We start from the raw sequence: 70026 nt of genomic DNA, 5'->3' as shown, positions 1-70026 counted from the left end.
GGGAACTAGAAGGGCTTTATAAATAAGAATAACTTGAAAATTGTCTTGAAACTTAAATAAATGGGAAGGGTGCAGGTGAAATACTGCTGGTTCTAACTCCATATATGTCTCTGAAAAGTTACACATGGGGACAGACCAAACAATAAGCTACACATTCAGAACTCCATTTTCTTTTAGGAGAGTGTGGGCTTGCAAACTCTGCCATTTTGGCGAACACATCTATAGATGTCATAACAGGGATGCGGCTGGGAAGTGCCAAGAAGTCAGCAGCTAGAGCAGGAGACTGAATGTCAGGACTCCAGCTCTGATATCTCCGATTGATACCACAAGTTACGGCACAACTCATAGTTCAATTCCTTTCCCTCCTGTATCCAGCACCAGCTTGGCTATAATGATCTTAGAGGTATAGCGTCTCTCCCTTGCCCCCAAGTTTGATGATGTAAGAGTGTGATGCATTATTCATGAAAATAGTGGCCTATATCCTTATTGCTGTGATTTCTGTTGGGACTGTCCACTAAGTCCAGCTGAACGTACACCTAAATTTTGCAGGCTTTTTGTTCACCTTCACTACAGGTTTGTAGGAACAGGAGATAGCAGTATGTATCTTAGACCTGGGTACAGTAATAAAAACTATCGGCCAGAAGACTTAATTCACCTTGCTGCTATTTGGCTATATTTTGGTTGTTTGTGTGTTTGTTTTTAGAGGAACTGCATGTTTTTATTCTTAGCTCACAAAGGCATCATTGGCAGCAATGGTTTATTAGCGCTCAGAAAAGTCAATTTAGCTCTTATATACATATATAAAATACATGTCTTTTTATGTGTGTGTGTGTATATATATATATATGTATATGTACATATAAAGGATGTCCTCCAGGAAGGAATCATGAAGACAAGAGTGGAAAAACCATTTAGGTTATATAAGTTGTTTTGGCTTTTTCATGACATGATTACAGTGTTTAATGTAGGTGTTAATACAAAACGTACCTGACTAGTTACAAGCTCACATTCGAAAGACAATCATATGCACAAGAAGGAAATCGGAAAGGATATGCTAGCATCTGATATGAATAAGAGATGGGTGGAGCTCGAGGCCCCAGGACCTTTTCTTTGAACAAAACTCTACTAAAATCTAAAGCTAATAAACATCTGAGTGTGCTGCGGCCAAGCCGTGCACTGCAGTGCACACCCTTGTACTCTGGGACTTGGGTGGCTTTGGCAATAACACCTGTGTCCATGGAGCCAGAGCAGGGCCTGCGGCATCCGTATCCTCTCGGGGTTTTCATTTACCATGTGAACAGCTCAACGCCATACATATATTGTCACAAACTGTAAAATGGTTGTTCAATGCATTTCCAGTGCCATCGTATATTGAAACAATAAAAAAAAAAATGCTGGGTGATCACGCTCTAGCAGTATGAGAACTTGAAGAGGATTTGGAACTCATGTTCTCCCTACAGTCATCAGGCAGTCAGTGGAGTGGTGCAAATGGGAGCTTGTGGGCTGTTGTAAATGAGTTCTGTCAGTCACTCTGTTGGCTTATCACCTCCAGGTAAAGGGATGTTACTGGACTTGGAGTCCTGTTTTATTTGAGTGCCAGGGACACACAGAGGGTCCGCGTTAGCATTTTTCAATTAACGAGATCCTTCATTTCCTGGGGGAGAGTCTGAAAATGTTGTGATTTCATACACCTACCTGACAATGTCGGGGGAGCAAGTAATAAGCCAGTCAAGAGAGCCAGGCTAATCTAACTGCAAGGAAAAAAAAAAAAAAAAAAAAGTGGTTCCATTCCCCAATCTATAGCTAGCTGTACATACAAGGCACTATTTTTTTTTTTCTCTCTATTGTTCTTCAGACTTCTGGCTGGCTTTGGGTGACAGTTGTGGAAAAACTGCAACAATACGTGCTGTCTCCACCAATTCACTCTTTGTTTATTATTAGCAGGAAAAGGCTAATGTTCATTTCCATCATAATGGTCAATGGGTCTTTCTGCCAATGTGACTGTTTTGGAAATAACGACAACCAGGGAATGTAAGAACAATTTTGTGATTATTATTCTGGGATGAAGCTGTGTGTTCTCTGTTATAAAGGGGTTTTTTTCCAGATGATTCCACATAGCCAGCAGTCAGATTGGCATTGCCTTTGTTATTGTTTTTTTTGCAGCGATGATTATGGAGATTTCAATATGTACAAAGCGCCCAGTACAAATTTTACACTACAGTACAATTCTACTTTCAAGGGAAGCGATTTTGTGTGCTGAGGGTCTATGAACTCGCAGCAGTCAGCCAATGCTAGCACACGTTTGTTTGTTCATAAGCTGGACACCTCTGGCACGAAGCCGGTGTGGTTTTTCATATTGCAGGTTCTCAGGGTCATTCGAGCCTTCCAAAATTGATTTTACACTGTGATAAGTGTGGTATCCTGCCCAGTGTTCAAACAACTGACTTGTGATTAAAATGACAGGACTTAGCTGAGTGCAGACAAAAGACTGAAAGTGTTCATAGTTTTTAGCTGGTGTTAATCATAATCCTGAACTGGAGACCAACTAAGTCAATAGTCCTTGAGCTTTTGTTTAAAAATAAAAACCAAACAAAAAAAACCCCAAACCCACAAAAACTACATGGTCATAGCTTTCAGATGAAAAATAAAACTCTGAATTCAGTATTGCTGGCTTCAGCCCCCTGTGTCAATATGAGCAGAGTGTCGCAATGAACTGTGCGAAAAATCAAACCACTTTCATAAATCTGACTGAAATATGCAATGTACTGAGTGTGAAGAAATGCACATCCATTTCTCACAAGTCCTAAACACAGTGTGTAACGTTCCTGGAAAGAAAAGAAAGCAGCTTATGTCCTGTTATTTTCAGATACTTTGTGCAAGTCAACTTCATAAATGGCAATTTTCATATGCAAAGTGTTCAGGAACAATCTCATTTTCAAAAAGCCTGTATTAGGAGGTTGAAGAGTAAGCAGTTTTTTTCCACAGAGGGCATAGTGAATCAGTCAGAGATTTAACAGCCTGTACAAGAAACCAAAGCCTTGCCTTCTGTCACATTATAGGTGTGTTTGTGGGCAATTACGCAATGACCTAGAGGGTAAGAAACGTGCCCACAAAGTGCGGATCCAGGCCTTTTCCCAAAGCCAGCCTTTCCCACATCATCCCACCCCTCAGCTTTTATAAATGCAGACTTTCACCTCTCTGTAGGCCACCAGGCCACCTTTCTTCTTTCCTTGCTGCTTGAGCCTGTGTCCAAGGAAAAAAGACGATACTCACGAGGCCTGTAAAACAAGTGCAGTAATGCCGTAGTAATCCCGATGAAGGCACTGTGCAGGGGCTGGGTAGTTACTTTCTGGTCCCTGTCCCTGCAGTCCTTTTCTGTTTAATGTAAAATGTATGAGCCATCTTAGGAGAGGAGGGGAATACCTGAGCTCTGTCTAGACTGATCAAAAAGTGTCTCAGATTGCAAACAAACTTTGTTTTCTCATCTGCGGCTCATACTGTGTAAATTTAAGGTTTGATGTACATACATTGTTAAACTGGAGATGTCAGTATTTTCTTATAATTAATTGTTGTTCTGTCATGGACATGCCAAGAAAAAGTCAACATTTATTTATTAAATACTTGCCCTAGGACAGGTTTTTTGCTTACTTTCATTATTGGGCATGATTCATTTTCCTGCTGTGGTATCTGTGGGTAAATGTTGACATGTATTTTCAGTTGTAAACCACAGCACTACAGCTGCAGACAATCTCCATTGTCTCTTGCATTCCCAGGTATGTCACATTTTAACTACGAGACTTCCTTATCTTTGGACCACGTTTCTTCCTGGCACCACGGCACACTGCAGCAGTAGGAAACATTACTCTCTGACTGAGTGCCCTAGCCTATCAAAAAAAGCCAAAGTGAACCCAACACTCTAAAAAGCCACCGGTGCCGTTTTTCATTAAGCTTTCTTCATTTCTGGCCTCAACGGGCTAAAAACTGTCCAATAAATTGTTCAGAAAGAACCTGCAAAATGAAGAGCTGCTGCAACGTGGGAGATGGTGCAGAAGCCAAGCGGTCAATCTGACTGGGTAGCTCTTCACTGGCAAAGCTGCCAGTCCCCGGTTTTTGTGTTCCTTCTTGCTAATGGCAGAGCCTGTTCTGTGTCAGATGATGTCATGTTTTCTAATTAAATGCTGCAGGGTGCTAGTATTTTCTCCCGCTGTTGCTACAATAATACCAGGCAATCTGTGCAGAATGTTACAACAGTCTAGAAGACAACAAAAAGGTCTAATATGAACAAAATCGTTCATATTAGACGGTTGTGTCAGGTTTTGAGAGCTCTGCAAGGCTGACAGGGTAAAGCCATAGCACTTGCTTTGCATATGATCCTGCCTACGGCTCTGGGACTGGGACCCGGCTTTGAGTGCCGTCCTGAGGTAGTGGCAGTGAAGCTGGCAGCAGTGATCTGTGCATGAGTTCAAACGCCCCTTGTTTGTGTCCTCTAGCGTGAGACCAAAGACTTACTTCTCCACCTTCAGTAAGTAATAGGAATACTTTTTCTACATATATAACAAGACGGTGCCCTGGAAAAAACAAAACCAGAAGAGTGGTACCTGCATGTCCCACTGTAATACCACCCGGGTAAAACACTATCCAAAAACCAATTTCAATTCATGTTGTAAAATTATAACAAAACAGGATGGAGGAACACACTTTAGAAAAGGAAATCCTACCTTTTCTCAGTTGAAACGTAAAGGGAGGCAGTAAGACGGGTTGCTGAACAGTTTTGCAAAAGGTGTGAGGCTGTTGTGCCCCAAGGGAGGACTCTGGACCTGCGCTGGCTCTGCCGGATCCGCGCTCGGCCGGGCAGTGGACGCCATCTGCTGAAGCACCACAACATTGCCAGAAACGTTTTGATCAGACGTTTGCTCAGCTAGTCTGGGCTTCTCTTTTGTTGTTTGTTAATTTTTAGCAATGAGAGTAATTTTTCTCGGGCAGCAACTCAAAACTGGTTAAAGGGAAAGTTTCACGTGCTATAAAACATTGGGGAAAAAGTACCAGAAGGGTCTTGCTTTGCCCTGACGCCAGCAGAAAGGACATTAACAGTCTCAATCAGGTCATCCAAGGGAGGAACAGGAGCCGCCTGAAGAAGAAATGTGTCTGTTTCATTTGTTTTTTTTTTAACTTGGAGTCTGTAGAAGAAGGTACTGTGAACTGGATAGTTTTACCCTGTCATGTTTTAATGTTTATTATCTGTTTATGCATGATTAGAAGATAAAGCTTTCCCTGGAAAAGAGGAGCTAATTGACTGGGGCTGTGTGTTTGGTGCCGAGTTACTTTATGTTTGTTAGGCCGTGACATGAACACAAACACATTGCATAGTGGTCCCGTCGGGTGCGGGTTGTCTGTCTGTGTCCTTCTGGCTGGTTGCCGTTGTCTCAGGCTGTCGCCTCTACCGGGAGCGGGGACTGCAGGCCTGTTAGCCGCGTCACAGGCCCTAAGAGCCCACAGCTAATACCCAGGCAAAACTCTCACTGAAGGCAGCCAGTAAATTCTGGATTAAACAAACACACAGACCGTAGGGATAATTCACTTCCGCAGATGGATTGTGGCTGGGGATAATTCCTAAGACTGCAGATGTTTCTCGTAGGCTCCCAGAAGTCTGATCTGCAATGGCAGGGCAGGGGCAAAGAGCTGGCTGCGGCTGCAGGGCTGCGCGTCTCCCGGGTCTCGTCAACTTCCCCTGCTGCCATCCTGGCAAGAGGGTACAGAGAGGCGGCTGCCCGTCAGCCTGGAGGCAGGGGGCTTGCCTTGGCTGCTGGAGGCTTGCTTTTCGTTGGAGGTAGTGGGATCTTGCAGGTATTTGTTAGGGAGGAAGCACAGGGTCACCTTGCTAGTTGTTGTTGGCTTTCTCCTGACCAGTTTCTCCAGAGCAGTTAGCTCTCTGCGGTGCCTGCAGTGCTCCTGTTCAAAAGATGGGGAATTAATCGCTGACCAGCGTGCGCACCCATTTGTGTGCTGTACACTCTGGCACGGAGTGGCAAGAGGGGCGTACGGACTGCAAAGTCTGAAGTCAGCAGCTCTTGGAAGAACTTGCTTTCCTGGGATACTTGATTCTCCGCCTAAGGAAGACCATGGAAATAACTGCTGCTTTGCGGAGTTTGAAAGAGCTTGTCAGCACTTCAGGAGTGGCTTGTGTTGCGGAGTGCTTACTTCTCTGCTAGGAGTTTCCAGTTTCTGCTGACTGATAGTATCACTCCTAATGCAGGCTGGTCCATTTTACACATCTGTTTCTGTGCCTTATGTTCATTTTGACCACAGCCCTCTGGTGAATATAGAGAAAATGTTCTATTAAGTGTTACTGAAGGAGTCTCTGCATTGGACAAGATTGAAAATACTTGCAAAAAGAAAAATTAATATCCTATTATTTCCAGACTGTTGCTAATACCTGGAGTATGACAAAAGCCCCTAAGCCTGATGTTTCTGTTCTGTTCTACAGTTCCACCATCTTCAAACTACTGCATAATCTTTAATTATGAGCATGTGGATAAACTGGATGGACTGATGTTAAAGAGTCTTTGCTGCTGTCCCTCATCTGTTTCTGTAACAATTCCCTTTCCCTTCTATTAATCTCAGTAATGCAGATATGAACTTTGGGTTGTCTTTATCAGAATTCACTTGCTCACTGTAATTGAAAACATTCATAAATCGTTAGCGTTACTAACTGCAGTAGCTGGGTCAGGTCCTGCTCCTAAACCACAAACACATGCTGGGAAACTCCCTGACTGTGGCAAAACAAAAAGCAGCTTTCTTCTGGCTGATGTGCAGGTGGGTGAATTCTATCAGCACATGGCATGGTGCAAAAAAACTTACTAGCAATCAGGGAATAGGGACCTGAGGAGGAAATTAGGTGATGAGAGGAACAGCTCACCCATCAGCACACAGCTCAGTCAGAGAACAGCTTTAAGCACTGCTGTGGCTTTTTCATTGATGCCTGTTTCCACTTTACAGGGGCAGGTGGAACAGATAATTGGGAGGCTGCAGGACGAAGGAGGCTTGATGCTTTCTGAGTATTGGGTCTCATTTGGGCTCCTCTCGTTGCCCAGGCACTTGCATGGGCAGTAGCACGTGGGATGCGTCTGCCTCGCCCTGTAGCCGAGGGAGCGTGGCTCTGTGGGTGCAGGGGGCCTGGGTGAGGGAAGCTGGCGTGCAAGGTGTGGGAGGCTCTGGTCCTCGCTGAGGGCTTTCTCCCCATCGGCACTCAAAGAAATCATACAAAGCAACGTGCTGCTCTTTTGCTTTCAATGTGAAAAAGAGGAACGGAAGTTGGGCACTAACTGATTCTGTAAGTATGGCCAAAGGGATTGTTTTGTTTTATGAATCTGAAAGCTGCCTGGTATGTGTTGCCTGTTCTGCTGTCCTTCATGCTCCTTAGGGCAAATGTTCATCTGTTGATGCATGTGAACTATGCATTTATTTTAATTAACAAGTCCTGTACATGCTTTATTTCATTAATCTGTTGTTAGTAATACATAGCTAAGTGCATGCAGTCGGAATACATTCTACAAATCTCTTTTTCTTGTAGCTTTCTCAGCAGGACAGCCATTCTGTTCTGATGGCTGATTGCTGAACAATCTCAAAAACTAACCCTCAGCCTCTTTCAGCTGATTATTTGAAGGTAGAGAGCCTTTGGGTAACTTAGTGTTTATAAATCCAGACAGGGAGACTGAAAATAGAAGTAGTCAAAATTTGTGCTTGATGTAACCCTCCAGAATTTGGCTAGCTTTAACCACTGTTGCGTAGGATTTTGTTGTTCATGAAATCCATATTGATAAGTGACTGGTGCGGGTTTCCTTACAGGGCACCCCAGTGCTGGTCTTGAAATTGTGTAAATGACTGATCAGTTTGTTGAGGTGTTTCTACTCTTTGCTCTGTTGAGGGAACGATGTCAGAATTATGCAGTTGAATTCTCAAATACATTTGTTGACTTTATACTGTGAGAGCATGATGAAAGCTCCTGTAAGGGCTAATTAACTGAGCCTAACTCCATTGCTGAGTGCAAGTTCAGTAGCAGGCTCTGTGTTTAGAAGGTATATTTCCTGTCTGGTGTTCTGAAAGACACAGAGGTTAAGAAAGAAGGCAAATGGGTTTTCCTTAGCACAGGAACTGTTTGGATCCTCAGCCCTTCTGATTTTCCTCAGAGATATGAACCATACCTCTCATTGGAAGTGTCGCAAGAAATACTCTGTTCTACTGTTGGAAACCACCCCTTTCTCTTCCCCAAAGAGATAATTTCCCCTATTGGATGTATCTTTGGGGTCGAATATAGTTATTAATTTGCTTATAGTGTTCTTGATTTCCAGACAGAATTTTCTGCCAAAAGGTTCTTATCAGCTTATTGTACTGAAAATTTCTCATGGGATATACAGAAACTGGCAATGCCAAATAGAGAGAATTCAGTCATGTATCAGAATAAAGAATGAATAGATTGTCTCCAAATTTAGACGTGAACCTTGTAATCCTGTATTTTCTAGTGTCCCCAGCAGAGCTTATGTGGGTAAATATTTGCTGGAGCAAACTCAAGGTGGCATCAAACCACGTGGGTGGCGGGAAGCTGGGCTGTTCCGCACGACTCAAAACCATTGCTGCCCCCCTTCTTCACACACCAGGTGCATAATGTGTCTCCTTTCGCAAGGAAGGCTCAGGGAGAGTCATGGCTGTCGCTACGGCAGTGCCGTCGCTCTTGTCTGCTCACCGTTGAGGCCATTTGTTTTATGTCAAGACGTCTAAGCTTCCTTTGCGAGCGGTAGGAATGAGGGAACAGGTGATAGCCATCGCTTACCTACCCCACTTTCCGTGGGCATCCCAAAACACTTTGAGTTTGGTGCTTTGAGTTGAGGGATGAGACAGATGCTTTAAAGTTTTCTAAGGCTGAAGGACTTTTGGAATGGGGTCCACATTTTGTGAAGTACTCTATACAGTGGAGTTGTTGTCTGAACTGGGATACTGGAAAATAAAGAGCAGCTCGCAACTTACTCTTTGGGAAAAATGAAGTCTCTAAAATATGGTGCTGTACTGCGCAATATGATTTTGTTTCTTCATTTCCCTCAGATTTTTTTAGAGTTATGTATGTCTCTCAGTAACGGTTTTTTGCCTTTTTTTTTTTTTTCTCCTACTTGTTACTGTTTGGTAGATTCTCATGTTTCAGCAGTGAAGAGGTTCTTACAACTAGTCTTGAAACAGACATTTTGTGATGTTTCTCCAGTTAAATAGTTGGGTGTTTTTCTCATATCTGGTTTGTTTCACACGCGGCATTGCTTGCCACTTTTATTCATACATTGCTCAGAAGTTTGAACTAAAACAACCCCAAAAAATTTGATTTTTTCAGACTGCAGGAAAAGATCAAGATGTGATGTAATACTTTCAGACCAGAGCACGCACAATCTATAAGTGAACTCTAAGTTTACATGGGCATGGTCTGGAGTCGTTTGGCATTTTAGGTTGGAAAATTTCCAGTGAACTCTGGATCAAGTCTGTAACAAATAATACTAGTCCTACAGATGGTGACTAGAAATGTTAAGGATTCGTTCAGGGTTACAAATGTGGAGGCCAGGTGACCAACAGGAAAATACTCCAGGTACCAGGGATGGTCCTATTAGCCAGGAGTCATAGCAGGCTTTATAAATATGTTTTCTTTGGCAGCTACTGCACACAAAGACCTGTTGGTTACCCCAGGAAAAGAGGTTATATTTATATTCTTAGCTAAAGTTATTATTGGGAGTATCAGTTATGGAAACTGCACTAAGAATTGAGTCATTGTCGTGGGAGGCATATGGGTTGAGTTGAACAACACCAGAAGCAAATTTTGGTTATTAATGAACAGGTTTTGCATGCTCTGTGGCACATGTGCAGCCCTGAGAAGCCCACATTTTTCACAGCTTGTGTATGGAAATCTTCCTTCTTGTAGCCGTTCCTATTCCTTATCTTCAGCTGATTCGCAGTTTAAAATGAAGCCTTTAATGATGGGTACATCAGCAATGGTCAAATATATAATCCTCAATCTTGCCTTGAATGCCTATTTGCCAAGTCTTAAATAGGTAGAAGTAGAAAAAGGAACCCAATGCTGTGCTTAGATTGAGACCCATGAGTGACACAACCTCTGTTAATCTAGATCTTCATCGCTTTAACTCAAAACGACCGGCTAAGTTGAGAGTGGCTTGGAAAGTTTCACAAAGTAAGCACAAATACTAGTAATTGTAATATGGACTACAAACATTCTTTTCATCAAGGACCCTGAAGTGTACTGGAAGCATTACTAAATTTTCTGAGGCTCAGGGTCATTTTTTTTTGAAAGCAAACCCCCACTATTAGTAAGGCAAAACTAGATCTGCACTTACCCAGGCTTCGTGTTGCTAATTGATGCCCTTTTCCTTAGGTAGAAGGGTTTGGTATTTCAGTCTGGAAAGAACAACTACGTGTGTACGTCTGTCTCACTTTTACAGTTTTGTAAAAGCACTCCTTATCCCAAAAGTTAAAAAAAAAATAAAATAAATCACCTTGATTGCCCCCCGTCCTGAGACAGGAGATGGGTAGGGAGCCCCTGTTTGGACATCGGTTGTGTGTGTAGTGGGAAGGGCCATTTGAGAGTTTTTCTCTTCTAAAGAGAAGTTTTGTTAGTGGTTCTTCTAAAGAGAAACTTTGCTAGACCTTCTTCTTGTGGTACCTTTCCTTCTAGTGAGGAGTCAGCAGCGGTGAGCTTCTGGTGGATAAAGGGACTTACAAGACCAGGATGGTCATAAGCAGCATCAACTGGATGGGATGCTAGCCCCGGATCTGCAGCAGTATCCCATTCATACAGAGCTTAGTATTTATAACCCAGTCGCGTTTCAACGTTGCAGTAAGTAATTACTACAGTGTGACCCTGGAGATATTTCCTATACCCCGAGTTTAGTAAGCACATCAACTGTCAGCCTGAGAATGTGTTTGACTCAGGATACAGTTACGGTGACTAGATGTCCTAATGCTTATAGCGTAATAAGGGGTATATACTTCTCAAACGCTGTTGCTTTGACAGGCAGTATGAGGGAACCATTATGGTTTATCTTGGTTTAAGATTTTTTAGAATTGCGTGATGATCCTTGGATTTTCAAAATACAGAGCAACCCCAGAGCAGTGCTGAACTGGAAAGGAGCTGTAAGAAACCGGGGGGGCACTACTCGGGTGAGGAACACGGCTTTCCCGAAGTTTTGCCAGCGCCGGATTCACGCGCAGTGCAAACACTTGTATTGGGGCTAGAGGGCAGGCATAGCTAACTACCCTCAAACTTGAGTGATTGTGTAGGGAAATTCCTTCTTTCCTGTATACTTTCAGCTTAAAGAATTGGTGAGGATTAAGGAGATTCTTATTTTACCTTAATAAACGCTTTCTTAAGCAACAGTAGATCAGCTGGCTTGTATAAGCTGCTTAAGAGATACTTTCATCAGCTTATTTTGATGCAGAATGGGAGTGGCTGTATATGTGTGTTTGTTTACCTCAGAAACTAATCTAAACACTGGGTGGTGAAGATGCTGTCACTTAGTTCAGGCTAAGTAATGTCAGGTTTGCCAGCAACTCCTTCGAAATATTTCACCAGCTCATACATCATTAATCAGAGGGGAATAATCTGACTTAAGTTATACTGGGTAATTCCGTACTAGATGCTGAGAAATCAATTCCACGCACGAGAAGGCTTGTGAACAGAAGGCTGAGGTAAGTGGGGCATCTACTGGTGAGATGCCGCAATGAATTACTCTGCTGCATAAAAACCAAATCCAAATCCTTCTCCTGTACAGGCCATCCTGTGTTCATTTTGCTGTGCTAAATAAGCAAGCGCCAGGCCGGTTTCCTGCGCTCTTTGGTCAAAATTGCAATTTCTCCTTGAATAAATCCTTACTTTCTGGCACTACTTTAGGGATGTCTACCACGTACATTGCAATAGTAGTCCCATGAAATATCTTAGTTAGAAGAAGAAAGGAAATGAGCTCAAGAAACTTGTCAAAAGATGTGGTGCAAGTCTTTAACAATCTCCAACCTTCCCTCACCTCAATCTATCATGACAGGTTCTCTGTCTGATATATTCTAAAGCTCTCTTCCTTGTACCAGGAGCTACTCTGATACTCTCATCTGCTGCCCAAGGGCGTGAAAATGAATAAGATGCATAAGCGAATGCAACGATATTCTACGGACATAAAATGCAGAGCGACCAAACACAGCTCATTATCCACACAACCCAATTGCCTTCCTCTGTTCTTCAGGAAATGTTGTATACAATAGCATGATGTTCTTTACAGTATTAAAGAAAGTTTAATGACTGCTGCAGAATGCATTGGAAAATATGTCCCACTTTTATTTGTTGTGCAATGCTTATTACTTCTGGCCAATTAGAGCGTGTCATCCTCATGATGATGTGTTTCTAGCTACAAAATTCTGTGTTGCATCTCTTTGTGCACATCAGACAAGTATTTGGAAGGAGCCCAAGGGGACTTTCCCAATCATGTCACTAATTTCATTGTTGGGATTAACATTTTAGAATCAAACAATTAGCATGGGAAAAGCTTGCTGGTAGCTGTACTTGGAGCATGGACGTGCACTTGTAAAAAGGAAAAGGGAATAAATAAGAAGCAAAGTAATGCTAAATTGGGAGATGATCTGATCAAATTGTTAAAATACCTTGTTTCTGCTGCCCTTATAGATGTATCATCTTTACCTATCCAGTAAAGCCAAATATTTTCTTAAAACTTTTAAAAATTCTGTTGCCTTAATAGAAAGGTAGTCGTACATCAAAATACAGAAGCACCCTTACTTCTGCTCTGCTGCACCGTGTACTTGCTATATTTAGCTGTGCTGGGGAATCAGTTGCTTTATATAATCTCATCACAAGCCATTGCTGAAAAAACCGATCTGTCACTTGACCTTGGGCAAAACACCAGTCTTTGTGCTTTCTTCAGAGCTCCTTCTGCCATGTATGTTAGAAGAATCTGTAACCAAGCAGTGATTTTAGCTGTCCTCGTCCAAAGTCAGTGGAGTAAGCAAAAGTCACTCTAGTCTTATTAAACTAAGCAAAAATGCAAGTACCTTCCCTTTCTGAGAAATGGCTCTTTTTTGCCGATTCTTTAGCGTGTTCTGTGCTTCGTTTCACTTGACCTTTCGGCAGAGCAGGAACAATACCACTTGTCTTTTGTTTAGTCCTTACAATACTAATTTTCTGTTATTTAACCCTTATTAGTAGAGTAAACAAACAAAAAAAAATCGTGATTGATAGCTACAAAGCACTTTGATCTCTGAAATATAAGGTGTGCTAGTTCACTGTTAATATTTCCCCTGCTTTCTTGTTATCCAGAATCCAGATAACACCAGATTGCTACTTTCAAAACCGTAATTTATTCTGGCTGAAGAATTCCACATCTATAAACTGTTTGAGGCTGGGAGAAATCTTTAGAGAAATACTGCAGTATGTTTGCTCTGTTCTTTCCATTCCCCCTCTGGGTTGGCCAGTACACGCCTCGGACAGCGGGGTTAGATAGACCTTTTCCCGTGGCTGCTGTTCCAAGCACATCTTGGTAACAGCGTGCGTGTGGGGAAAGCCCCAGCAGAAACGGCCAATAAAAAAGAATGGAGCAAAAAATCTTTAAGTTAAGCTGAAGGTGTCCCAAGCCTGCAGTTACTGAGGAGTGATATCAGGGCATCTCTTCCTAGGAAGCAGAAACATTTCCTGTATTATCCTGGGGCTTATGTGGAAGGGAAGCTGGTGCCCCTGATGGCCAAACGCTGGTGTTTTCATTACTTTGTGCCTAACCTTAAGCACTTGGCTGCTTACTAAGGACACTTACTGCTTTCTTTGTGGAAACTAATTTATTATTAGTCGCTGAATTTGAGCGGATGGTGTGGAAGAACCGTGTGAATTACAGAGCACGGCTATGGCTGATCGCTCGCCCGGGGTCCCAGGCGCAGCACTGACGTTACTCAGAGTGCAGAGACGTGCCCCGGGGCGGTCTGAGGGCTGCGGAGCCCAGGCACCGACTGGGGAGCAGTGGTTCACAAGGTTTAATGTTGAAGCCTTTGCGAGCCTTCTAATGTAAAAATGTTATGATTAGCAAAGTCTATACGGTGCTAGTCCAAAGTCCAGACAACTGTCTGTGAGTTTTCAAATAAACAGTTATCTATTAATATTATGTGTATTTAATTGTATAGAAAGAAGCCAATGTTTCTAATCAGGATAATCCTTTATCGTGTAGTCTTAAAATTAGTCTCGGTGCATCTTTTACAAGACTGTTTTGAGTCTACCTCTCCTAAAGGGTTTCCACCCAGGCTCTGTCTGGCACCTCCAAACGCATCAAAAGCTCTGATTGATAGACTCTGGCAGGAGACTTGGGCAAGCACGGGTTTGTTCAGGACTGTGTTCAGAAACCTATTCTAGAGAAAGAAATGTATTGAAGATACACTGTATAATTTCATTGTATAAAGTGAAACGATCCTATCAATTCTCAGATTTTAAAAGGATTGTTGTTTACTAAGATGTACTTAAAAATCGCAACGCTCCCCCCCGTGCACGCTTCTTGTTCTAGGAGCTTTAGTGTTTGTGTGTGCGGGGAGAGTGTCTGTTTGCACTACACTATGACACATCTTTGGAAGTTTATTTCATCACCAAAGTTGTCTTTAAAAACACAAGACTCCAAACCAGTACTGTCCATAGGCCCACACAGACGTAGGAAAGCACAGAAGCTTTTCTGAACACTTTTAAAGGAATAAATGTTCAGGAAGCCTGATTCAGCACCAAAGCCACAAAATTCTTACTCTCGCTGATTTTTAGTAAAACTTAGATGAAGCCTTTAGTCTTTTTTTTTTATCATCTTTCATGACATTAAACTCTGAACTTGGCCGATGTTTGCCCACTTGCCATCGACTCAGATGCCCTAAGGTTCGCTATAGTAGTTGGCAGATTCATGAGATTTATTTTTTTTGTATGTTTCAAACAGATAATATACTATAAAAGTTATTGTTATTAGGCACGCTCCTAATTCTGACAGGCAAAGCTATGATATCGCGCACTGGAATGCGTAACGGTGGTAACCTGCTAGCAAAGACTTCATCGTTAAAAAGGAATCTGCTTTTTCAGCAGAGCAATGCTCTACCTTTATGGTGGTTAGGAAACTTGCATGTGTTAATTTGGCATGCGTATTATTTCTCACTCAAAATACAGAAGCTAAAAACTGGGTCAGAAATGCTAAATGGCATTGTATGTCAGTATCACTTGCTATGCTATTTAAAAAAAAAGGTAATTCTTTAATGGAAAATTTTAGGTAAAGATTACATTTTTCTTTATGTGAGGGGAAAAAAGGGAACTTTGGAAATTCTCACTAAGTTATTAACACAATTAAATAGTTCTAGGCAATAAAAGAAGCAGGAAGAATCAGGAGTGCAGGGAAGGGAGCAATGCCAAATATTGCTGTCTCCTTTTTATCTTAAAAAGGAAGGGAAGTTGCAGAGACATTTAGTTTTGTGCTTCTGCAAGCCACTAACATTCTTGTATTCCCTTCTTTTTTTCCTTGTGCGTTGGTTGGTTCTGGGACGGATTGTTCCATTGAGGCATTTCAGGAGCTTTCAATAGAAGAAAGACGCACATCCAACAGAAGTTAGTAAAAATATACTCAAGCAGTTCTATGATTGTAATCATACTGGCACCACAAAACAATCCAAGCTGGCCACCTACATCAGCTGTAACAGAAGGAAATAAACATATGTCATCCTAAGCGTTTGGTTTAGTCTAGCAAGCAAACAAAACCTTGCCGGGTTCAAGTGTTAAATAAATTCAATATACATAATCCATCACTTTAAGAAAACAGAATTAATATTTTTAAGAATGTTTATTGGAGAAGACTAATGTGTTTCTTAAAATTCTAAATAGAGCAAGTATGACACAACACATCCTACTGTGAAACATATCCTTAAAATATTTCCTACTTCTATGTCTCTTTAACCGTTCTCTTGCTTCTCCTCCTCATGTTCTCCTTTACCCTTCCAAATCCTCTGAACTTCACTATTCTTACAGTCCTGTGTGTGCTACAGCAGTAAACTAATGCCAACCTTAATTCTTACTCTCAGTGCTGTCCATACGGCAGGTTCTTTAATGGAATGACAAGAGACAGTATGAAAAAATTTCTATGAGGCAGACATGACTATTACCATAATATAAAAGGCATTGCTTTTTGTTTAGAAGCCAACATAGGCTATGACTCGGGAGGGGAGAGAATAAAAAACCAGGCTGTTTTTATTTTTAGATTAATTATTAATCAGCAATAAATATTAAACATTCACTCACCAATCAACTCGGATATAGTCAAGGCCTTCTGCTGCTGTGTTATTTTGTAGCTCAGATCATGATATTTAATGTCAATACGCACGAGGTTCTGCCTAATGACAAATACATACAGTATTACTTGAGGCGGCCAGCAGTGCTGTTTTCCCACCATCTGTCGGCATGGACGAGAGTGATGGGGTCTCTTAAAGGACGATTAGATGAAAGTTACCAAAACGAGTCAGATGACTGAAGAAAAAAAAAAAAGTGCCCTAATAACAATGGTTATGATAGGAGCATATCAGAGGAGCAGATCTTCAGGCTATGTTGAGAAAGTAACTCTAGATCCATACTGTGAGATAGACTAATACTTTTTAAGGGTCACAGAGATAAGCTTGAGTGGAAGTGTCAAGCATCCTGACCTACAGCGGATACAGTGCTGGGAAGCGTAGTCTAACGCTCTCGTTTGTCTGCAAGTGCATATTTAATTGTGCTTATTTCAGTGAGCATGTTTGTGCAGAAGAGCCCTTGTCCTGTACTCGGAAGTTTAGTCCTGTCCTCTGCTAATAGCCTCGCTTACCTAATTATATTCTTGCCTGCTGCAAAAGTGGAAGAGTGGGTAAATCTCGGTTGGAGCGAGACCTGTGGAATGATTCAGTGTGAGTAAAGAGCTCATCTGTATGATATCGTGTCTACAGAAAGATTCTGCGTAACTCCTAAATAGAATATAAACAGAACGCTTGTGGAATAAAACAGACACGAAAACTGATTGCATGCATAATGTCGTGAACTTTAAAAGTGAAAGTAGTGATTATTCTTCAAAAGTGTAAATAGCTACAGATTTTTGGGTTGAGAGTGATAATGAGCTCATTAACAATGTTCACTGAAAATAAAGTATTTGCTATACAAAATGATCGCTTTTATCTCTTTGGGTGATAACTCTAAAATTCAGGTAGAACTGAGTAATAACAATAATCTTATTCTCATGGCTTCTATTAAAAAGACCTCCTAACATTGTCATGCAGTTGTTAGCAGAACTATCCAATAAATATTTAACTTTTCCCTTCTTACGTCTTCAGAAATCAATAGAACTCTCTGTTTTATAGTACTTGGAATATGTACTCGTTAATATGTGAGCAGGATTCCTATTGGTTAAACCTTGGTAACGGGAACGTTCTGTATTTTCACTTGCTTAATTGAATAATTACTGGGTTGTGCATGGTGTTTACAGACAATAAAATAATCAACAAAGATAAAATGTCCTCAAAGGATTAATATCTTTTGCGTATAACAACAGGTTTAATTTTCATAATCTTCATTGGGGACAGACTTTTTTAACAGGGCCTGTAGTGATAGGATGAGGGGTAATGGTTTTAAGCTAAAGGAGGGTACATTCAGACTAGCTATAAGGAAGCAATTTTTTACGATCGGGGTTGTGAAACACTGGACCAGGTTGCCCAGAGAGGTGGTAGATGCCCCATCCCTGGAAACATCCAAGGTCAGGTTGGACGGGGCTCTGAGCAACCCGATCTAGTTGAAGATGTCCCTGCTTATTGCAGGGGGGTTGGACCAGATGACCTTTAAAGGTCCCTTCCAAACCAAACTATTCTATGATTCATGTAGTTCCTTTTCATGTATAAACATATGCAAGCATTTGCAGACCGATCGCTTCAAGAGTGAGAAAACTGAAGTCACTGAAACAATGAAACGCTCGTAATGTTTCATTTGCCAAATTTTCTATGGTTTTTTATAAACATATTTTGATGTTGTGGGTACTATGAGTTCATGTAGCACCTGTCTTACTACTTATTTGTACTGCTGACATCTACACCTGTGAGCAAGAGGCAATTCAGTCTATAGAACTGAATCAAATCCTCTTTAGCAACTGCGCTGTGTCTTTCTAGCAAAAACATCTGGAAAACATTCTTTCTGGATATATAATGCTTGTGTTTGCAAGGAAATCTGGCGTCAGCTTATTATATTGTAACAGTAAGGTATGTATGCTCTAGTAAAGCACAAGCACATATGATATTTCTACTATGAATTTAAAAGTATGGAGATTATGTCAGCTCAGTGCTACTACTGAGCCCCACAGCTCTATGCATAACATAAGTCCTAACACCATTTCCTGGATAAAATGTCTAGTCAATACTGTTCAGACAGTATACTTAGATGTATCTAAGTATATTTTATATACATGAATATGTATAAAACTTGAACAATTTTGTATAAGAGATTATTTTAACTCTCAGACAATATTAGTAATGCCATACATAAGAGTATCTTTTTAAAAGGTCACATTTACATCGTACACTCTGTTAGCACACTTAGAAGTAATTGGTCATTTATTTATTAGACAAGGTGTTAAGCAAGATTACCTGATGTATTCCGGGCTTTTCTTCAGTTTTGCGGAAAAGTATTTCATGGCTTTCTCTCCTCCAAAACTTGAATAGGTGATGGTGGTAGGGTAATCCATTTCTTCACATGGGGCAGGGCAAGTGGAATTGTGGGTTCCTACTGTACATAATCCTTTTATCTCTATATCATCTAAAATTTCAGGAGAAAGAATTTGCATAACATTTCTAAAAAAGCACACAATTTTAAGACTTTTTTTTTAAACTTAGAAAATTGCTTTTAACTGACTTTGATAAAGCTATGGGTTAATTATGCTTAAAACACTGGATACTTACCAGTTTTGAAGGATCAAATAAGTATTTGTAACTGGCATTTGGGAAACTGGTGCACAGTAATAAGCGTTGAGACTTCTTGCTCACTTTTTCCCAAGAAATTCAGCACCTGTGAGTCTTTCTGCCTTCATTAGGACTTCATGTGCTTGTTTCTCATCCACAGTTAATGGGCAGGACAACAGAAGACTTTCCATGTTCAGTGCTAGCTTTCTGATTACATACTTAGGTACGTAATCCTTGGTCTTGAAGTCTGCCTAGCTCCTTTCAATACACAGAAACAGCTTCCAGAGCAATGTCAGTTGTGGGTTGCTATCACCTGGTAGCTACGTGAAAGCCTCGGTAAGCTAAGTTCACTTTACCTTAACCTCTGCCTGCCATTTGGTAATTGGGCGTAAGACAGCTGAGAGGGTTTAGGGACAGCTTTGTTTCTTCAAATACCAAAGAGAAAGTCACAAAATTCTGCAGGTCTGGCTGCTCATGAGACTGGGGAGTCATTCCTCCGATGAGGTTCTAACAGAAACAAATCGTTATAGAAATGTAGGAAAGCCGTAGAAAATTAACGTAGAAGAAAAATGATAAGGCATAAATACTTCCTGAAGCATAAACCATAACCCCAAGCCATCTGGTACTCCGAGTACCGTACCCTCCTGCTCGTGGGGCTTTCTTCGCCCTGGTGCGGTGGCGGCTGCTGTGTCTGTTCCCTCTGCGTGTGGGCTTCTCGCTTTTGCAAACCGCAGCGGAGGAGATCTCTCAGCCTGTTAGTTGATGATTCGAGGCGCTCTCCAGGGACGCTAGCGTTGTGGATTTCATTCTGGATAGCCGGTCTTTAGAGTTCCTAACATAAATGCTCTCACCAACAGTAGGTCCCTCAGATACCGGATCAGTGGCGCTGTCATTTGAGATTTTGTTACCAGGTGGTTTTCTCTCCTGCACTGTAAAAGGAGACCTAGCACCTAACTTGGGGTCCTGGGGACCAGACACCTAAAACCCAGGCATCGTACATGGTTCACCACGTACAGTACTGTGGTGCCAGTTCCTTCTGCGGTCCAGCTCTGAATCCTGTCCGTCCTCGATAGGACTTAGTGGTCATTTTTGTTTATCGCTCAGTGGTTTCTTTGAAACTCGGTCACAGAATATCCGTTGAGTAAAATAATATACCCATTTCCATCATGACAGGCTATCAAAGATCATGATTGTGTAAGAATGTGAACTTAGTGGGATCTATTTCAAAGGAGCCCCAGGAAAAAGAAATAGTCATTGTTCATGGTAATAGATCTTGCCTGAATGTTGCACACATCTAATCAAAACAGAAATAAACTCCTGCACAGGCCCACCAAAGCTGATTAATCTACTTGGTTTCTTAATCATCCATTCCTTTGGGAAGGGAGAGTCACGTTACTTAGCAGAATCCAAAACAATTAAAAAGGAGACTTTGTAAAGTTCATGAGAAGTTACTTCTCAGATTATTATTTGCAGTATTTTCCAGAAAGTCTGTTGTAGTGACTTACCAGTTTCATATCTACTGTGTGCAGATTATTTGCTTATGGAAATTAATTGCATCTGGAGCACTTTGAAAGCATATAATCCATTTTACTTTTGAAAAGATAAAACCTTAAAGTCCAGTGATTTTTCAATTACGTTTTCTACCAGTTAGTGAACCTGTTATTACTGTGCTGTCCACTTTTGTCACAAACAAAAATACAGCATTGGAGCTAGAAGGGTGATACCACGAAGATGCAACAATGTAAGCCAGAGGCTTGATAACTGAAAACAGAATAATTGAACATTTCTGATTACTAAAATGAATTTATGTCTGGGGTTTTTTAATAGGTTTGTTTTTTTTTTTAATTGGCATCTATTTAATGCTCTGTCTCATCTCTGTCTTCAGAATATTAAATGAACTGGGATGTACTCCATTTCAGTACTACTTTCAGTATTTTGTTTTAATTGATAGATATTCTTTACAATTTGGAATTGGCTTAGAAAGTATGAATATGAAGTTATTACTTACAGACTGCCGGATAAACACAATTGTAAAACTTCAGCAAATCGCATTCTGTTCCATTCCCTTAAAAATAAACAACAAACTTTAGGAACTTCAATTAACAGTCTAACCCGTAGCTCTATGTGTACTAAACTGAAATGTAATGTCATCAAAGCCTGCTCACCCCTTCACGTTTATCATTATACAACTGAGAAAACAATTCGGTTGGGCACAGCGGTTCCCAACGCCAAAAGGGGCGCACAGTGAACAGAGGCCACAGGTGGAGCCGGGAGGCTTGCTGTTGGACCAAACACCTTTACTGTGTGTGCCAGCCAGAGATGCCTTCAACCCTGTGGCTTGCTCTTTGTGGTAGCTTGCTAAGGCCAGGGATTTCTGGGTTTGCTAGTGGAGATGAAAAAACAAAGTAGGTAGGTGGGATATATGCTTACCCTCTACGCTTTTTCAGAAAAAGTTTTGAACTTTCATGCAAGAGTTGCTTAGAGACCTGAGGGGTAAAACAGTACCCTAAGCTAATAGGAAAATTTTCAGATCTCAGATTTTCAGATTTCAGATGGCCTCGGTTTCACCCCAATTTATTATTTTGCATGGAAATATTACTTAGCCTTTTAGCACATAGTTAAAGAAGGTGTTTCCCCCCCTTTATCTAATTGCCAATGGATAAAGCACCCTGGGTATGGGAGACCTAGACTTAATGTCCATCTCAAACCCTTTTTTCAGGAGAGTTTCTAGGAGATTGGCAACGTCCTTTCCAAGAGATTGTCAAACAAACAGGCTGGAGATGACTTGATGGGTGTCTCTCAGAGAAAATGTTCTGCCTTGCTTGGGGATATTTAAAAATACATTGAGTCAGAAAGTACAGGCGTGACAGCGGTTTTCTTGCCCACTAATTATGAAGAAAGAACTGTGAGAACAGATCTGTAGGTTCCAGCTCGTGCTTCAGAGAGAGGTGACAGTGTTATCATTACTTCCGATATTGAAAAGGTGGGGTGGATGAGAGTGGTCAGGGCTTAGAGTTACTGCTTTACATTTCCAGAGTGATTAAGATGCCTGGATTCTCGAAGGGAGTATTACAGCATACACCTCTGCTCAGCATTTCGGAGTCATCAGATGGCCCCGTGCAGCCTTCTGGCTTTCGCAGAGCCCTCTTCTGGCGCCAGGCTCTCTCCATGGTTCCCGTGAGGGACCTCAGTTTCTGCCTTCAGGCAATCAGTTCTGCTGTGGCTGCTAAACAAACACCTGCAAAAGTAGGTTTTCTGTGGTACATGTGAAAATCGATGGCTTTTTATGGATTTAGTTCCAGCTCTTTAGGAAGTCAGGTTGAAGACTGCAGACTTGTCTCGCAGCTCTGAGGCATAATCTTTGCTGTCAAGACTTTTGGTCTGTATCCTAAGAATAACCATTGACCACATGTTAGGTGCGGAGCTGCCTAAATATCTTGCTTTTTTCCTCTGAATTAAAAAATAAAATCCAATGTATATAATTTTAACTAATCCCAGCTGTAGATATCCCTCAAGCATGTGCCCCATCTCCTTTGCTGTTCTATAACATCCTAGCAAGATGATCCTTAAATACAGTGTGTTATGACATTCCTGAGAAATACCTGGAAGAATGAATGGCAGACAGCCACACCAGTCCTGTATGTACCGGGCTTTGCATTCCTGCAAACATCCGTTAGTACTGTAAATGTTGTGGTACTGAAGCTTGATATCAGGCTTGCACTCTCCCCAGGGGTATTCTTGGATAATTGACTGTAGGGTAACAACAGAAGAGATAAATTTTTTTGTCTCTGTTTTAAATGTAGGCATTATTTTCTCACATTTTAAGGTGCTAAAGGAAGCCTGTTGAATACATAAGCAGTAACATTGTGATTTAATTGGAAGCAATTGCAGTGTGCGCTTTTGGGATTATAAAATCATCTCATCTCTCACAGCAAAACCAGGACCTGATCAGACAGCCTAGCGCAGAAGGGCAGTCCGGGCCACTTGGATTCCACTAGGAATCTCAGACAACGTTAATAGTAACAGAATGCGTTGACGGAGAACTGCTGTGGTGTCCTTGGATCATTACATGTCAGCGAGACTGTGAGATATTAGAAAAGAAAGGCTGACTTTAGTAAAAACAGATTATGAAGACCAATGATATCCTCCTGCCCCTACCCCACCCCCTAAAAAGAAAGAAAGAAAGAAAAAAGCAGTGATATTGTTTATATTGTTTGTATCTGGAGGAAATGTTATTTTTAGGAGTCACTGTGGCCTGATAAATATTTAAACTTTCAAAATGTCTAATTCATTGTCACGCTTCAGAGGAGAATAAGAGACAGTAAAGACCAATATTTCCACTTGACTGACAAAGTCCTTACCTTCAGCTGGCGGATTGCGACCTGTGCATGCATGCCGACCGGTGTTAATAAACCTAAACCATCAAAGCGTGGAAGCTCTTTGGGTGAATGGATAACAAAAGTGATTCCAGCATCAGTGTAACCGAGAGCAGGTTCATCAGTGAATTGTTCCTGATACAAAAAAAAAAAAAATTTAAAATAGTTTTGGTTTTGCTTACCTTCTGAAGCTTTATTTATATTTAAAACAGTATTATGCTTTTTAATTTGGTCTTGTATCTCTAGTTACGTTTTTGGCAATTTACAGAAAAGTATAGAAGCAAACTGACTTGAATTTCCTTTGTTGATTACCTCTGTGGGTTTCCTTCCAGTTACTATAAACTTGCAGGTTTTTTATTCCTTCTGCCATGTCCCAATTTCAAAAGCCAGAAGGCATAGATGAACCTTTACTCATAACTTGGATACTCCTTCCTTTTACTTGCAACTACCCATCACATTTCAGCACTTTCCATTACTCTCTCCAGAGCATGTCACTCCTGTCTCATAATTCCTAGAGAACAAAAGTGCATGTCTATGACATTGGTCTAGATTTTTTTAAATTTTTTTTAGTTTTCTTCCCTGATCACACAAGCTTCAACAAGAGTTTTCTGCTTTTTGTTGGTGGAAGACAATTCTAATAAGATCAGAGATTATCTATAGTGCAAAGACCAGACCTTAGCTGGCATCGAGCACTTACAGCTGCTGCTGCTGCAACTAAAATTCAGTACTACTTAGAAAATGGCACCATATGACCTTCCCTACTGTGCCTTTTACTAAAATGAATTTTTTTCTGAAGTGCTTGCCTAAAATTCAATGACTGCTCTGATGATGTGTTTCAATTGTAGGTGAACTGTGCATGTGTGTATATATATGCTCACTCACAGAACCATTTAGCTGGGGACAGAGTCAATAATAATTCTGAATTTTAAAATCTGTATTAGATCGTTCCTTTAAAATACCCTTCGACTCAGAAATAGTCTTGATACAGAATTTTGTGCATGAAATTCTGAAGGTCTGTGTAAAACCAGCCAACCAAAAAACCAAACCCAAACACCTCCACTCATCTATAAGTTATTACATGATTCGTTGTTTATAATCGTTAAGATAGCTGTACCTGCTGGACATCAAAAAGTAAATGTAAGCCTCTTCCAGACAAACTCACTCTTCTTGCTGGAAGATCATTGTGATTAAAAGTAAAGCAGTTTCCGTATTCAGTGAAAACATGTTCAAAATCCTTCAATAAAGGAAAATAGGGAAGAAAGATCACTTGAAGTTTCATTTACCAATCTCAAGGCAAGAGAGAGACTACTGGGTTTTGTTTGTGTTTGGTTAGTTTGCTTTTCCAAAGGCAGGGCAAAATACTACAATCAGAAAAGTGGTAATTGATAGAAATATTCAAAAGGATTTCATCCCTTTCTATAGAAAATTAAGTTTAAAGGAGAAATGTCACATTATTTATTAATATCTATGAGTTGCTCAGAATCATTTAATGAGGTCTTGTTATTTTGCTATACTTGATACATTCTATAGAAATTATATCTTCAAAACCAACTTGTTTAATATTTCTAGTGGGTGTTTAGTGAAGACTGTTTCAAAACTGTCGCGTTACATACGAAAGTACAATATCTGCATTTTTCCCAAAGCTGCCTCATCATTTAACTGGAAGCACTTGCTAATATGACTGCCTCTCATTGCTTTAGTTTTAGTTATTAGCACTAGTGTCTTTTAGTTAAGGGAACTCTCCAATGCCTAACTTTCAAAGCTACGGCATATCTAAAGGTTAGATTGATCTGAAAGAATATAGGCCTGACTTTTCTGTTCACACTTCCTATGTAAGTTGGGAATTGCTCTATGAAGGGGAGTCAACATAAAAATAGGACGATCGTTTTCTTTGGCCATTGTCCAAAATTCCCAAAGATGGGCTATTTTAATCTCATTTTTTAAAATTCCTGTGGGTTCTGCATATAGTTACCCTGGCTGTCTGTATTCTTGACCTCAAGAACAAACCAAGCCAATTGCGTCCTGCAAAGAGCTCCATTCCGACGGACCTTCGCTATAGGCCATTTATGCAAAAGGCTGTTAGATACAGCCTGGAGGTATGACAGCTTTCAAAGGCTGCTATCTATGCAGAAGTGGCACTAGGCAGAGAGCAATTTAGGCTGAAATCCCATTTCACAGCTCAGGGAGTCCAGCAGGCTGTTGCTGCAGTCAGTGGGAGAACTGGGGTCCTCACGGTGATCTAGAGCAGGACTTTTTTTCTCCATTGGCTGACTGTAAAGGGAAAACAGGAGGAGTAGCTGGCAAAACTAGATGTCTCAAGTTGAGGGGTAAGAATACCTTCCCCTACGTGCTACTGTTTTAGTAAAATAAACATATTTACCTGTGGGTAACACGGCTTTCCAAAAAATTCACACTCTAGCAACGTGCTGCTGTTCAGATAAAACCCATTTTTCCTTGTAAACTCTTTGATGCTGAAGTTCTGGTTCCCAAGAAGGAAATCATTTAGCTCTTGAGAATATTTTTCTTCCATAGCAAATTTTTGGACAACTGCAGACACGATGTTCCAAATTAAAAAAATGATTTTGAGGTTGCTTACTGCATGAGCTTGAAACCTGTCAGTGGGAAGGAGAAAGAATTGCTTGGAGTTCTGCAGTTATAGGCCTGATCTCAGGGCTGCTCTTGCCAAATCTGTGACACGATTTCTTGTGTGCTCGCAAACTGTAAGTGATTCTTGCCCACCGTGTTGCACTTTGATTTCTACAACGTGATTAAACAATAGAGTCTCCATTTCTAGGAAAATATTTTCCATAGCTGACAACAGGAAATGGACACTTTCCCAGGGCTGTTCGGATTGGTTGTATTAGAAACATTTCTATTGCGTGTGGTCGTTTATTACAAAATGAAGTGAGCAGATTAGCCATCTCCATAAGCCAACAACCAGATTGGCAGAACTGAAGACAAGCTGAACAATTCCGTTTACACATGGAAGACTAGCTGGGAAGAGCTGTTCCTTTAAAAAAACCCCCCAAAAACCCCAAACCCCTGTCTTCCATCATTTAGAAAATTGATTTCTAAGTGCATTTGCAGTAATCTCATGCACCTGCTTTACTAAGGCACTACACCCCAGCGTAGAGACAGTCTACCTTCTCACGAGCTCTGTGGCTGGTGACACAGTGAAATAAACCAAGGGTGATCCTAACTCTCCTACAATCCGCTTGAAAATCTTAGACACACTGGTGCTGGACGTGCTTTCCTGATGTACAGCATTGAAGTCCTTGAAGTCAAGTAAGGGTTCACAGAACTGTTACAAGTTTGAAAAGGGAATAAAACCAAATGAAACTGCAATACCATGTTCTTTAGAATTGCCATTTTATGTATTCCTATTAAAAAAAAAAAAAAATCAGTGTATTTGTGTAATAGATCTTAATGCCCAAAGTTAAGGAAGAGTTGTAGGAACAACTCTTCACAACTGAACTTGAGTCAGAAAATAAAGATTTGTGCCTCTTTGTCCTGCCAACAAAAAAATTGGTTTACTAAAAACGGGAGGGAAGGATAAGCACAGCATGAACAACAGATGGATGTGGCAGCAGACTGTCACTTAGGCGGACAACTGCCACGCTCAGTGCCTGACTATTTACTTACAATACGCTGCTGCTATAGTTACAAGGAGCGAGAGGTTTGTATCGCACAGGGCCCACTGTAATCAAGAGGGACTTCCATCCGCAGTGCGTGTTGTGCAGCATAACCCAGGATGGCTTTGTGCAGGGCCACGGGAATAGGCACAGGGAGGCAGAACAGCTCCAGATATTTGAGACTTGCACTTTTGGCTGATTCTGCCAGGAAAAGGTAGAAGATAGGAAAACTTACAATTCCCGAAGAAAAAATGCGGGTAAACTTTGTGTATTTCTAAAACTGTGCCTAAATTACGTATTTGCTTTAAAATTCAGGCAGTAGGTTTATCACGTTATTTTTGAAGTGGCTGCATCTGATCTTAGCCATTATCTTCAGATGTAGAAATCTGTAGTGAAGTTCCTGCTTAGATACGTGACTTCCAAAGAGACCAGCTGCCTCCCTCCTGCAAATCCCACTGACATCTCCTGGAACTGGAAAGGCTGAGCACCTCTGGAAAAAAAGTATCTGCTTTGCCTAAGATTTCTATATTTGTATGAGGTTTCTGTTCGAATCTCTCTATTTGCAAATGTTGTCTTTTGTTTTAAATTTGGATGTGACTGATGACTGTCCCTTAGTTACACTGTAGAAGCAACACTCATATATAGAACACCACCACCAGAGAGGTTTTTCTACTCCACATTACGTTTTGACACTTAAAAATCTGTAATGCAGTTGTTACCTGAAGGAGGGGGAAGGTCAAAAAAACAACCTCACTTCCTTGCTTCTCCTATTTTCCTCTTCATTTAAATCTCATGTGGCGGTGGGGAAGACACACCCCTCAGTGCCATATTTTCCTTGTTTTATGTGATTTGTTCAAGCAAGTTGTGGAATCTGACTGCTTTATATTATTCGGATAAAGAAGCGTTGCCTCCCAAGAGCGAACAACAGACATAAGTTTTACCTGTTCAAGTTGCAAAAAGTCACAGCAGGGAATTTGACATTTTCCACGTACTGCACAACCACTGTCGTAGTGGTTGGCCAGGTGAAGTAGTAGATGAAGCGACTGCAGATTTGCCAAATAACGATGGCGAGACAGCCCACGACTACTAACAGCCACAGCACTTTGCGAGTCTTGCTCTGCGTTTGGACGATGTTATGCACTCCATGAAACGAAGTGGATGAGGCAAACTCTTGATGATACTTCCTTCTGTCTTCCAAATGTGGCAGCAGTTTCTTTATTAAGTACAATCGTATCTTTTCCAATATTCCTTAACAGTGAACAAAGTGAAAACACTTTTCAGTTTTAAATTAGCATTTAAATGGCACTTAAGAAAGGAAACATGTAATTATGATACTGGAAAGCAATTGTAAAATTTCTCTTTAACTGTAAATGCTCTAAGTAGTGAACTTGCTTCTGAGGATGGTCTAGAGCCCTGGAAGAGTTGTGTGCTCAGAGATTAGCTCAGTGCTGCCTGAGAACAGACTACACCTTGCAATATTTTAAGCACACAATTTATTAAGCACATTCATATAAAAGAATAGTTCCACTGCTATGGAAAAGATTGGGTTTTCACGTAGCTCAGTGATCTAAAACCACGGGTTGCTGTGAACCTACTGTAAAAAGACAAGCATCTGATTCTTACAGTGACATCCCATTAAAGGCCTGGTCCTTCATACTCGCTCTGAGAAATAAGGTCAAAAGAGAATGATATGGCATGGCATGAAAGGGAATTTCACTCTTTCATTATTAGAAGTTTCTGGATAAAACTTGAAAGGTTACAGGTTCAAAGGAAATCTATTCTCTTTTCTTTAGGTTTGTACTAGTCTGATTCCATAACTTTGAAACAGGAATGGTTTTAGTTTTCATTTACCCCATGGTTGCTACAAACTGATGTTTAAAAAAAAAAAAAGTCAACATTTTAAATTCCAAGGTTAAGAGCTATAACACTAATGAATATAATCAATACCTGGAAATGCAGTCATCATCTTATGCTCGTTGCTGAATGATCTTTTGAGCATGGGTTTCAGCAGAATGTTCTCTCTCAAAACATTCAAATGAGGGAAACTTAATAGGACCTTTCCTGTGTCTAGTCATAAATGGAGCAGTCTCTTTGCAAAGTACTTCATCTACAGATTGTTATCCGCTACTTTATTCTGTCATTAAGAAAGTCCATAAAAACAGTAAATCAAAGAAAGTTTGTGAGACAATGAGAGTTAGGATCTGAAAATACGTAATTTAGATGATTGTTTAACAGCAATTAAATGCTTCCCTAATTCAATTTTTTAATGAAAAAATAGATTTAATAGTGTGGCATGTGTTGTAGGAAGAGAATATACCCTTCGTAAGACTGATTGACTTGAGGCTGTTACAGCTGGGCAAAGGACCAAAGGGATGTGAGCGTCACTGACCACATCAGCACTCCGGGATGTTGCTTTGGTCTCTGCGCAGTCTCTGGGCTGTGATAATGAAATCCCAGATGGTGCTGGATTTCAAAATGTTTCTGAAGGGAAAGAATTTTCTTTATGTTGTTCTTGAAAGATCTGTGTAAGAACTTTGATCCATACTGGTAAAACTTACTGTGACCCCTTTTTATCATCAAACAGTTTTTTGCTGGAAAACTACAGAAAGTAGTAGCTACTACAGTAAGCAGTAGCTATGATGTTTTATCTGTGAAAGTTTTGCTGTTAATGCGTGAGATTATCTAATAGCATACTGCTGCTTTCATTACTGTCTTTCACCAGAGGAATTAACACTACTAGCATCTTTAAGAATGCTTACTTTACTTTCAGATTTCATTTGAAAGTGCTGTAATTAAAAAAAAAAATTTCTTAACTACATAGGGTCAAGTGGTAGATTTCTAATATGAAATTTCTCACATAGGGTGGATTGAAAAATAGCATGAAACGTGTAAGTGAGGACTAGCCATTTATTTTGAGATTTGGTCTATTTATGAGGAATGGGTACATTTCAGTGACATGTAATTAATAATAGAATGGTTATTCCAGATCTGAGTTAAGGAACAGTAAAATAATACACCAAAATAATGTCGATGAGTGTGAGATTATAAATTATTAACCCATCGTCCTATGCTCTGTAAAACAGGCTGTGCATATCTGGGCTAAGGTTGTATAACCAACATAACTGAAATGGCTATGAGTGAATTAGAGTATCCAAGCTGCTGCTAGACAGACAGTAAGGTCTTGCAAGACCTTAAACAGACGTTAGACCTTAAACATTGCACAATAAGGTCTCGAGAGCGCTGCGTTCTTTTAGTAGCAATACAGAGTACATTTAGTGTAGGCACTCCAATAAAAAATATTTTTGTCAAAGATGCGAATAAAAACAATATACAAGATCCAATGAGTGATGGGTGGATAAGTAAAAAAAGCAGAGAGATAACTAAAGGAGTGCAATCCAGGTCCAGGAGCAAACCACATGTTTGGAGCCAAATATAGAACCTTCACCTAAGAATTACTAAGGTAGCTCATACATTCGGGGTAGGCTGCAGACGCTTTGCCTCAGGAAACACTGATTACTGGAGAAGCCCCAAGAACCATTCATGGTTAGTCAGATAAACCTGATTTTCTAGTCAATGTTGTTAAAGAAGAAATTACTTCCCTGCATGTATAACCAGGGATACGTGGCCAGGGGCATACTGTTATGAGCTTATATAAAAACCCACAGAATTTCTAGTAGCTCTAATGTTAACACTGTAAGTTGAATTTAAACGTTTATTTTTTTAAAAAAACTGTAGTCAGCAGGTAATTGGTCACAATATACAACTACTTGTACAGGAAACTGATAAATAATAATAGGCTCTTCGATCTAGTGGGGAAAAAGATGGTAAGAAGACCCAGAAGGAAGAACTGGAAGCTAAGCTCTTGCATAGTAGAAATAAAGTATGACATTTTTATTTTTGTATTCCTAACATTGTGATTGAATTTTCATTAGTTAACATATTAAAAATAATGGCTTTTTAAAAGATAGCTCAGCTTTAGCCAGAGCTCTTAACTGGAAGGAGTTATTTTAGGGAGGTTATAGGTGGTCTCTGTGCAAGGATTAGTTAGTCTAGGTAGATTTGTGATTTCCTCTTTGCCTTAATCTAAAAATCATTAAAGCTTGGTAACATTCAGAGAAGTAATTGCCTAGTTAAAGCTGTGTTAGCTTTATTCTAAATGCGTAAAGAACCAATACCTAGAGACTTCTCCTCAATTCTTTAGTGTACAATTTTTTCTCTACAAGTTTTTTTCATCTCTCCCTTCTTTTTTTCTTTAAAATGTACACTGCTGCTATTTTTGGACAAGGTTACAAGAGAAAGGAGACAAATTTTCTCATTTTGGTTGTCAGTCCTGAAAAAAACCCTAAAACTCTTGATAAATCACTCTGATATGTCTAGTCACATACCTTTAGCATCTGATTGAATGAATCTCCCAAGCTGGTCCATGAGGCTGTGCTTATTTCAGTTAAGGAAGGAATGGGTAAGTAAGCTGCCTTATCACTGTGATCATTGCTAGGTAATGGCTTTTATAGAAAACTAAATGGGAGGTGATACTTGATGACACACAACGCTGGGCAATTTACCTGCCAAGGTTGCTATGTTTTGCCTTTAAATAACATGGTCTGCAACATAAAAGAGAAGATTAGTTTTATGACAGGATCAGATGTACGTATTTATATATATATTTCAACTACATACTACACTAATAACAGTAGAAGTGCAGGCTTGTCTTGTGCGTTTCATCGTCTGACAAATTACTTTCATAATTTTTCCTTGTATTTTAGAAAAAACAGTCATCTTTGCTGCTTGGAACTGAATAGATTCTCTTTAAGTAGATAAGGAGCCCTTCCTGCTCTGGAGAGCAATAAATGTCTGCCACGAGGTTCCCACCACCAGCAGGATGCAGTTCATCCACACTTTGAATAGCTGTCTTCATAACCAGCTCCACGTTTCATGTTCTCGTGGGCTTTCGCAAAAATGAGCTGTTATCCTTGAGAATTAACCCTGTGGGCGAGGATGAGAACGCATACAGAGTCAGTCATTCCAGTAACTCCTTATGAAAAAGGACAGAAACCATTTTTTGTGATGCATGGTATGAGCTTGTTTGAAATTTGTTTCAAGGAAATAACTGAGCATCTAATAAAAGGCAATAGAAAATACTGGGAAGTTCAGACCTGAGATGGGCTTGGTTAATGAATGCTTTAGGAATAATAAAAAAGAAACCCACCCTTTGCATTCCCTCTCCGATCTGCAGGGGATGGGAATGGCTGCTGCTGCTTTAATTCACTCTCTTAGTAGTGTTCTTGGGTTACCAGGTGTACTCGCTTGGCCCCGCAGCGCCTCGCTGTCAGGTTGTTTGCCGACTGTTTTCTGGCCGTGTTGTTCAAGCTATGAGCTGGAAGGTAAAGCACTGAACTCCATTTAGTCATTCCCGTGTGACGCGCAGAACGTTTCTGGACTCAGCACCCTGCTCTGTTTGTCACTTTTGCCTCACAGATGAGGCTCTCCGTCGGGGCAAGCTTTGCGCAGCATTGTGTTCGTTCAAGCAGAGAAGCGCTTGAGAGTAAACTGTTTTGCAGCATCTGTACGTAACTCAGCCATATGTGGTGCACTGCCAAGCACTTATTTGCAGATCCGTTGAGTCCTATTAGTGCAAACCACTCTAATTCACAGTACCCAGACAACACCCCTTGCTTGAGTTGCTTGAGTTCTTACAGCAAATTATGTCGGTCTTTTATACCGTGACGTGCAAACAATTAAGCAGTACAAACTGTAAGTTGCTCTCTACGCAGCAACTATGATTCATCTTACTGTTTTAAAAAAAAAATAAATCTGTGAGTTGATGCCTTACAAAGAGTCTTTATGCTTATGCAATACTTTAGACGAGCATGGCTTATGTTCTCCGGTTGTGTTTACCAGAAGAAATTAATTTATTAAATTTTCTTTCTTTTACGGTTGTTTTACATTAATTCCTAAGCAAACACTAGGGGGCGAAGACCAACCATCTTGTTTTCATCTTTCCCAAATAGCTTGCACAACTAGCTTCGTGATTCTAAATTGCTCACAGGGAGCTTGGTTTCACCACTCCTTGCGGTGTGTGTCTGAACAGCACCTTTCCTAATATTTAATGCAGTAAAGTTTAGGAAAACTAACCAATGACAGAGGTGGTCATGATTTTTTGTATTCATATATATTGTAAATTTTATATTCAAAATGTTATTGAGGTCCGTCCTCAGTGCTGTTCAATCCTTCTCTTACAGTGCTAAATTTAAAAAAAGTGCTGCCGCCAGCATAACTACATAGCTATTTGCTGAGACCAATAGATAACATGTTCCTGATAAAGTTATTTCCTTGTAGCCTAATTGCAGCAAAATGTCTTGTAGGAATTCTTATGGGCTGCTGAGAGAAAATACATACATACGTACATAACAGACAAATATATATTCAGTGCATATTTAGCTTTCATTGGACAATTTTTTTTCCCAGAAATTGAGATGTTTCCTTCCAACTTGTGTTTCATTGTATGAGGTTCTGTAAGCGCTTTATAGACATTAATGATTCTTACCGTGTTTTGCCTGGCTCTCTTTTTTTAGTAGAACCCTATAAAATATTATCTGCTTTGAAGGCAGAACAAGTAACGCATTTGCTAATATAGGGGACCGCAAATACTTACACTCCATTCATACAAAAATATTAGTAAGAAAGGAAAAACGGAGCAGGAAAAAAAGGAAGTGACCACCAACTGGACTGTTACAATGCGTTGTCATTGCCATTTTGCGACAAATGCTGGGATATGTGGTGACTAACTGTAAATGCAAGCATCTGTCTTGAGCCTTCCTTTGAAGCAAGTATGGATTCAGCAATGGAGGGGGGCTGCAGAAAAAGGGGATCAAAGAGAGTTTGAGCATTCATTGGGCCCGTCTCTCTGCATCGAGGCAGAATCAGCTATGCCCGGAGAAATGACAAGCTCTCATGAATGTTTTCCAGTGCTCTACAGATACTAGAAACTTCTTTATTTTTTGTTTTCTGATGTCTGTCTTATCTTGCCATAATTTAAACTAGTTACTTCTTTTCCCTTCCCTCTGTGTATGGAAAACTATTTACTTTTCCTTCAAAGGGAAGAACGTTATTTATCGCTTTTCCCCACAGTCTTCTATTAGTTATACAGGTCAAGTGTAATTCTTTCCATCTCTCTTAATGGGCCATATTTTTTTTTTTTTTTACACCAAACATTCGTTGTTCTGGCCATTCTCTTCTGAGCTCTTTCCAAGTGGCCTTCATCTTTCTTGAAGAGTGGTCCACAGGACATAATACAACAGACAAATCCTTTCTGATGCTGGATGGAGAGGAGGGTTCCCATGCCATGTGGAAAATTTCCAGAATAAAGTCTGCTCTTTTCACAGTTTTGCCTTTTGTTGCTTACCATGTTATTTTTTTAATAACTGAAATATCCAGATAATTTCTAAGAATTTCTTATTTGCTAGTTTGCTTGTCACAGCTGAAGTTCAAAGAACTACCCTTTGCATCGCTGAAGCTGCACATAATTTATTTCAGCTCATTAAGATAATTTTGAATTCGAGCCCCCATCTGCCAGCATGCCATTATACCTTCCAGCCTGTTCTCATTTGTCAATTTAAGAAGTACGCAACCTATTCCGTCGTCCAAGCCACTAATGATAATACTGAATAGCATCAGATTAGCAAAACGTTATCAGCGTTTGTCCCGAGCCAGCTCTTTGCACTTGCTAGCCAGCTGCACCATGGAGTACACAGCAGCACGGGTTGAGCCACGTGGAGGTGTGGGAGTAGCTTCTGGCTCCAGATTTTGATTTCACTGTGCCTGACTGGTAACCAGGATTCAGAGGCTTAGGAGGGGAAAACCAACAGCCTTCCTGTACTGAAGAATTGCACCTTGCAGCGTGTGGCTGCGGGGCATTACAAGAGGATAGGTTTGCCTTGGGACAGCTCTGTGGCACCTGTCCAAGATTTGTTGTTTTTCCTGAGTTTATAGTTTTGGCTGATTTCTGTACATTTCATTGATGAAAGGAGGAAGTTTTGGCAATAACAGTGAAAGAACATTTTCTCCATACTTGGGAAATAATTATCAGTCAGAACATGAGGAAGATAGTTGTTCCTCTGGGACAATTCGGAGAGCAGGCTGCTTCACCGTCGGAGTGCAGCTCACAGACAACCAGGGAAAGCACAGTCAGCATGAGTGCTGTATATTCAGAAAATACAGTTGTAGGAGGAACTGGTGGTAATCTGAGAAGAGTTCCTCTTTAAGCATGGCTTGGGGCAGGAGATTTGGTGCCAGCATTAACAGGGGCAATGTGAAAGAAATTTTGCTGAGCCCCAAATGATAGGCAGCAGGGGGGCAATTGTGCTGGGACGTGTGAAACGTAAATGGAATTTAAAGGTATGCTGAGAAGCGACAACACAGTTCTTTGTGTTTAAGAAGTAGAAGAAATACAATATTTAAAAAAAAAGAAAAATCCTTGCAGCACTATCTCTTCTCTTTGTTTGTAGTTTGCAAGACCTTGAGCTCTGCTCCTCCCCCAGATACAAATGTCTGATTGGATTATTAATAGTGCATCAAGTTTAAGCTTGTTTGGTTTAGCCTTGAGTCACTAAATTTTATTTTTCTTAAAGCAGACTGTTGATTTCAAATGCTACTTAAATAGCAATTCCAGTTTTGAAAATCACAAAATACTCGTCTGAGCAGATGACATGTTTTGGTGTCAAATTTATCTTCTCATTGTTCAGTGCTCGTATAGCAGCTGGCACAGTGAAGTTCTGGCTTGGGCTACGAGGTGCTTCACCTTTGCAAACTGAGTTGCACCTTGTCGACCAAAACCTACCAGTAGCTGCAATACTGCATTTCACTATTATAGCTGCAGTTTTGTCCAAGAGACAAGTCCTTTCATCACTATAATTTTATGGAAATTACTATGCTCACATCAAAAAGATATTTGTCTTTTGAATTCTTCATCTCAAAAAGGTCACAACAGAATCTGCACAAGTGCGGCAAAGGGTGACTGGGATTCTAAAGGTGTAGTACAGTTATTGCTCATAAGCCGTGGCTTAGTACCAAACAGAACTTAAAATTACTTGATTACTTGGCAGGAAGTTTGAAACTAGCGCAGGGAAATACTTTTTCACATGATGTACACTTCAGTTATGGAACTCATTGCTGCAGGCTGTGGATTCACAGAAGAAGGGTTATTAAATGCAAGGACACGGGTATCTTAGGAAGTCCTGGACTATCAGCATTGATAAACAGGAAGGGGGTGAGGGTGGACTAAGAAGGATGCTTAACAATCCCCATGCTTGGTCACGAAGGCCACGACAGTTCATCTGAAGGCCGCAAAGTGCAGTTCTGGGAAGCTGTGGGATTTTTTTCTGCTGTGTTTAACTGTTTGTCTTGTACTCAGCCCAGTCACGAAACAGAACGTTCTCCCTCTCTGCTGAAGGTTAGAGTCCTCTGATACGTTTCTGGGATTAATAGAAGTCTTTCTGTCTGACTTTCATGTTTTAAAAGTAAACAAACAAACAACTAAATAAAAGCTCAAGGGCACACATGCACCCTTGGTTTTCATAGCCTTGCTTAGACATCCACAGCACTAACAGCAAGTTGTGTGTGTGGTGACATCTGCTCCGATGTGGTTCTGAGTGTTCAGCATGAAAAAGGGAAATTATGGTGCATTTGGGGAAAAAAAAGTAATAACCTCATTTAAAATTAAATTTATGTTTTGCTTTCAGATATATTCACATGGAAGAGCTTTTTGATCAGGACTCGTTTATGATTATGCTAGTCTAAAGAGATGGCAAAGTATCTGTAAAATCTCTGTCAGGGCATAAAGGCCACTCAAACCACTCAAAGAAGAATCAAGTCCCTACAGCGAGCCCCAAATTTGAGCAGTGTGGCAGAAGGACATTTATTTCTAAGGGTGTCTGAAGCCAAGCCAGAGCTGAAGGCTCAGAGCTGAGCCAAACCTGAGGGATCTTTTAGTCTGTGCTGTCATCTACGCTGCCAACAGACAATTTCATAATCAAGTAGTACAAGTCACTTTTTTTTTTTTCCCCCAGTACCAATTTCATGACACACTTGTGAGGCCTCACTGATATCACGTGAAGGTAGCCAGTAGGATGAATGAATGATGGTTCCATATTGTCTATGGTTTTATTTCAGGGGTTTTCAAGTCCTCATTAAGACCTACTTTTCCACTGATCTTGGATAGTTTGAGGTCTGTTTTAATTGGAATGACTAGAGAGCAGAACTCAGCTAGTGTGATACTGAATTTCCTTAAATGAATGATTGCAAGGATAATATCCATAATATTTCTCAGCTTTTTAGGAAATGGCCAACCTGCAGATCTTGCCCTGGCTAGATACACAGTGCAGATAGGAGCCCCATAATTGGTTTTGTTTCTCTATAAAACATGAATACAGTGGTCTCTGCCTGCTTCTGAGCCAGGACAGGAGAGAGGTAAGGCTTTTGCTCAAGAAGTTAATGCAAAGCCACTTCGGACATTTCTAGTTTTCTAGTGAGATGGGGACTGTTAAATTCCTGCAGCATCAGTTCAGACTGATTAAACTTATGCACTGTTTAGGTTAAACATTTGTTTTGGTCAGGGTTACCTATGAGATGTAGAGAAGAGAGAGCAAATTATCTCTGGTTCGTGTGCAAACTCAGAGAGTTCATGTACTTTGCCTACGGATGTATAGATGTGTGGTGAGAGGATTATTGTACTCTGTCAGGTTTTACATCACGAAGGAAGAACACCTTGACCTTGTTGATGGGCTGCCTCGATGGAGGCCTGCTTTTCTTGTGGCTCAGCTTAGTTTTAAGCTAATATTTATATAGCCTGACATACAGCATCTGGCTTAGCAGGGTATACGTTCCATCACCCGCGTACTCTGTGTGACTTTTTTTTGCGAGCCAGCTACTCTTAAGCGACTAGAACAGCTGAACCCACCCCACAGACACCAGTGAGCAGCGCAAGTCTTGCAGGGAGCGAATGGTCTGGGGTCATGGGGGCCCTGTAGCTTTGTTTGCAGTAAAACTGAGCATTAACTTTTTTTTCAGAAAAGGCTGGGATGCAGGAAAGAGGTGTGCACTAGTTACATGTTACGTCATTGTGTGTTAAGCTGATGATTAAACAGAATTGGGTAACATTTGTCAACAAATGAGAGTGAAACTTTTGCACGAGGAAATAAAATTAAGACATTTTCATGAATTAAACCACTGGAAAAATAGCACGAGATGTACACAATTATTTTTAGTTCTTTTACTTAATCTGTGTACATTTTTTGAAAGTGTGCATATTACTTGAGATCTCCCACAAGCCTCTCTCAGTCTGCCATAGAAATATGTTCTCCTTCCCTTCCCCTCCTCTTTCCTTTTCCATATGTTTCACTTTTTAAACTTAAAAGTATCTTGATATCTTGATACAAAGGGCTGCAAGTTAAAAACCTACTTTAACAATTCCTAAATTTATTAAATATTGCCTTTTTCTCAGTGGCAGACATCTCACTGATTTAACTCTTATACGAGCCTTGGTGCCCAAAGAAGCAACTGGCGGAAACCTTGCGGTAAAAAGCACAAAAAAGCGTGTGCCATAGGACAAAGCAAGTATGCCAGCCATTCCTGGTTTGACTGATTGAAAAAAAAACCCACCCCAACCTGGAGAGCCAACAACACATGAACTTAATGACCTTTGTGCCGCGATAGTTTCTGTAATTATTGAATAGCGGGGATGGGCTGAGGGCTAAGGAGGAGAATTTGGGGGTTGGCCTCGGCAGTGAGATAAGGTTATATATAGGGCAGCTGCGGCAGATTTGGGAGCACTAGCAGAGTATATTCCCTGGCGCGCAGCTCAGCAAGTTTGGATCCTGGAATCATGAGCGGGTGCCCCTTCGCGGGGAACAACTACCTGTGAGTCCCTTGTGCCTGTGTTTTGCTTCATAACGTCGGTTCAAACGATGTAACGTTAACGTAAAATATGAAAGCTCAGAGAGGAATTAATGATTATCAACAAATAGACAGCTAAAGGAAAAGAGATTGTACAAGGACTTGTCGGAGCCCTGGTCTGATGATCTAGGTGTAACGCTATCAGCTCTTACTGTGACAAGATGTATTCCGGGCGTACTGTTTTTCTCAAAAGCCTGCTTTAGAGGTTCATCTTCTCCAAACAAAGCATTGTGTGACTTGTAGATGCATCTGTTACTAAACAGGCAGGTATTTTCATAGTTCTTTAATTAAATAGTTTATATATTTACTTAATTTTCTTCTTAGATTTAACAAGCTATCTTTGGAAGATGAAAAAGATGACAAATCACAAGAAGGGATAAATAAAGCCAGCAAAGGTGGACTGGTCTATGGAGACTACCTACAAGTAAGTTTAAGGATTTCATGTTTACTGCCCTGGTCACCCTTAAGACTTGAGCCAGGACCTGTGACTGACGCTTCTGCCAGTCATGGGCCCGTCACTAAGGCAGGACCCAAGTGCCCTTCGTCTACCTGAGCTCTCCACGTGTACTCGCGGGCACAGGTGCCCGTCTCAGCTGGGAGTGCAGGTGGGCTGTGGGATGGCTTCTCAAACTGCAGGGAAGCTGGATATTTTGGGAGGGGGGGAGGGGGGGGTTGGTAGGGAATTATTTATATTGGTAAAGGTCACCTGTAAAGCGATGCACCACAAAAGGCTTTCTTTGGTCTGACAGTCACCACTCGGCAATTTCTCCATGTCAGCAGGCCATGTGCAACTTCCCCGAATTATTGCATGAAAGCCCAGAATATTTGGCTGAAAAAATATATTGCAGAAATCTAGGGGGTAGGATGATGACTAGGACACACGCACACGAAAACCCCAAACCAAAATAACATAACAATCCAGACTTTGTTTGATGACAACATGAACTGAAGTGAGCAGAATTACTCTGTGCTTGTGAACAGAAGATTGATTTGTTGACATACTACGTGGAATCTTGCAAAGATTCCTTTTAATACAACTATGATTAGATTGTAAATTTGGCCCAGTAAAAAAATCAGTAATGCCAGAACTGAAATAACTAGTACAGCCTCAAATCAGAGCTCTTGTACAGATGTTATTGCATGATGACACACAATTTTAGTATAGGAACTCTGTTTTCACAGAACATGACTCTATAGATGTAAGATCTGGAAAGATCTGCTGTATATTTTGTTTTCTATTTTTTTATCATTAAAAATACCCTTAAATGATTTTCCAAACTTTATTACTTGAGATATCTAAACGTTCTCTTTTAGGCAAGATTTTTTTAAAAGTTGAAAAGTAAAAATGACACCTGAGACAATTTAGTCTACCTTCTCATACAACCTGGAATATAAGGCCTATATATATGTATTTAAAAAAATATTTACATCCTTAAATATTAACTCTACACAGTAGGACTGCCATTGCTAATAGCGGGATTGAGAGCTTTACAGAACAGTCTTATCTTTATTTTCAAGCTGAACAAAATACTGAATGCTCAAGAACTTCAGAGTGAGAAGAAAGGAAACAAAATCCACGATGAGCATCTCTTCATTGTGACGCATCAAGGTGAGTGCTCGGGAGGAGTTCAGTGGTGGTTGACCAGCGTTTTTGCCACACAGAGTTACTCAATGCTGAAACACGCAATACACAATTTGTTTTCATTTTAGACACAATCACTACAATTGGTCTGTCTTTTGTCTGCATTTATATTTCCCTATATAATGTGTAAGGCTGTATGTAATAAACTCTATGCTTGTGAAGCCGTAAGAATAACTTTTGGATTTGGTAAACCAAGATTTGGATGGTTCCATTTCTAGAGAAATTAAGGGGGTGAAATTAATTCCCTGAGTAATAGGCTGCTTTGCAGCTGATTGCAGGCAAAATTTGTGTGTTGGTTTGTGCCTTCTCTGAAACTTCAATCCAGTTTTAACCATCTAGAGGCTGTCTATAAGCCAGCACGCTAGTTAGGCGCTCCTTAACTGCTACTATCCACGTGTTTTGCAGGCACTGGACTGATGAGATTTTCCTGTTATTGACAGGAAACATGTAGATGACATAAAGGTTGTAGAGCAGCTCTGGGGTTAGCTTTTATTGGAGTATCAGAGCTAGATTTTCTCTTTCCCCTTTTTGTAATGAACATTCTGCACATCAAATATCTGATGCGTAAAGCATGCTTTAAAAAAAATCTGTCAACATTCTCAACGTTAGATTATCTCATGTCACGGTTTAGGTAAAGGACAGCATACTGTAACAGGTAATTCGTTTGTGTATCAGCATCTTTTTATACACCAGAAGTGTAAACATAGGCTACTCATTTCAAAACAAAATGTAAGAGTTTTACTTCTTCAATGCTATAAAGAAAAATCCAAAGTAATGTTGAAGTTAATGCTAACAATGCCTTTCTTGTTGTAGCCTATGAACTTTGGTTTAAGCAGATTTTGTGGGAAATGGACTCTGTGCGGGTGATCTTTCAAAATGGCCACGTAAGTTAAGAGCAAATACTAATTTTGGGAAAATGCAGCCCTCTCTTTCTCTTGCTTCCTGCCTATATCCAGTCTGATATATTTGGGTTTACTAAAGCAATGTGCTCTTTTTTTAAAAACAGCATAAAAAACCCCAAGCCAATGAAATTTGGCCGAGTGGCTCTTATATCCTGATACTACAGATATTTGATCTGCAAAATCTTATTTCCTCCTGAAGTCTGTCTTTTGTGTAGATCACTCTCCAAGACCAACCTCATTGGCCAAAATGTTCTCATACTCTCCTACTAGTACTGGATAACTGCAGAAGCTTAACTTGGGAATATTCTACTGCAGAAAAACCATGCTCAGAGGCAAAACTGAAAACTAGCAGGCTAGCATGTATTTTTATGTTGAAAAGTCACTTCTGTCTTTGTTCAATTTTTTGAAGTCTACGTGCTATATCCTTCCATCCAATATCTGCTGTACAAAAGGAAAACTTTTTGGTAGTTGTGTATTATTATATTATTATATTATATCATTATATATATTATAATAAGCAATAATCAAAAGCACAGTGTACAATTGTATAATTTCTGAAAATTACAAATATAATGGGAATATTTTGAACATCTCTAAATGTTTGCCCAAAGCTAAACACACCTTGTAACAACAGGTAACAAAGGAAAACTCCTGACCTGATACTACATCCACAAAAAAAGGCTGACTGCATGTAATTTGAGAAATACCTTGAATAACATTATGAGTATGTGTATATGAAGAAAATTTGAAACTAGATCAGACTGAAAGAAGGAACTCTTTTATCATAATGTCCAATGAAAATGTTCTTTGTTGTCCTCCATGTTCATAATTTTGTTGGCTTTTTAGTTGAACATTGTATCAAATTATAATTGATCAAAATCAGTTCTTAAATAGAATAATTTTTCATTATTTATTTTTGTGAAAAATGAAACTTTGCTTATCATCAGAATTTGAAATGTCAATGTTAAGGTTAAGTAGACAGCAAGATGATGAAGGAAATGCTTATCATCTTTCATTTTTGTAATTTGATATTTCCTGGTTGCACGCCCTGGTCTTAGAGAGAAATTTGATCCTGTTGGAGCTAATAGGAATTTTAGCAGAATCCTCTGCAGGCCAAGTGTTCAACATAGCCGGAAGGGAGCTTCTGTATTTGCCATTTAATATTTCCTACTTCCCACCAGATGCAGTGTTCTCTGTTTTCCTCTGTTTTCTCTGATGAACATCTTTTTAGATGTGATCTCCCCACGTACGTCTCAGAATATTCTGCTTCTCAGCTTTTAAGTACTTTCCGTACCTGCCTTATGACTTGTTCCTTCACAATGTGGTGCTTCGAGACATGGTTTAGTGGTGGACTTGGCAGCGCTAGGTTAGCGGTTGGACTTAATGATGTTAAAGGTCTTTTCCAACCAAAATAATTCTATGATACTATAATAGTAGAAATTATTATAGAAGTGATTAGAATAGAAAGCATAATATAATTACCATATTAGATCACATATCATTAAAATAGCATTGTAATCGTTGGAAATTATCATGATATCAATTATTTTGTTCTAGAATTTAATTTCATGTGGTAACTTCTATTTTAGTCAAAAATGTGGAAAAGAAAAAAAAACCTATATATTTGGTCTAGTTGTATAATCAGAGAAAACCAGATTTCAACCTTTGAAAATTATAGTTTCAGTTTTCAGTTAAAAACATGGCTCTCTACTCAGTATGAGATTCTGCTGGTATAGATTTCATGTGGAAAGCACTTGGGAACTATAGTGATGTACAAGAGTGAAAAGACGTGAAATAAATAGGTAGAATATAAAGGGAACACCATTCTGTCTGGTTATGATCTTTATTTTTTCTACAGGTAAGAGATGAGAGGAACATGCTGAAGGTTATTACTCGAATGAACAGAATTTCAATGATTCTGAAATTACTTGTGGAACAGTTCTCAGTTTTGGAAACTATGACTGCATTGGATTTCTTTGATTTCAGGTAAATACTTAGTATTCCTCCACAGTAATCCACGAGCTGGTAAATCCCATCCTTTGAACTGACTGTGAATCTTGCACGTGCCCTGGCACTCGTAGTGCACGCATCGTTCAGCAAGGGGAGGGCATACCTTAGAGAAGCAACCATGACACTGGAGTGCAAGGGCCAATTAAGAAGTTGAGCTTGAGTGTGAGTCCAGCATGCTCTGCAAAGAAGCGCAAGTTAGTTGTTGATATTTATGTGCGGTGCTGCTGAATGGTTTCAGAGTAAAAAAACAACAGAAACAACAGAAATAGCTCACGCTCCTGTTAACAATTTACTTGAAACTTACCGCTGCGCAGCTGCAGCTGTATTCTATGGCAAATCGTAGAAGTGCTTGGGTGAGAGAAAGGCACTCTCTGTAGATTATCAAATAGATATTTCAGCTGTCTTGGTTTGCAAAGTGTTTCCTTGCTTCAAGTTTTCAGTGGGTCTGCAGTGCTGGAGGCTCCAAGTGGCTGAAGAAAGCATTGCCGTCTCTTCTTCTTTCTCCCCGATAACTTCTGCTCTCCAGTAGCTGCCCAGTGTTTTGCTGGGCCAGTGGTTGGTAGCTCTTCTGCCCAGGCTTTCTGTGGCGTCCCTTGGCTTGCCTCACTTCTCCCATGGCAAGTCTATCTATTCCCTCACTTCTCCCATGGCAAGTCTATCTATCCCCTCACTTCAGCTGGGTCCTTCCACTACGGTACCGTGCATGACAGCTTCACCCGCTGTCTGCCTTCCTGCTCGTCTCCTGCTTCTGTCCTTGACCCGTCTGACTCGTTACCTCAGCGCAGTCCAGCCTCCTGCTCACTTCTGCGTTGTTTTAGTACCCTTTCCTTTCTGTCTTTTAATGTTCCCCAACGAAAAAGCACATGAAACTACAATTTTCCTTCTCTTGGAAGTTCGAAACGTCTGTATCATCTAACATTACACTACAGCAGGGGAAATCCATGGGCTGATCATCTGTTTTGATGGATCCTTGCTTCTGCTTTCAACAACATACTGTCACTGGATAAGCAAGCAAGATCAAATCAATGATCTGTTTTTGCCAAATCTTGTATTTGCAATTCAAAGTGCACTACACTTATCTAGCAATGTGGGATTTCAGATTGATTTATTAATATTTTTTTTCTGCATGGGCACATGATTTAACTCTGAAAGGATCCTATTAATGAAACCCTCAAACAAAACCCACTAAATGTTTTTCTGAACATTATTCTATTGTCTGCATAGCAATTATTCTGTACAGCAACCCTATTTAAAATGCATTCATTGGCACTTTAACGAGGTGGATATTTTTGTAATAGCTGTTTGGGGTGAAGCCGCTTGTTCTGTCTGGAAAGGAAATGATGCTCACTGACGTTTCCTCCTGTGCATCACACATGCAAAGCTGCCACTTTAAAACACAGTAAAAACATAAGTGTGCGTATATATATCTGTGTGTACAATACAGAGCTAGAAAATTTGAATATGTTATACATGCATTGTAGTTTCATTAAAATAGCTTGGGTTTTTTTATTTTCTTAATTGCAATCATATAAAAAACACTCAGATATCTATTTGATATTCTTCAAATGTGAAATGTGTATTTTTTATTTGGTGGAGAACCAGAGAACCCCATCATTGTAAAATAATATCCCGTATTTTTGTGTCGTCTTTTCTTCTGTTCCCAAAGATACTACCTAAGCCCAGCCTCAGGTTTCCAGAGCCTGCAGTTTCGCTTGCTAGAGAACAAAATTGGTGTTCCCCAAAGCCTGAGAGTCCCCTATAACAGAAGGCATTATCGTGATAACTTCAAGGGACAGGACTACGAGCTACTGCTTAAATCAGAGCAAGAACCAACGCTGCTGCAACTTGTGGAGGTGATAACGTCTGTCTTAGACCTTGCCTCGTTTCCCCCCGTCTCCCAAGAATGTCCTTCACTGGTGTCAGTGACAAATTCTTCTTCCTTGAGAGAAGCAAGCATGTCGGCAATTTCCCAGTCAGTTGTGTTTTGGATTCTTACCAAATTTTGTATGAAAAAGAGTTAGTCATTAGAAAACCAACTGATTTTTTGACAGCATTTCCTTTTGTCCAAAAAAGTCTGTTAAACTAATAAATTGCATTGTGGAAGTATGAGCTAGGACTATAAATGCACTGTTTCATTCGCATTGTTTTTCATGACCATAAACCCTTTTAAGAAGAAAACTTTAAAAATATTTCCACTGTTAGTGATATCTACTAGAAGTTAAAAAAAAAGAAAAAATGACAACCCAAAATGGAAAGGAGAAAAGATGTTTAACAAATGTTTCATTATCACTTACCTTGATTTAATGACTTTGGGTTATGAATGACTCTAACTCCCTTGTCATTTTCATACACAAAATTAATGTAATTTTCTAAAGAATAATGTAGTATGAACCTCAGTAAAAGCATCGACTCTTATTAGCCCTATCCATTTGTCTAATGACACCTGATACAGAATATAGAAGAAATTTCTCTAACTTTTCTTCATTCGCTAAGACTTCATGGTCTTGTGTCTTTCAGATGAGAAGGAGCTAAATTAAGTGATCTCTCAAGGGACTTTGACCATAAAGATTCCTATTTTTTCCCCTCCTAATTTCATTCCCATTATTAAAAGGAAATCAAAGGGAAAGCTTTGCTAACTGCCAAGAAAATTTGTCTTGTATCATCACATATTGTGGTGTAAGTTAATGACAGACTGTTTGATCAGTATTCAGCCTACCTGACATGATAAAAACTGGTTGTATAGATGGTTCTATATCTTTCTTCTGAGATTTATCTTTACAATTATCCTGTATATGTAGAACAAGATTGTTTTCCTGTATCTACAAGGGAGCTGGTTTTAAAGATACTCTTAGAATGAGACAGCTTTTGTCTTCCAACACTGGTCACTTGACCTGGAACCTGTGGGTGTGTTTGCATGGCGCCATTACGCAGGTATAAATCTTTTATGCGGACATGCTTATGCCAGCAATAAGCACCTCTATGGGATATTAAACAAGAACAACTGTAGCGGTATAATTTATGTTGCTATAACTTGTAATTCTAGGGTAATGCACTTGCATTGTTAATGTTCTAACACATGATGATGATGATTATTATTAAAGGCATGGCTGGAAAGAACTCCGGGACTCGACGCAGAAGGATTTGATTTCTGGGGACAATTTGAAGTGAATGTTTTAAAAGGTCTAGAAGAGGACTTTGCCTTTGTGCAGGTATATAGTGTACTCTTGATCTAGCTATAAGCGAAGACAGCTGGCAAAACGACATCCTGACATAAATTTGACTTTTGGCCCGCTCACAGTGTCTGACTCACTTAATCTTCAGTAGCCTCTGTCTGTAAGAAGCAGAAAAAAATTGGAATTTTTTCAGGAAATCTGAATAAGTTTGTAATTTGACATCTAAGATGGTTTAAAGCATGTGATACACGGATGACTTTGATTGCAAAAGGAAAAGGATAGTATCAATGGAAGGGCTGAAATTGATTTTACTGAAAGTACCACCTCATCTTCAGTTACTACTTGCATCTAGACTTCAGAGTAAACACAAAGATTGGGCTCCTGAGCTGTGAGTATGGAGCATCAGTATAAACAGCCCATTTCTATTTAACAGTAAGTGGCAATTTGCTGCTATGTCATCATTTGAATTACACTGGCAAATAAGCACAAGAAAATCCCCAAATATTGTAAGACCTGTAGCTTTAAGTACATTTTAATGGGAAAAGCACCATAATGTAAGAATTAATCAATTTCCTGACAAGGTCTGTTTACAACTTTCTAACTTATCTAAACTTTTATTTAAAATTTTATTACCCATAGCTATGTAAGGATGACTTCTTTTTGCCTTGAAAAAAAAAAAATCAGACTTTAAACAAATGAAGATTAAATCTTTTTAAGGCCTCTAGACCAAAAGAAAAGTGATAGGCTGCCAGTTTGTTCGAACATTCATTCATCTGAATTGCGTTAACAGCTATTTAACTGTACATTTTGTGGTAATTGTGTTTTTGAAAGGACAGTGACTCATCTATCTTGTTTGAAAATACAGTTCTTACATTTTAAGATGTAAACTTGCAGAGTATTTATGATGAAAACAGAAGTTACATCATGGGTCATTCAAGCACTTAATCCTCCCTATTGAATTCTAAAACCTGTTTTTGTTTTAAATATCAAAGGCCAAACCAGAATCAGAAGAAAAAGATGACTTATTATCTGAATTCCAAAAACAGAAAGATGTGTTACTTTCGCTATTTGATGAAAAGCGCCATGAACACCTGCTTAGTAAAGGTAGATTGTGTTAATATATATCAATATGCACTTTTTATTTTATGTATATGATACCTACAATCACAAAATAGCATTAAATTTGCAGAAGAATCAGTAACAAACTAAGGACTCTTGTATTTTGCAGGAGAAAGACGACTGTCTTATAAAGCACTGAAGGGTGCCTTAATGATCTATTTCTATAGGTATGTTAGAAGATATATCTTTAACGCTTACTGGCAGCAGGAGAGGTGAAGGTTAAGGACAGCCGCACAGATTTATTTAGGTTGGAACGGGCCTTGGAAAGTAATGTAGTCCAACCCTCCATGAAAACCCAGATTAGTTAGATCCAACTTGAAGGTCAGATGAGGCTGCTCAGGGCTGTGTCCAGCTGGGTTGTGAATATCTTCAAGGATGGAGGTTACTCAGCCTCTCCGGGCAGCTGGTTTGTGTCTGACCAGACGCTGCTCCTCAGGTTGAAACTAGCAAATGCCTTGTTCAAACTGTGCTGCACAGTGTCCTAGAAAGATTTAGAGTATTTTTCCAAGTGTGAGTGAAAAGGCACAGATCGGGACTTACATGGCAGAAGCATTTGTTAGAATATCTACTGATATTTCAATACTAGTTTAGGAAAAACAGACATTAAGTGACTGTTATGTATTGGTGAAGCGATACTTTGAAAAATACAGCATATCGTAAGAGGTCTCACTGTCTTTTTCATTTTCCAAGGGAGGAGCCTCGCTTTCAGGTTCCCTTTCAGCTTCTGACCTCCCTTATGGATATCGATGTGCTCATGACCAAATGGAGATGTAAGTTGCACTTTCTGACGGTAACACTCCCTCTTTTAGATGCAAGTACGCTGTTCTGTTTTACCCTTTGTTAGACAAATCATACCCAGAGTTTTAGAATTGAGCTTGAGTCCTTTAGGAATGACTTCTTGTTGTTTGTACTTCAGTCAAGCGGAAAGATGAACAGCTGCTTCTGTGATCATTAGATACATAGGTGTAGCTACCACTTCTATGACGTGCTTTAAGTTAGCTGAACAATTTTATTTAAGGGTCAGGTATGTATTTTCCAATGTCTGCCAAAACGTCATCACAACAACTCTTCACATGCAAACGTTGCTTCTGCTCCTTCCCTGTCTAGACATCCATAAATGGATCCATTAATTCTGTATTAACAGAGCGTAATAATGTATAATAATTAGTGCGTCATTCTGTATTAACAATAATTTTATATTAGCTGACTGAGGCGTGGCGTAATTAATTCCTGCATTGCTGAAGCCCTAGTAGTTCTGTGTCTCTGTAAAGATCTCTTTATGGTCTTTAATATTTCAGCAACACACCTTGATGTGACCCTTTGGTTATATCTTAACACTGAACGTGTGCCGTGTCCTTCTTTTGTATGACTTAGATAACCACGTTTGCATGGTGCACAGGATGATTGGCAGCAAGGCTGGCACTGGAGGCTCATCAGGCTACCAGTATTTGCGCTCCACGGTGAGGTAAGAATAACGCGTTTCCCCCATTACCTGCAATAATGCAGTTCGTAGAGACTCCAATGCCAGGAGACAGATTTCAGGTGGCTCATTGGAGGCCAGAGGGCTGTTGTTTCTCTTTTGGGACTCTAGCATTTCCTCCTGGTTGTTGTACGCTTACTCCTCAGGTTGACATTTATAAATTCCAAGCTTTTGGGGGCAAAAAAGAACTCCTTCTGATCACTCATGCAAAGTGCCATTTATAATTCTCAGTCAAGGGATCTAGGTGCTACTGTAATAGCAATAATTAATATTAATCCTGCATTGTTCAGTTTGTCTGCAAGGCAGCTGAAGTTAATGAGGTGATACAGGCTGGGAGTCAGTCCAGTGAGTACTGTGCAACTGATGACAGTTTCTTTATTCCTTAGCATGACCTCTAATTGTACAACCTAAGGTACTTCAATTTAGAACTGAATATATTCTTAAAGCTGATCATAGTTAATACTCTCAGGCTGTGCAAGGCAACAATCAGAAACATGTTTCCTTCTGCTGGATGAAGCAGAAGAGGAACTTAAAAGGGATGACTGAGGCCTGACCACAGAACTCTCTGAATTGCTAGAACTCTTTTTTACACAAAATTTGAGCATTTGGCTAGTTAGACAATTCAAACTTTTTAGTTGCAACTATGTCCTGACAGTCCTCAGCAGTGTTATGTCAAAAACCACAAAGACATTTAAAACACCTTGTTCTAAGAAGACCTTCTTTGAGGTTTGTTTTCAAAGAGAAACCGTACGTAGCTGGTGACTGTGGGCAACGATTCCCATCACAACCATCATCACAGAGGGTGCAACAGAAAGCAGAATGTTAAATTGAATTTGAAGATGAAAGGTTCACTTTTTCAGTAAGCCTTCTCACTGTTCCTTAATTTCAGGTAAACAGTCTTCCTACATAAATTCTACTTCCTACCTATCACAAGAGTGCAGGTCTGGAGATTATAGCCCACATACCCTGCATTTTCAGAAGATGTGACTGTAGCAGCCATAGTTCCTTTTTAAGTCTAATCTGCTATGGCCTAGAAACAGTTAGGATTGGAATTTTACTCTAGAATATTCAGGAGGAGGGTTAGTGCAGAAGCCTTAATAAATAAATAAAAGAGATGGAGCAATTACTGAGGCTGTTGGAATTATGGCCTTCTATGCCACTATCGCAGTATTAATCATCCCAGTTGTCTCTTCCAGTGACAGATACAAGGTGTTTGTGGATTTGTTCAACCTTTCCACGTTTCTAGTGCCAAGACACTGGATACCAAAGATGAACCCAACTATTCATAAATTCCTTTACACGGCAGAATACTGCGACAGCTCCTATTTTAGCAGTGACGACTCTGACTAGCCTGCCTTTCTGGACTGGTTGCTGTAAAGAACTTCAGGACTTTCACCTCAAGTGGTGCTATCCCTCAAATACAACAGCTATTCTCATGCAGTGGGGGTGTGTAAATAGGTATTTATGTATGACAGCTCTGTGAATAGTATGATCAGTTTATGGAAGAAACTTAATTGTTTGTAGAAAAAATAATCTGTATCAAGTTAGCCTCTAGTAAGACTGATACCCCGATTCAACTCAATGACCAATTTAACTCTTAGTTGGCTTCTTAAAACCTACATGAAGATAGAGCAAATTATACAGAATTATCATGATCATGTCTTATTTGTACATATTTTTGTATTTGTTTGTTTGCCTAATGGCTGTTAGTAATTTACTTCTTCCAGTTGAGGATGTAATTAGTCTCATCGCCTTCAGAAGAATATTAATTTCTGAGCTCTAGTGGAATTTCAAAAGGAATTTTGGGTTAAGAGTTTCAAAAGCTAGATTTAAAATAAGTAAGTCCTCAATCTACAGACACGCAAGTGCCTTGAACATTTACATACATCAAGAACCATGTTGCTATCTATGTGTTACATGTGAATGTAAATCCCTTCCATAGAAATACTGTTAAGAATAGCAGATATAAGTACTTACTTTGCCCTTCAAATAAAGCAGTATTAAAGCTCATCTTTTGTTAAGTCTTCTTCTAAAGCAAGCATAAAGTTCAAACAAAAGTATGACAGGCATTTAAAGTGTTTTTTATTCAAAGTATCACTGAAATAAGGATAAAATTGATATATAATAAAAGTGAGGCAAAATTGGCTGTAGAATATTCATAAAGCTGTGCTGTCTTCTCCTTAGATGGACTCCCATCTTTTTAAACACTCTCCTTGGTAATAGACTGTAGGCCTTAATTTCTGGTGAGTTGCTCTGTATCTCAGGACTTTAGTACTTATGGCTGGTAGTACCACCTCAAAAACACTGGTGGAACACCTGTGTTTGATACTATTGTCACAACACTACTCTTAGCAATGCCAGTTGGGCACTCTGGCTGTTGTTTTCTAGTTATGGAAGTGTGCTATCTGCTGTTTGTGAACTGCTAAGGGAAGGCTGGACTACAGAAGACTGTAAGACTACAGAAGACTTTCCCTTTTGTTAATCTCAAGTTTTCAGCCAGTAAATTCAGTAAGGAGTGGAACCTGAAGTAGCGGAACATCGCACTTGGTCTTCCTTTCATTTAAAATATTAACGCTTAGAAGTAGAAAGACTAAAATGACAATACTTGCAACAGACATTTATGAACACTCATTGCATTTGTCATAAAAAGGTTACAATATGCTGATCTATTAACATGGTTCAGTAAGTTGGATGCAAAAATTACAAAATTACTTCAATACTTTTCATAGTAGTGCTTCATAAAAGATACAGGTAAAGCATTCCAGATGAAAGGTTCAGAGCATTTCAGAATTACATGTTGTTTGGTTGTGAATTCCAGTTACATTTGCCTGTAAGTGCAGTTTTACAGGTCAGCAGGGCTGGAATCACTTTTTGATTCCCAGCAAGTCCCACCTATCATTTCAGTTAATATAGGGAAATTTAACATCCACTCTATTTGGGGTACTCTGTAATTGCTGACTTTCTAAAGGTCGCAAATAAATACTCAAACAAACCTCACCCTCACAATTTTTTCTATAATAAGTACCTTTTTTAATTTCTGTTTTGCAACTGGCTTCACTGTTAGACGTGAAGTAGAGAAGAGAGAAGGCATGGAACTGACACAGCTCTCAAAGCACGGAAATGTTGATTTGCAAACACATACATCCTGCCAGGACACAGGATGTTAAACCACTAGAACTGCCTCTGTTTGTCTAAATACAGTTACTTCTTAATTTTCTATCCATCTAACAAATTAATCCAGAAGACTCTGATATTCCAGGCACTTTCCAAAACACACTCCCTGCTCTGAAAATCTCTGAAGTCATATTTACCCAATAACAGTCTGAAGACTGAAAGTGAAGGACTGCAGCACTTCAGAGACCATGGGTGCTCAGGGAACAACTTTAACTCTCCATTTCCCTCTTCTAGTATTCTAGCTGTAGAGGAAAGGTAAGATTTCATAAAAAGGAGGAAGACAAAATGTACATGTCTGTCAGAGGTACTAGAAAAGCCAAGACATCTATCAAAGCATAACAGAGAGTATTTTCTTCCAACTGCCCTTCCTCCCCACCCCATAAAAGCAGACCTAATCATGGTTCTTCATGATTCAAAGTCTTTTGATTATATTCTGTCATACTATTCATTATTTGATCCAGATTCCTTATCATTTGTCATCACTTCTTTCCTTGTAAGACTGTTTTATGGAGTAGTATTCAACACCTGGATACAGTTCCCACTCACAGTTTCAGTCCGTCTTTGTAACTTCTTTTTGTGTACTCTGCAGTCAATTCCGAGTCTTCTTATTCCATGAGAGATTTAATATGCAACACACATTCCAAACAGTGGAATTTTTAAAAACTCCAGCCAACCCATTCCTGTACTGCTGAAAAGCAGGAATTGCCCTTACAGTTGTTTCTTATTTTTGAAAATGCTCCTTTGAAGAAAATCTTCACATACAGTGTGTGCCAAACTGTTATCCAAATGATAATCGTGGTCTTTGGCCAGGAAGTGTCAAACAAATACTAATGAAACTGTATCTGCTATACCTGCAAATGAAACAAATTTTTTTTAATAAATACTGGAATTGAAGACTTGCCAGAAATAAGTTCCCAGAATTCATATTCCTATAACGCCCTCTCTCTTCCATGCCATGACGGTGAACCGCTGGGGTGAGGAGAGGGGGCAGGGAATCAGCTGCAAGCTTTTTATTTCTTCACTGCCTGACACTATTTTAGCTGTGCTCTAGACTCCTCTCTCCTCTGCTTTCATGTTCAAAACTTTAGATCCTTTCTCAGGATTCAGAATTAGTCCAATCTGGGTGCTGAAAAGCAATTTAAACCTTGCTATCCTCTCCCTTTTAATCATATGCATTAGCAATGGATAGACAATATGAAGCTATGCAGCTTTGAAAGCTCACCAAGAGACTGGAGATCACAAATTCCCTTACAAGACACATTTTCGAACACTCATATACACACACACAAACACAGAACAAACTAGGCTTTTACTCCTGCTCAGTTCAAGTCTGTTTGCACTGTTGTACTCCTTCCAGCACTGAAAGCGAAGTCTGACTACAGCCTGTGAAGGTATCAAAGGGCGATGGCTCTTATAACCTCAAAAGTGTTATGAGAGCACCTCTAAATCAGAAGACAACATCTTTGAGGGAAACAGAACAACTACTAGCCTTTGCTGGATTGTTCTGGTGTGGCACACTGCAAAAAATGTAAAAGATCCTGGTTTTTGAAAGAACATATTTCAAAAATAACACAGCTGTTCTTCCTAACCACCTCTGTAATAGACTTGCTTTAATTCTCACTATTTCTAAACAACTCTTTCCAAATAGGTTTTTTTATACAACAACAATATGAACAAGTTTTAGCAACACAGAAAATCTATGATTGGATACGTTGTCCTGATCTTCACGGAGTGCAGCCAAACTGAGTATTATCTATTTTTATTTGCACATGATTTACATCATCTAACACCTTTTACAATGGCTGTGAGAGCTACTGTGAAACATCCATGGAAGGGAAAGCCAACAGAAGACCTACAGTGTTAATCTAACAGACAAAAATTCAATCGACACACACCTACTATCTAGTAGTCCAATCCCAGCAATGTGGCTCAGCAATCTTTGCCGGTAAACAGGAGCTTCACCTGCCTTATCCAGCAACTGGGTACTTAACACCACAAAACTCCCCTCAAACACCCAAGAAAAATCTCATGCAGGTAACAGGGCAGGAGATGGAACTAGCACTAAAAGTATATACCTCTATCCTACCAGAAAAGCCACAAGCAGGGTACAGAATCCCCAAGCATGGGCAGATCCACTTTCCATATTTGTTTGTTAAACTGAGCCCAGAGATAATTGCATCCACCAGACAAGGCCAGCAGCTGTTTTACCTACACTGAGTATAGCGATGGCACTAACCTAGAACTGTGACACATGGCTGTATACTTTACAGTGCCATTACCTGTTCATGGTAAGGTACAATAGCATTTTATTTGTTACGCCTTATATAGCTTTACCTTTGTATGGTGTTTTTCAATCATTCAGCTATATGGCTTGGCTGAACTAGCAACTGCACTAGCAACTGCTTTATTTATTTTCCCACCTGGACTCATCTAACCTCTTTTAAAACACAGCAATGATTTTTATTTCGTCTCTGAGGATCCCATTATACTGCTTTACTTACATGGAGAAACACATCCCAGCATGTGGCCTTTACTACTTTAATTATTTTTTGTCAAACTTACCACAGACATTGCCGCCTATCTTAACACGAACATAGCCGTCTATTCCCCATGTAGGCCCCCAAGAGTTCTGTATAATCCAGTACGGGATATTACCTGGAAGAGACATTTTCAGGAACAAGAGATAATATGTGGGAAGCATAAAAAACTTCTAACGCTCTACAGAGTTAATTACCGTGTTAGTATCTCATAGTTTATGATGCTTGGATGATACAGTACAGTGAAACCTACTGCTGTTCACCTAGAGGATAGAGTTGATAGTCCAGTGCTGAACAGACTGGATATATCCTCTGCTAGCGTAAAGACATACATAGCTGTGTTCGTGTCTTTACAAGGACATGAAGTCCCACAGAACTGAAGGAGCACAGACAAGAGGAGAATTTCTCCTGGGGTCAGACTGTTTTTCCAGAACTGATGTGACACCAAACCAAACAGCTCTCAACAGAACACCCAGTTCTGGATTTTAATCACCTATCCGCCCCACAGGAGGCAAGTTGCAAGAGAAAAAAACACAAAACCTACTGGGCTGATATTCAGTTGATGGAAACGTACCTGTTCTGTCAAAACCAGTGATGAGAACAGCATGATTTGCTCTTCCACTGGAGCAGTGATACTGTATGATGCCACCAAGATAATCCTGCCAGCTAACTGCATCTACTGTTACTGCCAAAGGGCCCCAGTTAACAAGCATCCTCATCATTTCTTCTTCCTGACCGCTGTGAAAGACGTGAGTGATAATGCCGAGTGACTTAAGTTAGCACACTAAAGCCGTTTGAGTGGTGGTAATCTACTTGTTAAGTACAATTTAAAAATCAAATAATTCAATCATTTCCTGTAAGTTCTACATACCCCATAACATACATCAATAAATATGTATTTCATGTACTGCAACACAGTAATACAGATACAGGGCACACAGACTATGGGAAAGGTACAGATCCAAAGACATGATGCCATTAAAAAGAAGCAGGTTTTGGGGTCAAGTCAGTGGGCAATGGTGAGCACTACGTACCTTTTATACATCACCTTTTTCAATTATAAAACAACTTTGGACAAAACATTAGTCTATATTATTATTTGCCATTATTTTTTCAAACATACAGAAGTACCTCTTGTATCATACACAGTAACACACTAAAATATGTATCTCAAACATATAAAACCACAGGGCATTACCACTATCAGACACTATCGTTAGCATCCTCACAGGGTTTTATTTGTCTGATATACTGGAACAGGAAATTTTCATTACTGCATGGTGTGTGGAATAACTAAATTTGGCAAAGACAGACTGGCAAAGCTATAATTGATTTTAGTTACTTGTATCTGGCAGTAATTCAATTTCTAGTCAAAATTATATTTCTTGTCAGTTCAGTATCCAGCTGTACTGTACTGATAAAAACTAGAAACAAACTTTCTTGGCACCGAAACCTAAAAAGCGACCAGTTGTCTTTACAAAATTTAGATGATGACATTGTTTGTCAAGTCATGGGCTGGAGGAGGATGCGGGTGGGTATGTAAACGGATGAAGTAACTGACTACTTCCTAAATTTTTCAACAAATTCCAACTACTATTGGTAGGATTTACTGTTTCTGATACTTAAGCAGTGTAATGTTCACTTATTAAAACTTGTAACTGACTCAATGTTCCAGTTCAAATATAGCCAATTTAAAAGACCTAATTTCAAGACACAGACTTAAGCTTTCTAATTTGAACAAGCTTAGTGCTGACTGGATTCACTGTGGCAAGCCTTAACTCTCAAAAATGTTATGTATTAATTCTTAGCCAGTACGTACCTACAGAACTGATGCAATCGACCTCGTAACCTTTGGCTGGTCAATGCACTATTGGCTGTAGCTTACTCCACAGTTACTGAACACAGAAGGAAAAGTACAGCAAATAAAAAGAATCAATAGTAGCTACCTGAAGTCATACGCAGCAAATCCTGTTATTGATACTCCAAAATCTGAGCGTCCAAAATAATGGCATAGTCCTGTCTGAGCTTTAAAAGTGTATTCTGAATCTCTCACGAGTTTTACTTTTGTCTGCAAGAAGATAAATGAATGAGAATTTAATGCCTTTGACTTTAACACTACGCAGGTCAAAATACACTGAAAATGACCACAGAACTCACTCAAAATTCAGTGTGTTCTTGCTGAGATTAGAAATAAGAATGTCATACTGGGAAATAAGGTATTTACTATCTCTAGTTTTCTTGTTCATGGAGAAAGCTTCAGAAGGGATTCAGAAGTCTTTAAATAATGAACGAAATTTAAAAGGTATCTCTGGTTTAAATTAGCCTCGTAAGCAACCTCATCAATGTCAAGACACAGAGACTATGCATTCATTTAATGAATGACCATTCATTCTCTTCAAGTGACATCCACACAAAAAATTATCCTCTCCTTGGCACAGTTCAAGAACCACAAATATCCCAAGAACAGTTACATAAAATATTAAGTCCAATTCTGCTATTAGCATCAAATCCTCACTCTAGTATATAATGTATTATAATGGCTGCCACAGATGAAAGTCCAGCTGCAAAGCTACTGCATCAACTTTTTACACTTTACTGGTCTTCTGCTGTACAGTATGTTTATGACAGTGTCTCCTCCAGTCTAATTCATTTGTAGTCCCTCTGTTGCCAAGCAAGAGGGAATTTTGCTTCAGAGGAATCCAGATGATTATCCTCTGTCTCTCTTAAAATGCAAACTTAAACAAGTTATCTATACTGTTATTAGCCAGGTTTATATGAATCTTCTTAAAAAGGACCATCAGGATTTTTTTTAAAACTTAAAAAAACTAAGGACTTCTTTTTATACTCTTATAACTCAAAGTGTAATCCTAGAGAGTACTTTTTATTCTGAAGATATTAAAATGTTTCTGCTTACATATATCATTAACACACATTTTGCATTTTTCATGGCTATGTCTGCATTTTCAATGTTTTGCGTTGCAAGTAAAACAAAGGTAAACGCACTTAATTCTATTCTGAGGTTCTCCAGACTTGTGCATGATTTTAGAGTGTTCACAACAGAAACCATAGAAATTTGAAAGCAGAAAATCTCAACATCTCTCCTTTTCCCCAGATGCTGGTGCCTAAACTGGACACTCAAATCCACAAAATGACAAGTGGATAAACTGGTGGATACCAGTGGATACACTGGTACTGTATGTCTGCAGTTCCAATTGAATTCAGTGGAAATACTGTAGGAACGTTATTTTCAACCCCTGTGAGTTGATTTGTTACATTCACAAGAACATATATAGACCATAAATTCCAACCAAGTTTAAATTCTCATTGAACAAACTCTCTGTTGATTCCAGACTAACTAAATACGCATACACATATACACACACACACGTATATGCATACATACGTACATATACACACATACATTAAAAAAAATCAGATGAACTGTACGCTCCACCTTCCCCATCACTTTTTCCCAGTAAAAAAGAATGTTCATATGAAAGCTAAGGAAGGGTTCAAGATTTATGAAAAGTTTCAAACCTGGTTCAGCCAGCTCAAAGCACTAACAGTGGATCCCCCGCTGCAGCCATAATTATTGTATGAACAGTCAATAACCTGCTGTACACTGAGTTCTTCCAGGTTATTTCCTTTAATTGCATAGGCAGACTCTACACTACCCACAACGCTGAAAGCCCAGCAGCCTCCACACTGGTACAAAGAGAAGGGAAACGGGAGAAAGAAAAAGTCAGCTTTGTTTTTGAAGCCTAATATAAAAAAAAAAAAAAAAGAGACAAAAGGGTGTTCTAATGCTCTTCATTTACTACATCATCCTTGAACTTCATTTTTAAGGCAGTAATAAATAAATTTAATCAGCCATTTAAAATATTGAACTGTTTTGTTCACCTGTAGCGCTCCCTGAAAGCTAGAAATGCATTACGGGTGTCTGATTTTAAGGATTCCTTCCTGATTAATTTTTGCCCTTTAGGATAGGTCTGAGGGTGCTTTTTACTGAGACATCTACTTTCTTAAAGAAGGATTTGGGCTCAGGATGAAATTATTTTTTAACCACATTAGTTAGTAAGTTTTTGAAAAGGATGCACTTAAGGAGACAGTCTACAACACTCTACAGTCTGAAGCATTTTATAGAAATATATTAGATTACAATTTAAGAAACAGTAAACTGAAATTAAACAGAGTAGAAAAATTCTTAGACAGTAACAGAATCTGTACTGCAGTTCTAGGCTCTTTAAGCTGTGGCATTTAAAATAGGAAGCAGAATTTATTCCTAGGCAAGGTCCAGGTTACACTATGTAAAGCACAGAAAGGAAAGACATTGGGGATTTAACAGCTTGTTTGTTTCTTACTGGTGACCATAACCACTTTGGGATAAACTGTAATCATGTGGGATCTGGTTATCCTCCTACCACAAATGCATCCCCTGAGGTGTTCAATGGTAAAGATACAGGTGTTGACCAGCCAAGGGCATTCAATCATGAGAGAAAACAACAGCAGAGGATCTATACCCATCCAGGTGAAATGAGGCGGTGAAGTTAGGTACTGAACTTACCTCAGTCTCTTCAGAAAAATACAAAATACACATAGTGCAAAATATTTGCAGATTTGGTTAACTAGATCAAAAAAAAGTATTACGCACAGCTTGTAATTGCACAATTTCTAAATGCACAACTTTTGCATCTCATGCTTTTAAGTCTAATCCCGCTTTGCATAAAACGCTATGTGACTTTGTATATGTTCAACCAGCCATACTTGTGCAAGGAGTTTGGAGGCAGTGCTGATCCCTTCCAAAACCTTCACTGTGCTCTAGGACCTACCTGCTGGAACTGCCTCTGAGCAGTGCTTGAGAACCAGGAAAGGAAAACACCAGGACTTACTGTTTGCTGATTTCTCACTTCTGCAATGACTTCCTTGTCCCTCCAGTCAAACTTCTTGGGCAAAGGCTTTTCCTTTCCGCTTGGCACTTTTATGTATCTGGGAAGTTTGTGAGGTATGCTTCTTAAGTAAATAGCTAAACACAGAATACAAACATCTATAAATCTATTAACTTAAAAAAAAACCCCACAAACAATTGTTTTACTAGAAGCCATAGAGATAACTTTGATCTGCAGTTACAATCATGAGATTACATCTCATTCTCAAATCCATAGAAAATTCATGTATTTTAAAATAACAATTATACTCCAGAACAAATGTAAATATTCCCACAGTTCTGGAAAGAACAGAAATATTCCATGTAGGGAATGTGGGTACAAAGCATGAAGATTTACTAAAGCCGATCAACAACCACTCCATAAAACAAGTTTTGTTTGAAAATTTTCACATTTTACTCACTGGAAAAAATATTACTTTATTTTAGTCAGGTAAAAGGGGAAAATAAGAAGAGAATAATGTAAAGATTCTGAAACATACGCAAATTGCTAGTTTTTCACTAAAAAAGCCTTGCTTAATTATTTAAAATTAAAAAAGGTGTGAAATCCCACGATGAATAGAGCACATAAAAGCAGACTTGAACACCAAGAAGGGAAGATTAGGATAGGTATCAGACAAATTTTCTTAATAGAAAAAATTAAGGATGTCATATTGCTCCTGAAAGTCATAGCTAGCATTGTACAGCCTTGCCCCCCCGAGCATTGTTTGGATAGTAGTCAATTTTGCCTTGGGATAGGGAATAGGAACTGAAGAAGGCTTTAAGGCCCAGTGAGAACAGAGGAAAGAAGGGTCTGTATACTAAATCAAATTCAGGCTCTGGGCAATTCAACCTTGCAAGACTAGAGAAACATGAAGAGGATTGTTGTATCCTTCAGAAGTACTTACAGTTTGGTACCAGACATTGTAAACTAGCTGACTCTCAGCACTGGAAGAATCTGTAAACATGAAAGATACAAGGTTCTGGGAAATAATAAAGAAAATAACAGAAAAGGCATTAGCAGCAGCCAGCATATATACCTTTGAACTCTTCAGGAAACAGGTGAGAAAACTGATTTATTCCATAGAAAGCAGTCATATTATCTTTTGATGATGAATTTAGTAATCTAATTCTTTTAGCACTTTCCTGAAGGAAAAAAAAAATATGTGGACATTATTAAGTTAGCAGTAGAGACAAAACCATAAGAGCAAGAAAAATAAAAGGTTAGCAACAGTAAACATGAACTTAGATAACAAGACAGCTGTTCACCTCAGATTCATCATGGATTCCTATCAAACCTATCAAATATGAAAGCCATTAGACTAATTTCAACTCCAAGAAAGATACCCAAAAAACATGTTAAGTGCATTGAGGGTAAAAGATTGGTATGAGACAGACAAAACAGGCAAGCTGAGAACAAATTGGGTCAAACTCATCTCATGCCCTTCTTTGACAGCACAACAAACCTTGTGGTTCAGAGATACATAACAATGTCTTCAGATAAGAGAGAACCCTGTCTTGCTTTATGTCCTTATAAAGCAAAAGAACGGTATAATAGCCTAAAGATAATAAAAAGCCCTAAAGTTTAAATTATCAGGAATCCTAAATCTCTGAAAAACATGGTTTTGACCTACAAAAGCAAGACAATCTGACACTCCTCTCCCCAAGTTCTTCTGCTGACAAAGTTCAACATGAAATAACAAAAAATTAATGCCACCTTCTGTGTTTATGATAACTTCATCACACCTTCTCAGCAGACGACGTCCGCTGGTGCACGCTGGGTTGTCACGCAAGGGAGGAACCCACAGCAGCATCACCTGCGGTCCCACCAACGCCACGGGGGCCAGCAGCAGGCCGGGCTGCTACCGCGCTCCCTCGGCCCCGGTAACCACCCCGCCGCCCCGTTAGACTGACACCCGCCCGGCTCCCCCAGGCACCTCTCGTCAGGCACGATGCGGAAAGGGGGACACCACAGCCGGCAGGGTGGTGCCGCCCTGCCTGACTTTCCCGGTTGCCCCGTTTCCCCGGGAAAGTGCTTTGACAGGAATCTCTGTACAGCCGGAGACGTGAGGCACGGGACGGGTGAAACCCGCTTCCCGCCGCGCCGGGAGGCCAGGACGGGGCCCGAGGCTCCTCGGTCCGGGGCTGACACCTGGCGTCAGAAACGGGGAAGGGGAGAAAAGCAGCGATACCCCAGCCCCCGTAACTTAAGGGGAAACCGAGCAGGCTGAGGAAAACTAAACAGCAAAAGATGCCGGAGCGGGCTTCGGTACTCCGGGCTGAAGAGCTCTGCCGTGCCACCTTCCTCCACCTCTCACCCTCCAGTTACCCAGTTAGCAGCGGCAGAGCGGCACCTCGCCACCCCTCCTCCCTCGGCGGAGCCCGCAGCCAGCACGGCGGCAGCAGGGCCCGCTGTGTAGCGCGAATCGCGAGTGTAAGTGCGGGCAGGGACACCTACCCGAAGGGCCGCCGCCGCCGCTTCTTTCTCCCGGCCACCTCCGTCCCACGGAGGGCGGCCCGGACGATCGCCGCCGCCGCCCTCCTCCCCAAGCCGGGTGCCTGCAGGCGCCAAGAGGGCGGCGCTGCCTGCCCGCAGCAGGCAGCAGAGAAGCGCCAACGCCAGCACCCCCATCGACGGGCAGGGGCGAGCGACGGGTCGCGCCACGCCGCGCTGGGCAGCGGGGCCCGCTCCCTGCCGGGTCCCCGGCCGCCGCCCCGCCCCGGGCCGCCATGTCATGGCGGGTGGGGTCTCGGGAGCGCCCCCCACCCACCCCGCGGAGCTTGCGGCCGGGCTGTTTTCGTGGGGCAGAGTGGGCTGACAGCACCGTTCTTCCCAGCCTCTGCCCGCAGGCAGTCCTCCGCCCCCTCCTACAGCGGGCCTGGGGGCAGGCCGGCGCGAGGGGCCGGCACCCCGCCGGGCGGGGCGGGGCGGGCCGAGGCAGAGCATGAAATGGTGGCCGCCCGGCAGTAGTGTCTCTTGCACCGCACCTCGCGGTGCTCCTGCGAGTGGCCCGGCTCGGGGGTGCGGCTGCCTTCGGGTGTCCTGCCGCCGCTTTTGCTGTGTTTCGGGGTTCCCGGCAGCGCCTGGAAAAAGCCCGTGTTTCACGCGGTGTTTTTCCGTGTGGGAGATGCACGGTGAGGCGCGCAGGGCTGAAGAGATGCTGAGCATTCAGTTAACTACTAGGTTAAACTGAGGAAAGTTAGTTGGTACCTGGAAACTGGGTTGCCAGTAGGAAAGAGAAGGTGTAGTTGCTTCTTTGGGGCAGCAGAAATGCAGTTTATAGGTTAAATTATCCCCACTGGTGGGGAGAGAAAAACTACTCTGTGCTGCATAGCCACGGTCCTCAGGCTCTGGTGTGTGGTGCAATTAGGTTATGCTGGAAGAAAATATTTGAGAGAAACCTCTGTGTGCTTATGGTGGCTCATTGGTTTCCTTAGAGACTGGTCATGAGCTGGTGCTTGAGCGAGCATGTTAGCATTTGGCATTTCTAACTTCATTAGGCTGGTATAAGTTAACACAGTCTGTTTTGTTAATTCCCACCCCAGGTATTTTTACACAGTATTTGTAATTAGCATATTTGTATGTTTTAACCTACTCCTATCTTGTTCCCACAAGGTGAAAGCACAGGTGCCCTGTCCTGGCGCATTTAATGTCCTGTCCAGCATTTTATCCAAAAATACAAGTTTGAAAGAGAAATTATACCGTATGAAATGCAAGAGGTCCATGTATTTTTAATTTCTAGGTGAATAGGTATGTACAGCCTTGGCAAGTAAAAGCCAAAGGATTAAACTAATGGCTGTGGAGGGTGGGTCAGGGCTGTGGCTCAGTCAGCTGTGCCTCTCTCTATCCTGTCAGCCCTGTTCAAACACCTGGGCTTGCTGACTTCTGAGAACTGGCTTTTTTGTAGCATTCCTCTCTGGGATGGTAATCCCTCTTTGAGAGGGGGCCAGGTAGCTTCAGCAGCAGTTTGAGTGCTTGACTAATGTCTGGCATCTCACCACTGGTGAGTGGAGAAGGATTTAACTAACTTTAATCAGCAGCGCTACAGAGTTCTCTGGGTTACATAAGCGTTTAAGCCTCTCCCCTCCCTTCACATAAAAAGGCCTTTTGCTATTTTCAGTGACTAGAATGGTGAAAGTATTTTGATGTTGGCAGTCCTTATGCTGCATCTGCTAGCTTTTTAAAAAATGAGCAACTAAATGGCAATGGCAAAAAGCTTTTCTAGAGTGAGACTATGATACCAGAGTTATTAGCTGTCAGGGGAAGAGAGAACAAACCCCAGTACTTTATTCATGAGATGACAACAGTTCCCTCCTGTCTACCCCATTGATAAAGGAGCACTTGTATTTATTTGCAGAATGTTTATCATGCAGGCAGCTTTTCTTAATCATGGAAAGAAAAATTCATCATTCTGCTTTATAGCCAAGAGTTCTACATATTTCTGTAGTGAAGAGAGAAGTTAACGTACTGTCATTACTGAGAAGTTGAGGCAGTTTAAAGGCACTCATATGGTGTTAGTTCTAATGGTAAGACAATTGCTGCAGTTCAGGAAAAGCCTGTCAGTATAAATAAAAGTTTATGATGTGATCCCACCAAATAGCTCATGTCCAGGGTTGAACAACCCTGTGGGGATCATGATCCAGCTCTGCCTTTGCCTTCCCCCTCCTGTGGAATGGCTGTTGGGGGATCAGCTAAACTGTCACCAATTTTGGCACAGAAGGGCTATTTGTGGCTTATAACCAGAGTATGAAAGAGCTTGTTAACAGAGCAGATTTTATTGGTTATTCTGATGTATTTTATCATTGTAAACCCAGGATTGGCATAATAGATGTTATTGCAAACTTGTATGGACATAATTAGGTCTGGGATCAGTGTAGGGACTGGATAGGATGAAGACAGTAACATGAGAAGTGAACAGTGAAGGCTTTTTAAGGACAGTCTGAACCTCAGCAGCCAAATTCTGAGTGCAAAATCTGTCAAACTGTGACTCCAGGTGTCTGCTAATGGTGTCTGTGGCAGGGTGAGACCCTCAGGAGGAGTGCAGGGCAGTGGCTGGTGGGAGTGTCAAAGGAAAGCTTGGTATGGGAACCGTAGCTTTGGATGTACTGGTTGCGACAGTAATGGAAGCCTTAATGCAACAGTGACATGATTTTATGTATAGTATAATGGAACAGGAAAGAAGTTTCTTTGCCAGTCAGTATAAGCAGCAGAAAGGTGCTGAAATTAGCTTTAATGAAAAGTAAGTTTTGAAATAAAGTGTTTCAAATTTTACACCAGGCTAACATCATCAAATTTCCATAAATTAGCCTGCTAGCTTTGAAATCTGTTGCTTGGAACTTATGTTTATCTCAAACTGAATAAATTTTTCTTATTTTTAATATATAATCGTTAAATTCTAAACCAGTCAGCTTTACTAGAAGAAAGAAATAAACTTTCACGTATTTTTCAGTTATTTCCATGGACTATGTCTTGTTCATAACAGGAGAAGATGTTGTCTTGCTTGGCAAAGTTATTTTATTTTGTATGTAGACTTCAAGAGTTACTTTTCCTATGAAACACGTGAGGGCAGCAAAGGACTTTTGGAAAGGTGGTTGTAAACCATGCAGTTTTAATTTTTAATTTAATTAAAATAAATAAGCAACCCCCCAAACAAACAAAAAAATCCTCTCCTATTTCGGGAAAACAAATATATCCCAGATTGATTTGCATTAAAAATTACGTACAGCATATCAAGAGGAAAAAGTGTGTTTCTCCTGGGTTTGCCTTCTCTGGGTGCTAAGTAGATGTGTCTATTTTGTTGTAGAGGAGAGAGTGTTAGAAAAGTCAGTGTCTCCTCTGATGACTGGCTTAGGGAGAAAAGACACATAACAAACAGCAAAAGGTAGGCGACTGACAGCCAAAGTGTTTCAGAATCCTTTATTCTTCCGCTAAATTACCATACTATTAAAGCATTTTGTACTTGTGCTTAGATGAACAAAACCCCATGAAAATACGTAGAGAGTTCTGTCTGTAGGCATGCAACCCTTGCTCTGTTTTGAATTACTGCAGTGTAAATCTAGCTTTGCTTTGTTAAGATAAAATACAATTGTAAAAATAGCATCAGGATCAGGCCTATAAAAAGTAATAAGGTAGAAAGTTTGTGGGGTTTTTGACTGGTTGGTTTTTAAAGGTTTTATTGATACCAATCCTTATTGCTTCATTGACACAGGTAAGCCATGTATTAGTTACACAGGTCACTGCAGACAGGTGATTAAAATCTTTTTATGTAAGTGTATACTTTATGTTGCAAGATTTTTTAAGAAAGTCTTATTTAGAATTTTGTAATTGTAAATGCTTATTTTAAAATATATTGTAATGGCATTTACATATCTGTTTGTTGTTCTGGCTATTCATTAGAAGTATTTCATGAGCCCAAACAATGCATACTAAAGGAAGAAGCAATAATGAATATATATTTAGGAACTTCTAAACTCATTGTAAGATGTTTTCTTTAAATGAAGATATTCTTTTATTAAGAGAATTTTTCTCATCAGGTGCAAAACACCCATTTCTAAAATTACTTGCAACTTATAACAGTGTAATTAGTGGGTGGATTTTCGTAGTATTACAGGATCAGAATGAGAGAGCATGTTAATATTTAGTAGACTGGCTTTTTTTCCCCCACTGATTTTTGCATAATTGTTTGAAATAGTAAATTCAGTCTTGTTAGACAGCCTAGCTTCAGTGCCCTTTGGCCTCTGTGTTTATAATTGTCATAGCAACAAAGGCAAAATGCAATAAATTACTTCTGAGTTGAAGACAATTCTTCCAAGGATGGATACTGCTGCTGCTGAGGGCAGTAACGAGAGGTGTTAATGGACTTGTGGGGAGGAGGTACGCCTTTCTCTTTCATAGGTATCTACATAGCAGCAGTTTGGGCTTTTGCATGCATATAAGATGTTTAACAAATGGAAAATAAATCCCTTTGTATTGTGCAGTCCTCAGCCTCAGAGAGAAATAATCTAAATCTGACAGCAGATGGAGCTGAGCGCCTTTTCTTAAAAAGACTGGTTGGGGAAAACTATTCCAGGATCGATCAAAGGATTTAAGACCTTGCAATGGTGGTGTTTGCTAATATAGTTGCTCTGACAAGAATTATTAAATGTAAGCAAAGCAAGTGAGAATTGCAATCTTGAGTTGAAATCTAGTCCTGTTTAAGCCAATGAGAGGGTAAATAAGCAGCATTGCTGCAGCTAATGTTCAAAAGTCATCTTTTTTGAGCCCCAAGGTAGACTTTGAAGCTTGTGAGAAGCAGGGAAAATTATGCATGGTAATAGTTGGGTTTGCAGGAATAACCAAGCTGCATAAGGAGTTGCCTTAGCTAGATCATGGTAAATACCTGTGTTGACCATGAAGTCTCTCCTGGTAGAGCGATCTTCCTTAGCAAATAAAGAAATAACTGTAGGACCTGCTTCTCCAACCTGACTCTTCTGTATCTCAGCTGAATATTCTAAACATCAGTAAATATCTAGCTCTCTTGAAAAAATATTTTGTTCAATCTTGTCAGTAGGAGGTGAATTATGAATGAAGAAGGCTGGCAGTGGAGCTAATAATTCAAATGGTCAACCAAATTTGAAAATGCAGAAATATGTGGTTAGGCATTCCACTGTCAGAAAAGGAGCAACACCTGTTCTGAGTGAAACTGAAGTAAGAAGTATTGACAGTTTTAGGGAGCTGAGAATTGGCTTTTTAGATGGTGACTGTGCCATTTCTTATTTTCTCTGTCCTTATTGCCAGTCCCACTTGCTAGTATGTATAACAGCTTGACATTAAGTACTCTCAGCTGAGAAAAGTTCTCAAGTCACTCAAATCTTATTTTCCTGTTGGCTGCTTTTTTTAATATTTAATTAGCCCCGGAAAGTGGGATAAGTGGTCAGCTTTTTCAGGAAGAAATTAAGGCAATATTGGGTGCAGCCTGGCTTAAGGGCACAAGTATTGATAAACATTTATTCACTTTAATTGTTCTTAATTCTTCCATCAGACTGTTTGATTATGGGAGGCCAACAGAGTGCTCATAAGTAGAAGTTAAGGTGTTGTGCAGAATCTCCTTTGCAAATTTCTGTAAATACTCCAGTTAATTTGTTTATATATCCTTCATGAATTCATTAGTGTCTTCGTTGGTAGGGGACTCTAGCAAGAGGGTAGGATGACTTGCCAAATTCAAATAAAAGGAGAAACAAAATTAAAGAAAAAGTACTGTTCAGGAATCCAGATATTTCTATCCTACATTGATTTTTCCACTCATTTTTTGTAGGACCTGGTTAATGGCTTTCTCCATTGGTGATTATAACTCAAAAATGCTGTTGAATAATCTTAACCTTATATTCTTTCTGTTCCATATATGATGCCTTCTGGTTTTGTTTTACTGTGAAACTTCAAAGGACTGATTTTCCTATCACATTGATGTGAATCAGTTGTTACTATTACTGCTGTGATTATAATAGTATTGAAATTATACCTTGTCTCTATAGTGCTTTATATTCATAAATTTCCAGTGCTTTTTGTGGGAAGGTCAGCAATGTAAAACCAATGTCAAATTTGCACCTCAAGCATGAGGTCTGTGTCCATGACTAATCTGTGCACAGAAACAGGGGGTCTGTTTTGCATCAGTGGCTGACTTCAGTCTTGCTCAGATCTTGTTGTTTATGTGCCACATGCTGTTAAGGTCTGGCTTAAAGTAAAATCCTTGCAAGAAGACATACTATTTTTATTGTGTAAAGTTTTGATGGAAGGTTAACTTTTTTGTTGCTTTAGGCTTTGTTCTAACAGCAGACTTTTATGCAAGACGAGAGACTGTCCTTTCTTCCCTACTGCCGCTTGTGCGAAATTCGCCCCTGCATTGTCACCGTTGCCATACAAGCTGCTGAAGGTGCTGAGCTTTTCTGAAGTCTTGCAGCTCCTATAAGCTAGGAGGGTAGGACCCAGCTGTCTGTTGTGAATGGGAGGATTAGTACACAGGAAAATAGATTCAGGGAAAAAGTGAGGAATAGGACTGTGCCCTTTGTTTCCTCTTTTGCTACCATGGGGAGCTCATAACCTGGCATGGTTGTCATCTTCTCAAGTCAGAATCTACAGCCAGTATATCAGTGCTATGTCCTTGTCACGTTATTTTAGTTCTCTGATCCTGAGTGGTGGTGCAAACACACCTGGGGAATTTCCATCTTTGTCTCATTCCAGCTTACCTATGTATGCAGCGTTTAAGTAGAAGAGCAATGCTTGAGCTATTATATTTTTGTTCCATTTTACTGCTGTCCATTTTAACCCTTACTATGTATTATAATATCTGTTTGTTTGCTGGCTTTTTTTCTTGATCGTTAAACCTTCTACGGGCTGTGGTTAGAATGTGTGTGTGCATTTGTATATATGAACATGTTCAGATCAGACAGTAAAAATTCATTTATATTGAAGACTTTACAAATACTTTAAGTTAAAATGGAATGCACTTAAAGCATGGAGCTGCTAATGAAGAAGATACCAGCTGGATATTTATAAATGATATGTTGGGAAAAGTTCACTTGCTGAAAGGTGAGAAAATTAACTGGATGACAGATAAGGACCCTTGGCTGTTATTTCTGTGATTCAATGACTGTGTTTCCACTGGAATCCCTTCCTTATTATGGGTTATTTGTTGTTCAGTTACAAGAACTGATATGCTATTTAGAAGGAAAAAAGTGCAGTAGGAATGCATCATATACAGTTATTTTGCTGATTAAGAATCTGGAGTCCAGGAAAAGACAAAAATGCCTTTATTATGCAGAAAGGCAAAATGCTTCAGGCTTCATATAGGTTTCCTTTTACCGAAATTGCCCAAGCAGCCAGGGATCAAGTTAATAAAGCTAAAGCCCTGATAGAATTAAATCTGGCCAAGGATGTCAAGGGCAACAAGAAAAGCTTCTATAGGTATGCCAGCAATAAAAGGAAGGCTAGGGAAAGTGTGGGCCTTCTCTGGAAGGAAATGGGAGACCTGATTACCTGAGATATGGAGAAGGCTGAGGTACTCAATGACTTTTTAGCCTCAGTCTTCACTGGGAAGTGCTCTAGCCACACCACCCAAGCTGCAGAA

At 40.0% G+C, this 70026-nt stretch overlaps 3 protein-coding genes across 6 annotated transcripts; 1 reads left to right on the top strand and 2 right to left on the bottom strand.

The window, feature by feature from the left end:
• Positions 1-12399: 12399 nt before the first annotated feature.
• Positions 12400-32358, bottom strand: ASIC5 (acid sensing ion channel subunit family member 5). Of its 4 annotated transcripts, none has more exons than XM_054824272.1 (11): positions 32223-32358; positions 31402-31999; positions 27958-28264; positions 25765-25996; positions 24499-24618; positions 23370-23519; positions 22611-22758; positions 21017-21073; positions 18697-18865; positions 16343-16434; positions 12400-15738 (listed from the first exon to the last, which is right to left on the bottom strand). In XM_054824272.1, exons 2-11 carry the CDS (start codon positions 31439-31441, stop codon positions 15539-15541), a joined length of 1515 nt encoding a protein of 504 aa, XP_054680247.1. In that variant the 5' UTR covers positions 31442-31999; positions 32223-32358; the 3' UTR covers positions 12400-15538. The 4 variants fall into 4 exon arrangements, 3 of the variants coding, with proteins under 3 accessions (XP_054680247.1, XP_054680248.1, XP_054680249.1); XM_054824273.1 differs by having other exon boundaries at positions 15289-15738; positions 31402-31617; XR_008576900.1 differs by having other exon boundaries at positions 15693-15738; positions 16343-16430.
• A 6474-nt stretch (positions 32359-38832) lies between these two features.
• Positions 38833-51301, top strand: TDO2 (tryptophan 2,3-dioxygenase). The gene is made up of 12 exons (XM_054823589.1): positions 38833-38929; positions 39290-39389; positions 40484-40574; positions 41421-41491; positions 43368-43495; positions 45186-45372; positions 46621-46728; positions 47685-47796; positions 47921-47978; positions 48502-48581; positions 49186-49276; positions 50488-51301. The coding sequence occupies exons 1-12, from the start codon at positions 38895-38897 to the stop codon at positions 50639-50641; spliced, it is 1215 nt and encodes a 404-aa protein (XP_054679564.1). The 5' UTR covers positions 38833-38894; the 3' UTR covers positions 50642-51301.
• A 55-nt stretch (positions 51302-51356) lies between these two features.
• On the bottom strand, positions 51357-62834 carry CTSO (cathepsin O). The gene is made up of 8 exons (XM_054823590.1): positions 62382-62834; positions 60964-61069; positions 59892-60025; positions 58540-58707; positions 56949-57070; positions 55577-55740; positions 55028-55120; positions 51357-53316 (listed from the first exon to the last, which is right to left on the bottom strand). The coding sequence occupies exons 1-8, from the start codon at positions 62658-62660 to the stop codon at positions 53282-53284; spliced, it is 1101 nt and encodes a 366-aa protein (XP_054679565.1). The 5' UTR covers positions 62661-62834; the 3' UTR covers positions 51357-53281.
• Between the last annotated feature and the right edge of the window lie 7192 nt (positions 62835-70026).

This window comes from Grus americana, chromosome 4 (assembly GCF_028858705.1).
Source record: "Grus americana isolate bGruAme1 chromosome 4, bGruAme1.mat, whole genome shotgun sequence".
NCBI lineage: Eukaryota > Metazoa > Chordata > Aves > Gruiformes > Gruidae > Grus > Grus americana.
Note: the sequence above shows the minus strand (reverse complement) of the source record. Positions and strands in the feature narration are given on the sequence as shown.

Coding starts and splice junctions, on each gene's coding strand:
- TDO2 (XM_054823589.1), top strand. CDS start 38,895: ATGAGCGGGTGCCCCTTCGCGGGGAACAACTACCT. Junction 39,390..40,483: donor TCTATGGAGACTACCTACAA/GTAAGTTTAAGG, acceptor TTTATTTTCAAG/CTGAACAAAATACTGAATGC. Junction 46,729..47,684: donor AGGACTTTGCCTTTGTGCAG/GTATATAGTGTA, acceptor TAAATATCAAAG/GCCAAACCAGAATCAGAAGA.
- ASIC5 (XM_054824272.1), bottom strand. CDS start 31,441: ATGGACCAGCTTGGGAGATTCATTCAATCAGATGCTAAAG. Junction 21,074..22,610: donor TCTGCCATTCATTCTTCCAG/GTATTTCTCAGG, acceptor TTTATTTTTAAG/GGAATGGAACAGAATGCGAT. Junction 16,435..18,696: donor AAAAGCCCGGAATACATCAG/GTAATCTTGCTT, acceptor ATTTGTCATTAG/GCAGAACCTCGTGCGTATTG.
- CTSO (XM_054823590.1), bottom strand. CDS start 62,660: ATGACATGGCGGCCCGGGGCGGGGCGGCGGCCGGGGACCCGGCAGGGA. Junction 60,026..60,963: donor GTTTCCTGAAGAGTTCAAAG/GTATATATGCTG, acceptor TTCTGTGTTTAG/CTATTTACTTAAGAAGCATA. Junction 58,708..59,891: donor AAGTGAGAAATCAGCAAACA/GTAAGTCCTGGT, acceptor TCTTTGTACCAG/TGTGGAGGCTGCTGGGCTTT.